Below are 72,089 nucleotides of genomic sequence, written 5' to 3'. Positions count from 1 at the left end.
CATACATGTATATACTCACAACATTCATCCTCTACTTTAATAATGCAACATATGTATTATTTTTAGTACTATATGAGAACAACTAGTTTGGGGCTGAGACTTTTATGAGTAGTAGATCTTATGAAAACATGGCTGCTGCACAAATTTCACATACTCAAGTTTTGTAATTTAATTACTATGAAAAAGACAAATTGCTATTGCAAGAAACATGTAAAAGCAAGATAAATCTAAAGATCATCATTTTCTATAAACATATAGCCATATTATGGTTTCTCAGGTCACAATATCACCATGCAAGGGCAAAGGAACCATATTTCCCATTTTTGCATATATAAATTATTTATAAACCATTTATCAAGCATTAATCAAGTTAAATCAATAACTCAATCATATTGCATCAATGAACAAGAACTTTTTACCACAGCACACAAATAGCATCAATAGCCTACCATAAAAATTGCACAGCAATTGGAGCACCACAACTTTAGATATGAATTTATTCCTAGAAAACCCTAATTAACATAGATAAATAAAAACAGCAAAAACCTTCTACTAACACACATCATATTATCCAAAAAGTCTTCATTTGCTATTTTATGATTTTTCTATGATTTATTATGATTTTCCAAAGTTTTAGCCATAAAAGGAAAACAGATTTGCACCGAGGCCCCTATACTTTCATGAAAATAGACTTCAGCGAACAGGTCCTTCTAGGCCCTGTTCATATGAGTCAATAACTTTGCAGTAGGCCCTTCCCTTTCTTTGAATTCTTGCACGAGGTCCATCTTCTTCTTCTCCTCATCGGGCAGAGCAAAGGCGACCAGCAAGGCCGGTCGGTCTTGGCGAGCGGTGGCCGACAACAACGAGGAAGGGCCATGGTCGCGTAATGGTGGGCCGTGCCATGGGGGGCCTCGGCCTAGGCTAGGGTTGACCGTGGCTCCCTAGCCATGGGCGCAGGTGGCAGCTCGGCGATGGCTCCGGCGGATAGGGTGCTGGCGGAGCTCCGACGGTGGGAAAGAGGCGGTGGAGCACCTAGAGGCCCACGTGCATCCACTGGTAGCCTGTGGTTTGCACCATGGTGGCCCAACATGGCCTGGCCGCGCGTGCTGGTAGCGAACGGCTAGGGTGGGTGCCGACGGCAACAGCAGCATGGTGGTGGAGGTGTTCGGAGGAGAGGCGTAACACGCACGGGGTGGCTCAAGGAACACGAAGGCAAGGCTAGTTGGGACGGAGGAGACTCACAGCAGTGGTAGCGAGCCCTACTCAGTGGCAGCCATGGCAGAGCTCGTTGTGCCCATGCGCACTGCGCCATGGAGCGAGGGGGAGAGCCAGGGAAAGCGAGAGTGAGTGAGGGAGAGGCAGAGAGTGAGCCTGGGCATCCTCAGCAACTCTCCATTAGCACAAATAGACAGGGGCACGTGGCAGTGGGCACTTTGCAATGGTGGGGGCATGGATAGCTCATGGATGCCACGACGTCAATCCATCGAACACCTGGCACGTGCGAGACTGTCTAACTTGGATGCCATTTTTCTAGATATTCCAAGCATATTCGGGCCTGGTGGCTTAAGGCAAAGTTGCTCTTCTCTGGCTGCTATTTCATCCCTATTAAGGGTGTATGGCAATTAGAGTCCTCCATTAGCGGCTAATTAAGCCCCAAGTTGACACTATCAATGACTTGATGAGGTTTAAGCCTTGCTCTGCTTGTGCTTCAATTACTTGGTCCAAACATGGTCAAACTGATCCCAACCTTTTGTATGTCCTTCAATAAGATGTAAACTCCAACTTTTATTTTAGGATCAAGTCAAGTTGCTTAACAAAAATATGAGAACGCGACATGCCAACTATCCTTGCCACTAATCTTAGACTTAGAATATTTTCCAGGTGCTGAAAATAGCAGCTGATTCAAACTTGAGACCACTGTTTGAGCCACTTAGGAGTTGAAATAGGTCTTGGTCCAAAAATAAAGTTTGTTGTACTCCACTTTTATTTTAGGTCCAACTCCATGCAAGCACTCTAGACAGTTGGTCGAACACAGGTCAAACCATATCATGAAAAAGGACAAGTTTAGCAATTCCCACACTTAGAAGCATTTTCTTGACATTTACTCAACACTGAACCCTTCATGACTTTTGTTATAGAGTTCAATTAGAGTCATTTGGGCAAGGTAGCAAGGTTTGGTCAACATCCCATGTTCCCATTCACCTGATGAAGCAATTCAAGAAAGGTTATAACTTATCATTTCATGTGACCTTTTGATTCCAAACTTCATGAAACTTTTCCAATTGTCAAGATGGCTTGATGCTAAGGTGATGCTCATGGAAGAGGCATGTTCAACACTACTCAAACCTACATTTGAAAAGGGTCAACAAGTAAGCAAAGTGTATTGTCCAAGTTCAAGTTGGGGCTGCTTTTCATAGGTTTGACCTCAATACCTTCATCATTACTTCTAGATTATGAACTATAGATCATAATCATTGCTTGATATATCCTACTTAATTCCAAATCCACTGCTTAACTTGTGACTAACACCTGGGGTGTTACAAAATAGAAAGCAAAACATATAAAAATAGAGTGTATTGGGCTCGAACCTGACCGAGGACAAAACTCGGGGCGAGACAGTCACAGTGATGGGCTAGCCAGCCCATAGAGGAGGCTGGGTAGCCTACTCCAAGGGTTGCTCGAGGCTCGCTTCTTAGGATGTGGTCCTTCGCTCATTACTTTCTGAATTTCATGATTTTCGTGATTGAATTCTGTCTTGTTGTCACAGGTGTGTCTCCCCCCACATTTGTTTTTCTATATGCCTTTATGCACAACATGTGGAGACAAAACATATATCCAAAAGAAATAGAGAGCAGATAATAAGAAGAAGAAGACTTCATTAATATATAATGCACTTTATTACACAAGCACAAACTAAACACAAATTTTTGACTACCTAGCATGAACTTCAATATTCTAACAATATGAGCTAAATGAGTAACCTAAATATACTATTTTTAAACACATGACCTAACCACTCAGTGCCTTATTATTAACTACATAATTGTTACTTCTTCATCTTAGCAAGAAAATGATTCAAAGCATTTAGATCATGTTGTAGGCTCTTGCGATAGACGTGTTCTTCATTGATCCTTTGCTCTAGGGTATAGATAACATCAGGAGAGGTCTTCAATCTTCTTATGTAGGAGAGCAATAGTCATCCTTGGACAATTCTCAAGCCTCTAGGATAGGTGGTGATGGTGCCTTCCTCTTCTTCTCCTTTGGAGGAACAACCTTGATCTAATCCGGCATAGCGCAAACTCCATCGATGATGGTACGAGGGGTGACCGACTTGTATTTTGCACATGTAATGTCTCCAAATTTGTTAGTCTTCACTCCGGTCAGCACCTCATGTCCCTTTGGAGCAAGGAGGTTGATCTCCTTCATCACCTTGATCAGCTTCTGGACGTCTAGATAAGGCTCTTGTTGGCGTGGCTTGTCTTCAAGAAGTGGACGTGGCGGTGACTAGAACAAGGACTGGACTGACGGATGGCATGAGCGAAGTAAGACTAGTTTGAGTGAATGGGGGTAACTTCTAGAGGAACAACGGTTAGCGCAAGTGCGTCGGGCTTCTTGCTACGATAAAAACCATAGGGGACGATCTCTTTATTGGCCATGGGAACTAGAGAGGAGGAGAGCTTTGCTGCTATTTGAGAGAGAAGGCTTTGATGGGATGGCTATGGAGGCAGATAGAGGCTTGCTTATATAGGGGGAACAACTTGTAGCAGCAATCAAGATCTATCCATATGAGGTCTCAGTAATGAGGAAAAACCGAATATGTCAAAAACTGTAGGATTGCGGAGAGCAAAGATCTAGAAGACTCGAGAGAATTCACTGGCCGTGAGGTGGCTGACAAGTTGACTAGCCAGGCCCCACATGTCTGGGGTCTCAGGTTCATCTTTAGTGCTATGACTTCTATTGCTTATCTAATCCTGAAAAGTATGTTTTCGCGTTACGAAACATAAGGAGGATGGCAGTGGTGTAAATATATGGTAAAATCAGGAAATCTACCTCATCCAAATCCTCAGGTGGTTTTTCAGATTCTAGAAAGATCTTGACATGGTGACCATTTACCTTGAATAATGTACCTTCATCATTTTGATGTGTTATCGCTCCATGCGACGAAGTGCTTATCACCTTGAATGGACCTTCCCATTTGCTCTGAAGTTTTCCATGCCTAAATAATTTAACCCTAGAATTAAAAATTAATACCTTATCTCCTAGGTCTAACTCCTTCTTGATCCTCTTATCATGCCATCTTTTTGTTCTCTCCATGTAAATCTTGGAGTTGTGATATGCTTTTTCACGCCATTCATCAAGTTCAGAGAGTTGCATCTTATTCTTAATTCCTACATCTTCAAAGTCCATGTTCCATCACTTGATGGCCTAGTGAGCCTTGAATTCTGGCTCAACGGGTAGATGATAGGTCTTCCTAGTAGACCAGTTGATATGGTGACATTCCAAGTGGTGTTTTATAGGCCGTTCTGTAAGCCCATAGTGCATTGGGTAGTCTATCTTTCCATGCAAATCCCATCATCATTGACTATCTTTTGCAGAATATTCTGAGGGTGATATGGAGTAGTGACATTGTGATGGATCCCATGCTTTGATAACTAGTTATGAAAGTGTTAGCACAAAAAACTGTCAACATGCAGCAAGCCAGAAGGATCTGCTTGATGGAGCAAGGCTGGAGATCTGCTTGGCTTCAATGCAGGACCAGTCGACCCTACGAATTACTGAGGGCATGCCAGTCCTTTGACCTGCAATTGACAAGAAGAGAAAGTTTATCAGTAATTTAGGGTGGAACATGCTAGTTTTGTCCAAATAGTTCCAATGTGCCACTTCGGGAGTGGCTAGACGGGAAAAATCGACTAAATAGCCGATACGAGAAAAAATTGGCTATTAAGGACTGCGATGTTCATGGGTCATGATTGATTTTATGATAACAAGTACAATGCACCTAGATATAAGTAAAATCATCAGCTAGGTAGATATTACCAGTGTAAAGCATTGAGCTGATGAGTTTAATGAGAAAGGATATAACATGCGAATAGATCGACTGTCTAGTACAAATGGATCTACAAACGTTCTGAATCTAATCTATTACCATCAACAGTGAGGTTCGACCGGATCGAATGCAGCTATGATGGTAACAACAAACTAAAGCCAAAGAATCCATAAAACCATCTATATATTGATAGGTTTCTGAAAGACATGCTACATGTGTGAAAGCGCAGATGAATCGGCTGAAACAACCAATTCCAGTAGAAAAAGGGTTACAGCATGTGAACAATCGACTATTTAACATGGATAGGTCTATAAACTCATTAGATCTAACCCATTGTCCTTAACAGTGGGGTTCGACCGAAATCGATGGCAGCCAAATAAAGATAACAGATTAAACCATTAAAGTAAACAGATTTATTCATATTTAACATAATCATAAAGACACACCATAATCGTTAAAGTACAGGCGATCGGCTATTTAGCCGATGTAGGCATAGCAAACAGCCTAGGGGCATGCCTAATCGAAAGCAAATCTACCACCTAGCATCCTTTGATCTAAAGTTCTAACAGTGGGGATCGACCAGATCGTTACATCCATATTAGCGAGCTATAGATCAGATTCAACTAGCAAGCAAACATTCTCAAGATTAGGCATGCCTTAACCATGTACTATACATGATCAAGATCGAAGTAGAATGGCCGATAAAACATAATTCATCGTTTAAAGTAAGAACCATCATGATGTGATAGAATAAACAATGGACTAAAAGGATGTGAGGTCGATCTTGATCGATCTCAATCGGGTAGGTTGATATTGTTGAAACTAATGACAGTAAGAACACCAGCAAGATCGATAACTTAATGAATCTACCTGAAGGACACCATCCTTGGGTAGAGCTGATAACTTGACCTTAATCTAATTCGAGCAGTGGAGGTCAAACTTAACCGATACAGCCAGTACTTGAACTAGATAAGAATCGATAACTAGCTTATACTAGAGCTCGTAAGAGGTCAGCCGGATCGATGCAGCCTTACAAATAGAAGTATAAGCCATGACTGGTACTTATAGACTAAGCCGGAGGTCAGTCGAAACTGATGCAGCCCTACTTGTTGAAGAACTCATCAAGATCTACACTACTCCTACTCCTAAGAGTTGGCATGAAGCTAAAAAAGTAATTGGTACTGAATTGATTGGGATGATGTTTTTGTAATAGCCGGGGTCCAATATTTATACCCAGAACCTAAGTGTGAATCCTACTCAAATATGACTCATTACAATTTTTAGTATAAGAGAAAACATTCCTAACTTAAGATAACTTGGACCCTAATCTTTCTCTTTTTGGAGAGGCTAATAAGTTTCTTCTGACGCCAACCGTAGCTTATTGACGTTATCTGCTGACATCATCTAAAGAGAGCCGATCTCAGTACCACATCTGAACCAGCTGATATTGATCCTTATGCAATTGATTCCTTGATAACACAATGTTGGAAGCTTTGAGTTCCTGCATTTCTCCTTCCCAAATTTTGGTGTAAACAAATGCCCCCTAATTTTGGGATAAAAGTAATTTTATTCCAAAATTACCACATCTGTACCCCCGATTGGTCCATAGTCATGGGTAGAGAATCTTGATCTAGGACCTACTATTTGTCACCTTCACCAACATCCTTGCCTACTTATGAGCCCATACTTCAAAGCTTCACAAGAGCACTATTGCTTCACGCGCTTGGATCCTATCCTTCCTAGACCGACTATAAATGTCTATCCGACTCTGGCGAGAGCGACCAAACAACTCAGTAATGTTTCTCTTCTGCTTGCCTCCTCGAGTGCCCTTGGCTCTGTCAAACCCTCCATGGTCTAATTCCTTGCTATGAGGGTCTTGAGTGGTTAGAAGAATTCTTGTGCATATGGTGATTGTGTTGCTCATTTCAGTGCCTTGTCGAGCAAGAGGATCAGCTGCTGCGGTTAGAAGAATTCTTGTGACATCACCTGAGTTTTCTCACCATGATCGCAGAGCTATTCTACTATTTGTAAGGGTTAAAATGTGTGGACACCTTTTGATTGTTCACTCTATCAAATGCTCATCGGGGGAAACCACAAGACTTTTTTCCCATGGTTTTCCAGCCACCGAGAAATCAGTTGGATATATGGGCATCTTTTTAGTAGGTGGCCTTTTCTCTCCCCTGATGCCACTTCTATCAGCATGTTGATATGACTCGGTCCATGATGACCTTCGACCTTGTGGGGATCTAGGACTCCCTTCAATCCAAAGAAGTCTTAGTGGGTTGATTGTCGATTAATGTAAACCTTTTGTATCAATCCTATGGTATCTTGTAATTATGGGAAGCAATAAGTCGAATCAGTTGTCTTTTCATGATCCATTCCCTGAATTTCCGGAGTGTTGATCTGTTTCCATAACTGACTTCAATTCCATAACCCTGACGAAGTCTATCTTCTCACCTCCCGGGCTGTATATATGAGCCATGGCTGTAGATCAAAAAACAACCTACTTCATCCCAAGCCTTCTGTGTATTTGGTGTGCATTTTGCTTTTCAATAGGTTCAAAGACATGGAAAATGGCAAGAGGTCTGCTAAAGAGGCCCTTGACAAGCCTGTGCCACCATGCCAGTGTCTTCGTCATCAAGAGGATGCAACCTAGGATCTTGGGCGAATGGACCTTCATCTGAACGCAGTAGCAGGACGCTCTCACCATTTTGGATCATAGGGCCGACTCCACTCAAGTGAGATTGGCTGAGGCCAAGGCCAGGATCATAGGTGAGATGTCTACCCCAACTTTTTGTTTCCTTAGTTTTGTCCTCAAGATCTTGATTATCCCTCCTTTGAATCCTTTTAGATCTATCGACTCAGTTGGAAAGCCTTCAATCAGGTACAGAGTATGTGGCAGGATTCATCAATGCTAGGGGTGCCGTATCAGTGGTTCATCTGTACGATGTCCCAAACCACACCAGAGAAGTTGCCCTTCATGGTATTCATCATGGTGCTGCTATGGCATTGGCTGTTGCACAAGCCTACTCTGGTCACGAGCTTCGACTTCTTCCCCATGATTTCCTAGCCACCGAACACCCTGAGGACCATGAGTGCCTAGTCAAGGACTTCTTCAACACCGCCAACTCTGTAGCCCTCGCTTCCTAGGACAAAGACATAGTGAACAAAGTGTTCTCCATCCCTTAGTTTGTAATATGAGAAGCTAGCAAACAATTTCTTCATTTTAAGTGACTCCTCTTTTGCCCTATGCTCATGTCCCATGTACCAATTTGTAAGCAGTTATTTGTCCTGTTGCATGTCTCCTCAAGGCTTAGTAGAATAGCCATTTCGGATTAGCCAATTTCAACTTGTGATTCAATCTGACTCGATTAAATCTGAAATGGCTCTCATGGTAAAACTCTTCAAATTCTTCCCCAGTCATTAATCACCGCATTTTCCCACGATACTGCTAGAATGGTGCCCCCCTCTTCCATTAATTGGGCTTGCCTCTGCACGTTCTGAGATATCGACCATCCCATCTCTATGGCTATAAACACCGGCTAAGGGCTCTAGCTTCAAGCACATCTACACCTACAATTGCCTCTGCTCTCCGTACTTCTCCACCTTCACAAACCCCATAGCAATTTCCCTTCTTCTTCCATGATCTAGGACAACATCCATGGCAGGAGAAGATCACTATGGCAAGCGCACAGCGGAAGATCTCTCGAGGAAGAGGTCTCGGTCAACCAGTGGCTCCACCGCATGAGGTAAGACTGAATGTCCTGGTCCATAGTGAGAATCATCCACTAATGCATCTATAGGCTCATCCTCAATGATAGCCTCCAGTCACTTCCTCTTAGGACTAGTGGGCCTTCTATCCGCTGCATCTGTCGCTCCTATGCTAGGACTCATTGTCAGACACCTCCTGAACTCCTACAATGGCGATGACGCCCGGTGTTTCCTCTAGGAGTGGAGGGCAGTCAAGGACCATTATTCTAAGGCAACCCGGGAGAACGGTCAGCTTGAGAGCTGCCTCGAGGCTTCTCAAGCTACCCTCCTCAGCTGCCAAGGAAGAAACCAACATTGTTTAGGCGTGGTTGGCTGAGTTTGACACTAGTGGTGATGGATAAGAGGAACTCCTAAGAAAACCTTAGTTTCAATTTCCACCGTCTTTGTCTTGATAGCTCCTTTGCTTATGTGATTTTCCAGCCTTGATGTGTAGTTGGAGAACATCCAACTGGCGGCGAACACGGCTATAGTGGCTGTGAATGCCCAGGGCCCTCTCCTCAACAATCGCCTACAAGATGTCCCAGCGTGTGTTTAGGAGATCGCCCTCCATGGCGTTCACCGCGGCGCTAGCGATGGCTCTAGCAGCGGCGTAGGTCTAGACCAGGCATGATCTCTGCATCATGGAGCTAGGCTTTCCGATGGGCGACGACCCCAGTGCACATGAGGACCTGATCGAGGACTTCGAAGATGCCACAACAACCATCAGTGGACATCGCTTTAGCTTAGGACGTTGTAAACAGGGTGTTTGATTAGCTTGTAACTAATCAATGAATGAAATCCCTTTTTTCTGTGATTGCGTCTTAGTGAACTTCCTGCAACATTTTTTGTATACATCATGATTGTCTCTGTGTTTGCTTTTGCTCTATATGCGATACATATCATATTAGCTTTTACCCCTTGGGGTCTATCTTTGAACTAGAGGCGATACCCTTCTGGTACCAGCTATTAGAGCCAATGACTGAACAAATCGTCTATCAAGTATTAATCTAAATGCTAGGATAGTATTTCTTCAGATACTTTCCATTGATTGCTCTATCGAACTCCTCTTCTCCTCCTAGTGTTTCCAAAATGTAAGCATTGCTAGGTGCACAACGTTTAATCCGATAAGGTCCTTCCCAATTAGGCGACCACTTGCCGAACTTAGTATCTCTTGACCCGATCGGTAATTTTACCTTCTAGACCAAGTCTCCTTTAGAAAATTGTTTGCTCTTGACCTTCTTATTGTAATATTTCACAATCCTTAGCTTATTGGCTTTGATATTTTCAAAAGCACATAGCCGATGGCAACTTAAGTCTTCTAAGTCATCCATCATAAGATTTTTGTAAACTTCGGCTGACAAATCATTTTGTAATGTCACATGCCTTGATCCAATTTGAATCTCCCAAGGAAGGATTGCATTATGACCATACACAAGTTCATAAGGTGACACTTTAATCGATCCATGAGAGGCCATCCTATATGCCCATAATGCCTCATTAAGCGTTGAATACCACTTCCTTGGCTGTTCTTTAATCTTTTTCTTGATCAGCTTAATCGTAATTTGATTGGACGTCTCTGCCTAGCCATTAGCCTGAGCATAGTAAGGAGAAGAATTTAATAACTTAATTCCTATACTAGGCAGCAAAATCTATGAACTCTTCTGATGTGAACATTGTCCCCTGATCGGTAGTGATGGTTTGAGGAATCCCAAAATGATACATAATATGCTCCTTGACAAAATCAACCATGTTCTTTAAGGTTACTGTCTTCAAAGGAATTGCCTCAACCCACTTAGTGAAGTAATTTGTTGCTATCAATATAAACTTATGTCCTTTACTTGAAGGTAGAAAAATCTGGCCAATTAAATCAATCCCCCAACCTCAAAATGGTCATGGTTTGATTATTGGATTCATAGCTGATGCGGGTGATTTCTAAATATTACCAAAATGTTAACAATCTAGATATCCCTTATAATATTCAAAATAATCTTCTAGTATTGTTGGCCAGAAATATCTAGTCCTACGAATAATCCATTTCATCTTATAAGCCAATTGATGAGCTCCACATATTCCTTCATGTACTTCACCCATCAATAGTTTAGCTTCTTCTTGATTTAAGCATTTAAGCAACACCCCATCGACTATCTTGTAATACAGCTGATCATCTAGCAAAACATACTTAGCCGATTTATACCTTAGCTTCCTGGTAACCTTATGTGATGGATTCTTAAGATAATCAGCTATTTCTACTCTCCAATCATTTAGTCATGGTTTCACTACTTAAGATCTCTTGAAACACTCGATAACCTGAACACACTTTGAGATAACCGATTAGCCTCTTGATTTTGTGGTCTTGGAATATGCTGAAGAGAAATATGAGGAAACTCCTTGAGTAACCTCTGGCATTCATCATAGTATCCCCTCAGAATATCATCTTTACATTCATATAGGCCGATCAATTGATTAATAATTAACTATGAATATCCAAATACTTCAATTGATTCAGCCTTTACTTCATGAAGAAGTTGAAGTCCCTTAAGAATAGTTTATATTCTGCTTGATTGTTGGTAGTCATTGGTTTAATTGGAAAAGCAAACTCAAAACTTGCCCCTCAAGGTGAAATAATAACAATACCAATGCCACCACCTTGCTTGCATGATGATCCATCAAAGAATAGCGTCCAAGGTATCAGCTCTACATAGCCAATACTCCAGTTTATGATGCTGAGCGATAAAATCGACCATTACTTGCCCTTTGACTGCTTTAGCCGATTCGTACCTCAAGTCAAATTCTGACAATGCAAGAATCCACTTCCCCATTCTCCCATTTAATATCGGCATTGATAGCATGTGCTTGATCACATTAGCCTTGGAAACAACTGTACACTCAGCCGATAACAAGTAATGTCGCAACTTAGTGCAAGAGAAATATAAGCACAAGCACAACTTTTCAATAGGAGAATATCTTGTTTCTGGATCCAAAAGCCTTCTGCTTAGATAGAAAACAACCCATTCTTTTCCTTCAAACTCTTGCATTAAGGCCGATCCAATCGTTTGGTCATTGGTCGACATGTACAACTTAAAAGGTTTACCTTGCTGAGGAGGGACCAGCACGGGTGGACATTTCATATATTCTTTTATCTCCTCAAACGCCTTTTGTTGCACGTCACCCCATTTAAATTCTTGATCAATTTTCAACTTCAACAAGGGAGAAAATGATATAACCTTTTTTGATAAATTTGAAATAAACCTCCTGATAAAATTAATCTTACCAAGCAAAGATGTACTGTTTTAATAGTCGGGGGGCACTGCCTCATCAATTGCTTTCATACTTTTTTGACAAATCTCGATTCCTCTCTCGTGGACCATAAAACCCAAAAATTGTCCAACTGATACTCCAAAGGCACACTTATTGGGGTTCATCTTTAAACCATGTTTTCTTGTGCACTCCAAAGTCTCCCGCAAATCAACTAGATGTTCCTTGTACCCTTTAGATTTTACCATCACATCATCAATGTAGATTTCAACAACCCTGCCGATCAACTTATGAAAAATGTAATTCATTGCCCTCTGATAAGTTGCACCTGACATTCTTCAAACCAAAGGTCATCACAAACCCATTCAAATAAACTGATTGCGCCAGGGCACCTAAAAATTGTTTTTGCTATGTCTTCCTCAGCCATAAAAATTTGATTGTATCCTGTATTGCCATCCATAAAACTAATAACCTTGTGCCCGACTGCTGCATCTACCAACATATCAGGCTATCGGCATCGGATAACCATCCATGGGTGCATAGCCTTGTTCAGATCTCTGAAATCGATGCAAACTCTTAACTTTCATTTTTCTTATACATAGGAACAGCATTCGATATCCACTCTATATATCGGACATGGTCGGATAAATTTGGCTTCTAGTAATCTTTCAGTCTCCTTTTTTATATCATCAAGAACATTTGGGTTAAATCTCCTCGGAACTTGTTTAAACAGTCGATATCCAGGTTTGGTTGGCAATAGATGTTCAACAATTGATCGATCTAGGACTAGGCATCTCAAAGTATTCCCAAACAAAACAATCTCTAAATTCCTTCAATAAATCCACCAACTCCTGCTTATACTCATGATCTAACTTAGCACTTATATACATCGGCCTAGGCCTATCTCTAGAACCAATATCTATATCTTCCAATTCATCGGTCAACGTAAAGTCATGTCTTAGTTTACTATTTGTACCATCTATTGGATTATCCATTAAAACAAAGCTCTTAGAGTCGACTGCTTGGATCGGCTGCTGGCTTTTATCATTGGTTTTAATGAAGCCTCCTTCTCATCGTTTGCCTAGAAAAACACTCGAAGTCTTCTAGCTCCCAATACATTGGATCAACTGTTGTGATACTTACAAAATCATCAGCGTAAACCAGCTCAACATCATCTCCTATGCCACTGAATCAAGCATTGATGCATAGTCAATGGTACACAACAATTTGCATGAATCCAATCATGACCAAGGAGTAAACAATATGAACCTTTTCCATCAATGATGAAGAATGTGGTGAGTAAAGTCTTACTTCCGATCAGTCAATTCGACGTTCATTGCCCCCTAGGTTTTGGATGCATTACCCCCAAAATCCTTAAGCATCATGTCGGTCTCAATCAAATCTCCTGGATCCCTTGCCAAGCTTGCGAAAAGTAGTATAAGGCATAAGATTAATAGAAGCACCTCTATCCACCAACATTTTGCTCATCGGCTTCCCATCAATGAAACCTTTTACATATAAAGCTTTTAAGTGTCGATGCTTGACTGGCTTATTGAATATAGCTTGCTATATGACCATCAACTTGGCAACTATTTCCTCATACTCTGATTCATCATAATCTGAATAGACTACTTGATTTGATGGAGCTCTGAATTCTAACAGCAATTGAAAAGCCATTTGAATATTAGCCGAAGGTTGGACCCCTATTGGCTGTTTGTTTAGCACTCCATATTTGAGGTCTACCAGATGCCTGAGCCTGTTCTAGCTCTCTATTCCTTAGGTGTTGCACCCTTTTTTGGCTTCTTGTCAAACCTCCTAGACACCATTGCCCTTCCTAGCCAAACATACTCTTCCTCATCATCTTCTTCATAATCAGCCCAATTTTGATTAACAAATCGCTTCCTGAGCCGATCATGAACACTTCTATTTTTTAAGCACCGATCCATATTATTATGATGATACTCATCTCGAGCATGGATAGACCGGTGGTTGGCTTGACATTACCTAAACTCCCAATATTGCTCACTGCACTCTGGGCAATTATTTCTAGTAGGCAATTTTAAACCTTCATTCCAACAATATCTAAAGAAAGGACAATTCCAATGTGACTCAACTTGTTTTCTTTCGTACCTCTCTTTCTCCTATTGATGCTAGTATTCTCTCTTCTAACCAACGCTGATAATCCTTTTCCTCTTGCCATTGCCATTTATTCAACAAAATTTGAGATGTGACATGTGGCCTTATCACCCCAGTCCCTTGATGTCTCTCCCTGCTCATATCGGCTCTTATGTTGGTCACGACGCCTTCTAATCTCTCTATATTCATCAGCTGATATTTGCATCTCAGGATCGACTGGTCCGGTTTCTTTTGCTCCGGTTGATGTCAGGACCTTAGTCTTCCCTTTGAGCAACTTCGCATCAACCATATTCTAATCTCTTGGGAAATGATTATCATCAACTTTTATTTTTCAAGGTGTATCAAATTTAAGCTTCCCTTGCTGAATAGCCCTCTGTATATGTTGCCGAAAAATTCTGTACTCATTAGTAGAATGAGAAGTAGCATTATGAAATTTGTAGAACTTCTTATTCTTCAACTGATCAAGAGGTAACATAACATGATTGGTGGACAACTTGATTTGTCCTCTCTCAAGCAAGAAATCAAAGAGCTTGTCTAATTTTGTAACGTCGAAATCATAGCTCTCTTCGACTCCTCTTCCCCAAGGATTTGGCACCATTACTATCTTCTTACCCTAATTTCATTCAACCGCAGCAATCTCTTCTTCTTCATCGTCCTCATCACCGTTATCAATGGAATATGAATTATAGGTTTCGGCAATTGCGGCACTCTTCTAGAATCGGGTATCTCTACGCATATTCTGGAATTGGCTATTGAGTGCTGCCACCCGTTGAGCCAACTAACCTAAATTGTCAAACTCTTGCCCTAGCAGCTTCTTCGTCCATGTTGGCAACATTCCTTAAATAGCTAAAGCAGCTAGCTGATCATCAGTTACATTTAATGAGAAGCATAAATTCCTAGTCTCTCAGAACCTCTGAAGAAATTCAGCACCCAATTCATTAGTTCTTTGACTTATGGTCGTTAAATCAGTGATTTTCTTTTCTCCTATCTAGTATAGAAATATATATATATATATATATATATATATATATATATATATATATATATTCTTCTCTAGCTCAGCCCAATTGGCAATGGAATTGATTGGCAACAATGAAAACCAAGTAAGGCTGGTCCTGACTAGGGACAAGGAGAAGAAACAAACTCGATGAGCCTCTTCAATGGATACTTCGCCCAACTAGTGTGAAAGCTCTAGTTTGGTTTTGGTTAATTGATGAAACCCTAAGTGCTAACCTAGTTTATCAAGATGATTATGAGATAGGTAGCACTACTCCAAGTGATGAAGCAATGACGAAGATCATGACAATGGTGATGGCATGGTGATGGTCAAATGCTTAAACTTGGAAAAGAAGAAAGAGAAAAACAAAAGGCTCAAGGCAAAGGTATAAAATGTAGGAGCCATTTTGTTTTAGTGATTAAGACACTTAGTGAGTGTGATCACATTTAGGATAGATAGCCATACTATTAAGAGGAGTGCAACTTGTATCGAAATGCAGTTATCAAAGTGCCACTAGATGCTCTAATTCATTGCATATGCATTTAGGATCTAGTGAAGTACTAACACCCTTGAAATTGAAATATGCTAACTCATGTGCGCAAGGTGATACACTTGGTGGTTAGCACATTTGAGCAAGGGTGAAGAAGACAGAGGAGATGCCAGCGTCGATCAAGTGATCGAATGCTGGATCTGAATGCACTAGACGTTGACTACCTGTGTCCGGTCGCGCTGACCTAGCGATACAGTAGCTAGGGTATACCACGAGATGCTGGGCTATGTCTGGTCGAGGTGGACCGGACGTGTCCGATCGAGGAAAAATAGATTTGGACCCTTACTGTACTCGACCAGATGCTGAGGCTCCAGCGTCCGGTCAGTAATACCGGAGCGTCCGATTGGCACTTAGCCGTTGAGATCTGACAGTTTAGTTTTAACTCAAAGTGACACGTGGCAAAGATCAGTGGACCGGACGCTGAGTCCAGGGTCTGATCAGTATGACCTGGAGCGTTCGGTCAGAGCGCGTTTTACCCAGTGAAGGGGTATAACGGCTCTATTCCATGGGGGCTTCTATTGAAGCCTCATGGCCGGTTGTAGCTTCAACTCTTGCACATTTTCATTAACATAGCAACCTTGTGAGCTTAGCCAAAGTCCTCCCACTCATCTCCATCATTGATTCATCATCTTTGTGAGATTGGGAGAGAATCCAAGTGCATTGCTTGAGTGATTGCATCTAGAGGCACTTGGTATTCGTGTTGCGCTGTGGATTTCGCTTATTACTCTTGGTGGTTGCCACCACCTAGATGGCTCAGTGCAGCGGTGGAGGATCAGCATGAGTTGGTGATTGTTCATAGCCGTCTCTAGTGATTGTGAGGGGAGTTGTACCTTCCCTGATAGAGTGCCAAAAGGTAACTCTAGTAAATTGCTCGTATCATTGAGTTACCTCACTTGAGGGTCAGTTCTTGTGGTGTCCTATCATGTGGACGAGGTTTGTGAAACACCTCTTAGCCATCAAACCACCAAGTGTTGGTCGACACAACAGGGACGTAGCGTGTTGGCAAGCACATGAACATCGGGAGAAAATCGATTGTCTCTTGTCTTTGGCATTCTCCCGGTGATTGGCTATATATTCATCTTATGATTGGTTCATCCCCTACACTGTTGGTATAATCACCCTACTCACTTATTTACATTCTTGCAAACTAGTTGATACAAGCTCTTTAGTGTAATTAGAATTGAGAGCTTGCTTTATTATTTACATTCATCTAGTTGAGCTCTTTAGAGTAGCAAGGTTGAGAGCTCTTAGTGAGTAATTACATAGCAAGTTTGTGTGCCTAAGTAATCATTGCAACTAGAATTAGTTGGATAGGTGGCTTGTAACCCTTGTAGAGCTAGAGCAAGTTTGCATTATGCTATTTGTCATACTAATCAAATTGCTCTAGTTGATTTGTAGATTTTTAAATAGGCTATTCACCCCCCCCCCTCTAGCCATATTAGGACCTTTCACTGTGTAAGATACTGACTGACATGTTCTATTATGCTTGTGCTATCTTGGCCAGTGAACTTAGCAAACTCTGGGAGCCTATAATTTATAGGAAGAGTGACCAAATCATACCACTCTGGATATGGATGTTTGTACGAAAAGGTCTACCCTTTTGACTTCAAACCGAACTGATTCTTCATCATCTCGTTCACTCTAAGCAACAACTCATCAACACTTAAATCTAGATTTCTTTGCAATTGTTGACCCACTTGTAGGATTAAAATTTTAGGTACCTTGATACCCTGGATTTAGAATCATATGAAGGGTATTGTAATCTGTGCCATAATGATATCCTTGTGGAATCTCTATCTGTTGGGTCCTTTACTGGTTTGCTGCTTGAAGTCACTAGTTGTAGATGCTGGGATCTATATCTCTACGAATCCTTTGGACTGATGGCGCTATTTTTTAGCCGACAGTCGGTATTTGACCTGATGTGCCAAAATTAACCATTTGATTCTGAACTTGCCCCATCGACTGTTGCACATATGGCACTGTTGATCCAGGATTATTTTGTATTTGATTAGTAGTGGTGCCTTGGATTCGCTCAGATGAGCTCTGAACTGCCTAGGACATCATCATTACTAGTTAGCACTACTTCTTGATGGCTAGTATCGGCTTGATTAGTCCCCTGAGTCGATGGATGTGGAATGTTGTAATAAGCCAGCCCAACTTAATCAATTGGATATCCATGAAACACCTCTCTCATGGTATTGTGGAAGGTGTTCAAGAAAACTGTATTATGGTTCAACATGGCATCATGAACAGATTTGCTTACAACATCTACGAAGAAATGCCTATCATTAGCTTCGTCTGTATCTAACTGTCCATGCATCAAAACTCTTGGTAATGGATATTTCTGAACAACTTTATTGTTATGTGTCTTGGTGTAGGACAACAAACACTTGTTCTAAAATTCTTCTAAAGTTTTACTGATGATATCTTTATCTTCATCAGGTAGGTCTTCATAAGATACCATAAGTATGTCACTGTTGGTGTAAGTTGCCATGATGATTGTGGTGTCCCATTGAGCGTGCCAGAACACGTGTCGACATAAAAAGTGTCAACATGTAGCAAGCCGAAAGGATCTACTTGATGGAGTAAGGCTAGAGATCCGCTTGGCTTCAACATAGGGCCAGTCGACCCTACAAATTCCTAAGGGCATGCCAGTTCAATTTGACCTGCAATTGACAAGGAAAGAAAGTTTATTAGTAATTTAGGGTGGAACATGCTAGTTTTGTCCTAGACAGTTCCAAGTGTGTCAGCTTCGGGAGCAGCCAGACAAGAAAATCGACTAAATAGCCGATACGAGAAGAAATCGGCTATTAAGGACTACGATGTTCGTGGGTCATGATTGATTTTTTATAACAAGTACAATGCACCTAGATATAAGTAAAATCATTAGCTAGGTGGATATTACCAGTGTAAAGCATTGAGCTGATGAGTTTAATGAGAAAGGATATAACATGCGAATAGATCGACTGTCTAGTACAAATGAATCTACAAATGCTCTGAATCTAATCTATTACCATCAATAGTGAGGTTCGACCTAGATCGATGCAGCTATGATGATAACAACAAACTAAAGCCAAAGAATCTATAAAACTATCTATATATTGACAGGTTTCTAAAAGACATGCTACATGTGTGAAAAGCGCAGACGAATCGGCTGAAACAGCTAATTCTAGTAGAAAAAGGGTTACAGCATGTGAATAATTGACTATTTAACATAGGACAGGTCTATAAACTCATCAGATCTAACCTGTTATCCTTAACAGTAGGAGTTCAACCAGATCGATGGCAGCCATAATAAAGATAACAGATTAAACCTTTAAAGTAAACAGATCTATTCATATTTAACAGAATCATAAAGACACACCATAAGTGTTAAAATATAGGCGATCGGCTATTTAGCCAATGCAGGCATAGCAAACAGCCTAGGGTCATGCCTGATCAAAAGCAAATCTACCACCTAGCATCCTCTGATCTAAAGTACTAACAGTGGGGATCGACCGGATCGTTACATCCAAATTAGTGAGCTATAGATCAGATTCAACTAGCTAGCAAACCTTCACAAGATCAGACATGCCTTAACCGCGTACTATACATGATCAAGGTTGAAGTAGAACGGCTGATAAAACATAATATGTCGTTTAAAGTAAGAACAATCACGAATGTGATAGAATAAATGGACTAAAAGGATGTGAGGCCGATCGAGATCGATCTCGATCGAGCAGGTTGATATTGCTGAAACTATTGATAGTAAGAACACCAGCAAGATCAGGTAACTTAACCTTAATCTAATTCGAGCAGTGCAGGTCGAACTTAACTGATGCAGCCGTACTTAAACTAGATAAAAATCGATAACTAGCTTATACTAGAGCTCGCAAGAGGTCAGGCCGAACCGATGTAGCCTTACAAATAGAAGTATAAGCCATGATGGTACTTATAGACAAGCTAGAGGTCGGCCTAGACCGATGTAGCCCTGCTTGTTGAAGAACTCACCTGAAATTTACACTACTCCTACTCCTAAGGGTTGGCGTGAAGCCAAAAAAGTAATTGATATTGATTGATTGGATGATGTTTTTACAATAGCTAGGATCCAATATTTATACCCAGAACCTAAGCGTGAATCCTACTCAAATACGATTCATTACAATTTTTAGTATAAGAGAAAACATTACTAACTTAAGATAACTTGGACCCTAATCTTTCTTTTTTTATAGAGTCTAACATGTTTCTTCCGACGCCAACCGTAGCTTATTGACGTTATCTGCTGATGTCATCCGAAGAGAGCCAATCTCAGTACCGCATCTGAACTAGCTAATATCGATCCTTATGCAATCGATTCCTTTATGACACAATCTTGGAAGCTAAAAGTTCCCACGTTCTCCTTCCCAAATTTTGGTGTAAACAGAAAGTTCTTATCCGTGAAGTGAGTGCCTCCATCACTAATCACCATCCTTGGAACTCTAAATCTTGGAAATATTATTTCTTCAAATATTTTCTTAGAGTTCTTTACATCAGCAGCTTTGCATGGCAAGGCTTCAACCCACTTAGAGACATAGGCAACTGCCACCAAGATGTATTCATAGTTCTTTGACTTCAGAAAAGGTCCCATGTAGTCAATTCCCTAGATTTCGAAGAGCTCAATCCGAAGGTTGTTGGTGAGTGGCATGGCAATTCTTGAATTGATATTCCTATGCCTCTAACACACTCCACACCTTCAGATAAAGTCTTTCATGTCTTCATACATGGTTGGCAAAAAGAATCCACTTTGCTAGATCTTTTAATGAGTGCAGAATGTAACATAATGTCCTCCATATGGTGATGAGTGGCATCATTTGATGATCTTGATGTCTTCTTCCATTGGTACACACCTTCTGAGTAGGCCATCGGAGCATACTCTAAGAGGTACGGTTCATCCCATATGTAGAGACGACTTTCGTAGATAAGCTTCCTTTTATTCTCCCCTGGTGGCACATAACCTGTAACCATAAAGATAACAATATTTGCATACCAGGGGTCGAAATTTTTGACCTTGAAGAGCAAGTCATCCCACAGCGAATCATTGATGGGTAGTTCCTACGAATTCTCAAACTGCATTCTGGACAATTGATTGGCAACAGAATTTTTTACTCCCTTTTTATCTTTTATTTCTAAGTCAAATTCTTGGAGTAACAAAATCCATCTTATTAATTTGGGTTTAGCATCTTTCTTAGTGAGCAGATATTTCAAAGCAGCATGATCCGTATAAACAATCACCTTAGCTTCTACTAAGTAAGATCTAAACTTATCAATAGCAAAAACAACAGCTAGAAGTTCTTTTTCAGTTGTTGCATAGTTAAGTTGAGGTCTTCTTAGAGTTTTGCTAGCATAAGCAATTGCATGATGCTTTTTATCTTTAGTTTGTCCCAAAATTGCCCCCATAGCATAATCACTAGCATCACACATAATTTCAAAAGGTAGCGACCAATCAAGGGGTTGAATGATTGGTGTAGAGATGAGTGCTTTCTTAAGAATGTTAAAAGATTTCAAACATACATCATCAAATTCAAAGGAAACATTCTTAGCCAAAAGATTTGTAAGTGGTCTAGCAATATGTGAAAAATCTTTTATAAAGCGGCGATAAAAACTAGCATGACCAAGGAAACTGCGGATCCCTCTGATATTTACGGGAGGCAGTAACTGTTCAATTACTTCAATTTTAGCTCTATCTACCTCAATCCCTCGTTTCGGACACCAAATGTCCAAGCACTATTCCTTCTCTAACCAAGAAATGATATTTTTCTCAATTAAGGACTAAGTGCTTTTCTTCACATCTTTGCAAAACCTTGTCTAAATTTTCAAGACAATCATTAAAAGTTTTTCCATAAATAGAAAAGTCATCCATGAAAACTTCTATGATTTCTTTAATCATATCAGAAAATATAGACATCATGCATCTTTGAAAAGAAGCTAGAGCATTACATAATCCAAAAGACATTCTACGATAAGCATAGGTTCCATATGGACATGTAAAGGTGGTTTTGCTTTGGTCATCTGGATGGATCGAAATCTAATGATAACCTGAATACCCATGAAGGAAATAGAAGAAAGAGTGATTTGCTAGTCGCTCTAACATTTTATCAATGAAGGGCAATGGAAAGTGATCTTTCTTTGTTGCCTTGTTAAGTTTTCAATAATCTATGCACATCCGCCATCCAGTGATGGTTCTTTGGAGGATAAATTTATTCTTTTCATTTTTAACAATAGTCATGCCTCCCTTTTTAGGCACAACTTGAATAGGGCTAACCCACTCACTATGCGGCACAGGATAGATGATCCCAACGTGCAAGAGTTTTAAGACCTCTTTCTTAACAATCTCTCTCATCATATTATTAAGCCTACGTTGGGGCTCCCTAGAAGGTATAGAATCAAGATTTGTAGGGATGCAATGGGTGCAAAGAGTAGGGCTAATTCCCTTAAGGTCTTGGAGTGAATAGCCAAAGGCAGAACGATGCTTTTCTAAGACAATTATTAAGTGTGGGGATTCTTCCTGAGAAAGTTTATCACTTATGATCACAAGAGAATCCTGATCAATATTAAGAAAAGCATATCTAAGACCAGAAGGCAGGGGTTTAAGCTCAATGGTGGGCTTGGATGGTTCTAGCAATTCATCTAGAGGTTCAGGCTCTATGGGATTTTCATCTTCCTCATCGATGAAGAACTGAGCATCATCCTCAAGGTTGGGTTCAATCAAATTATCAAGAGATGCAACCTTAACCTCTTCCATTGGGTCTTCCTCAGGAATTGGCTCACTATCAGCATTTAGAGAATGAGTAATGAGTATAGAAAGCTTAAAGTTTTTCCTAAGTCTTATATTCAACTTCCCCATTTGTCCTTCTTGGATAAGTCTTTCAATTGGTTGTCCTATCAATAGGTCGAACTCCATAATATCAAAGATATAGAAGCTCAACTGAACTTTGGTTCCTTTTAACTAGATAGGGAAGACATACAAAATTCCCAAACTCAGGAGAATGTGTCCTGAAAGACTTTTCAATAACTTTGTTATTGGGGTCAATGGCATGTGTTTCAATAAATCATAAGTAAAAGATGCAGACATGAAATTAACACCCACAATAGGATTGTCAAGAGCATCAAAAGGAGCTTTATTAATTTGGCAACGAATAGATATAGAAGGTGAATCTAAACGAATCACATTAGAGGAAAGCTCTGATTTTTCTAACCATTCATTGCTTATAATAGACACTAGCTCTTTCGTAGTCTTTTTAAGGAAAGCTTCCTTAGAAGGGTCTAAAGGTTCTTCATTGGATGATGATGTCCTAGACTTCTGGTGTCTCTTCATGCTATGGTAATTCGAGGTATTTCCATATTCGTCGAAAAGTTCATCCTCGAATTCAAGCATGAAGTCCAAAATTGGAGTTTTCTCCTTTTTTGGTGGTTTAGGATTTGGGATAGCTAAAGTTGGTGATGGGTCTAGTAATAGTAAAGATTCAGGGTTCAACTGTCTAGGATTCTTCCTCTAATGGCTTCTCTTCTACTTCTTTGGGGATGTTCTCTAAGATTTTCATAAGAATGCTTTTCCATGCATTGGCGAAGACATGCAAGAACGAGCCTCCTGAGGCCGTATTAAGAAGAATGGGGTCTTGAATGGCAAGGTTAGGGCCAGTATTAATGAGAGCATTAAAGCATTCCCATACCATGTCCAGAGATTCTTTTTTCTTTTATTTAAAAGATAGAACCTCTGAACGAAGTCTGACTATCCTAGAGATGGGAAAGAATTGCAAGCAAAAGCTAGAACATAGGGCTTACCAATCTCCTTATCTACTCCCTATGGTGAGATTGTACCAACATTTAGCTTTTCCCCTCAAAGAGAAGGGAAAAAGCTTCCATCGTAAGGTTTTGTCTGACATGCCTGCTATGTGTAGGCATGCACAGGTTTCCTCAAACTCATATAGGTGGGAATAGGGGTTTTCATTATCTTCGCCTGAAAAGGGTTGATCATGAACCATGTTGATTAACACACAAGCACAACTCATAGCCAGGTGTTAGGATAGGCTTTGAAGACTCTTTTGGCTGTAGGCTTGCGCTCATGGGTGCATCATATTGGTAGATAGGGGTGGATTCTAGATCCATGGTAAAAAGGAAAAGAGAAGATAAAAGATAAAAGAATAATGATACAAGGATAAGCTAGGTTTGAAGTTAACTCGGCAACCGTTTTCCTGGCAACGGTGCCAGAAATGCTTGTTGGTATATATTAATGCACATAGAATAATCCGCAAGCGCACAGATAATATACTGATGTAGCACTTCACCGGGAGTACCCAGTTTTATATCGAACTCGAGGAAACGTGTGTGAGAATAATCAAATCTAACTTAACCCAACTTCACAATCAAGACTAGATAATAGGAGCGTAGAGGAGACTGCTAAATTCTTCTCATTCTAACTTTAGTAAGCTTTGTCTTCTATTATTCAATTCTAGGGATATTACTAAAGAAAACATAGGCAGGGTATATTTCCTATAGCAACAAAGTCTTGCTAGGCCTACTAATGAGAGGTGGACTACAAAGGATTCAACGAGGCTATAAGAGTCACCCTCCTGAGCTACCACCGATCCAAAAAATAGGGTACATCCACGAGTAACCGAGTTTAAAATAGGGTCCTCCTTGGTGGTTTTCTGATTAAATCCTGCTGAAAACACAGATTCGTCAAAACTCATGGAATTTATCAGTTTAAACCCCTAAGTCTACATTGGTGATCCTTTTTAGCCATTTATACAAGTTATATTGATGGTTTATGATGAATGTTAACTACCATCAACACCGGCTAGGAGCCAAGCTCTAAGAGTAACAAACACAACCACCAGCCAAAATGTGAACCAAGTGCTCTTTAGAGTTGGGGAAATAGTGGATCTACTCTTTAATCAAGTTTGGGACCTTTGTCTCTCAAGGATTGAGAGGGCAATCACAAGGGAAAGCTTGAGAGCTTTAGGGCACCAATGGAGGAGAGAGAGAGAGAGCATTGAACAGAATGCATCGGTCTGAGCTGCTAGGCAGAGAAGAAGACCGTTGTGAGGGTGAGGGAGAGGTATAAATACCTCCCCTGGTCCCAATAGTCAGACAAGTTGTGGCAGTGCCATGGCTTATCTACGGTAGTTCCGCTCTATGGCAGAGTCGCGCTTCAGGTGCGGCACTTCCACACCAAGCCAGACAGCAAAGGGTATAAGAGTATTGAGCTAGTTGTTTTGACTGAACTTTGAGGATGCTTTAGTGTAGGATTGAGCACTCACTACTGCACTCACACCTTTCGCAGCCGTGTCGTAACCCACATCGTAGTCCAATTTTGGCCCCGGCAGTGAGCTATCGACAGTGATGGTCATAGCCTTCACCATCGCCATCTGGGACCGACTGTGGTGTACACTAACACCACTGATTGGCTTATGATCCGTCTGTGATTAGGTCCTTACTTTAGTTGCATTGGGGCACGACTCAGTTGTGGATGTACACTAACACCGCCGCATTGGCAAATGATCCAACTATGTCGAGCCTATCAAACTGTTGTGTGGGCACATCAACCGCCTGTGTAGTGGTCACTAGCACCGTCGCCTTATACGTCGACCCGACTGTCAGCGGTGTAGGTTCACTATCGGTTCGACGGCTAAGACAGTTGTGTAGAGGTTAGCACCACCATCGCTTTAGTGTATGATCTACCAGTACAAAGGTCATGGTTACCGTAGCCTTGCACCATGATCCACCTTTGATGATCGTTTGGTCAGTGTCGGGTTACTAGAGGATTCGGTGGTGATATACTTTTGATACCTGTCGCATCATACCTATAGCGACAGTGATAGAATTTCATTCTGTTTCACAATAGTTACTAATTCAGCTGGGCCCTTAATAGCTTGATGAACACAAAGCATATAGATATATAATTATTACATCCATAAATCATGTTCACAAATAAGAGTACTTTTTACAATAACAATGGACGCTACCATAACATATTTCTCAACCGATGTCCTAACACAAGTGGTACATAGAGCATACTAAAGGTACTGATCTATACAGACTTACATAACGAAATGATGTAGCTATGCTCCTTATATGTGGCACTCCTACTTGTAAGGCAAAATGAATATAATTAGTGCATTCTTCGAATTGGTAGCCAATGCACCATGGAACCCCTCTTATTCATCTCTAATCCACAACCTGAACAAAGCAGCAGAATTAATAATATTGAACATACCATTTCTTTAGTTAACAAGCCAAAATTGGCCTATATATACATAGAATGAAACCAAACAACCTACCTGAACAAATACTATCGTGACGACGAAATGCAAGAAATGCACCTTTATCTCTCTGCTAATGACTCCATGAACAAGGGAACATAAGGAAGATAGTAAGGCATGTTCATATGGAAACGCCCTCTTGATCTACAAAAGCGGATGACACAGGCATGGATGACATGAACCTTTCTACGGTCCATGTCATATGCAATCAATGTTCTATCCTTTCCAACAAGGAAAATAAAATTCCATTTTGGGTGAACTATAATCACTTTGTACTCCTCATCACAAAGCTTAGAACCAACTTTAATATTCATGCATCCAAATAGTTCCTCCGTGTCCACAACATGCTTCAAATTCCAGTTATTAGTACCATAGTCTTCAAGTGTCCACATTAAAAGCCAAGACCTATTGCGAAAATCAGCATAGCACACACACAGGTGACACTAAGCTTGATGGATGGACATTTTAGCACTACTAGGTTTATGAATTGCCCTTCATGTCTTTTCCTCCATATCCACAGCAACTATCGCAGAGTACTCAACCATGTGCATAAAACCATTAAGAAAAACACTTCTCAATTTTGAACATAGAATAATACTACCCTCGCCCTATTTAGTTTCCTTAAAGATCCATGCTGCAGTTTTAGATGAGTAGATCTCCACACCTACGCACGCACCCTCCACCTCAACAAATTCAATCACATGGAAGTGCGAGGACGTTGGTTCAAAACCTAAGCGAGCCTGACCAACATAACGGATATTATGCGGCAGTACATGCCATTTCTTGATCACCGGATTGCAGACAACATAGCAACATAATCCATCAGGCCCATCACACTAGCAAAGGACGAGGCCGCTACAACAATCTGAGACTAGGACTTTTTTAAGGGGAAAGGGCAAGAGGGACAAGGAGGGTCATGCACTGGTGATGCTGGTGAAGTGGCGATTTCCCTTCCACCAGCTACCATAGAAGAAGCCGATGATAGTCTGTGAAAGCTTCTTACATTGATAGGAGTCGGAGATGACGCACCTCTAGGAGCGATAGACACACTTGCAGTAGAACAAGGACCGGGTGGGGAGGTAGCTGAAGATGTCGGCAAGCACATCGTCTGAGTGGCTATCCACTACATTCCTCATGTTGTAGGCCTCCTTCATCTAGAAGGACACCACCAGCCGAAGAGATGAGGCCGCCCTACCGTGGAATTACATCAATAAACATTAGTAAGGAGATGAGTTTCGAGGAGAAGGGACGGCGATGCAAGTAAGGCCTTATTAAAATTGCCTTTGGATCTTGTGGTGGTGAGCACGAGTGGCAACACCAGTGACAACAACAGTTCATGTGCCAGTGGATCTATGCGGGCAAGCCGATGATGTGCACCGGCATGGAGCAAGAGCTGAGTAGTGGTGATGAGCAGGAGCGACGATCACGAACAACAACAATGAGGATAAGAAAAGCTATGTGTGGGGGGGGGGAGAGGGGGGCAGTGGCAGGGGAGGGAAAGGGTTAGGGGATGTTGGGGTAAGGGTTGCTTGCTCTGTACGTAACTTTTACGCCACGCGGGAATCGAACTTTCATCAGTTCCACGTGGGAGGGTTCAACCACGGGATTGGAAATTTTGCAACTAAGCAGTGGTGAATGCACAGTACCATCACTAGCGACTGGGTCCTATTACCACCCGGAGACCACTGTATGATATGGTGATGAACACTAAGGCACACAATCTTAACGTTTGGCATTGAAACAAAGCGAAACTGCGTACTTAGAAAACTAAGAAAAGCACAATTCCAGTACTCAGGTTGAAAGGAAGGCAACTTGAGTTCGATGGTGAATAATTAGGCATACAGATTTACATTGAAAGAAAGCTAAACTACGCACTTAGAAAATATAAGGAAAGCATAATGCAGTACTCTTGGATTGTAAGGAATCCAACTTGAGTTACATACATTCATACCAAATAAGTAGGTGGACACTACCAAACTAACAAGCATGCCAAAAGTTAAAATGAAGATACTAATTAGGCCAACACTATGCAAAAGTTAAAAGGCCTTCATATGTACATCATTGGTTGCATAATTAATCATTCTCCATACAGATCCTAATCGACCTCCATGGGATCGTTGTGAATCTCCATAATATCCTACATATCGTTGTTGACCTCCATGGGATCGTTATCAATCTCCATGTCATCCTGAGCCTTGACCACTATAACCCTATCCACATCTATTGGTACACTTTCATTTAGCTCATCAACTTTGTTCACAAAGCACTGATTCGGTGAACCAATACTAAGGACAATAAGGCTCACAAGCTACACTCCATGGATATACAAGGCCACAAACTCCAGAACGAGAGATGCATTTTCATCTGTAGATCCAACAAAATTACTATAGCTAGATTGGAGGTGAAGGAGTAGAGAGCACGAGAGAGCAATACAAAGGAATATAGAATTCGGTGAAGGAGCAGGTCTAGTGCAGTTACCTTGGATCTGGATGGAGCAGAGAAGCAGGGATGGCATGCTGAAGATTTGTGCGACGGTGAGGTTGAAGGTGAAGGAGTAGTGAGAACGCGAGAGGCTGCCTTTCGTTCGATGCTAACTAGGGTGAAGCAGAGCAAGAGAGTAAAGTAGGGAATGGATGGGAGGGTGTGGTAGGACCATAGAAGTGTATATACACAGTTCAATAAATTGGTTGCCCCTGTACCAAGGCCTAGTGTCTAGGGAAGTAGGATGCCTCCAACACATCAATTGATACTTGGATCTACTATCATTTATAGTTCAATAAATTGAACACCTGGTTAATCACCTTGCATTTAGTTCGATAATAGTTGTATAATAGTGATAGATTTCAGTCCGACACTTCAATTGATACTTGGATGTACTAGCATTTACATTTCAATAAATTGAGGACCTGGATAATCACCTTGCATTTAGTTTAACAATAGTTGTACCAAAGTGATAGATTTCAGTCTGATACATCATAAGTTGATACTTGAATCTACTACGGTGAACTAAGCAACTTGCCAATGAACATGCCAAGAACTAAGGTAAGTATAAAATAGGTGAAAGAAGAACAGGAAGCATATTTCTTTCTCAAAGGAACGAAATCTTCCATCATCTTCGTTGGAACCCTGGCCATTTCTTCAACCTGTGGCATAATCTCATCCTCTTCCTACAGATGTTCTTCATTTGTTGTAACATTGGCCTCCGCCTTCAGCTCCTAAATCTTGTTACGTAAATCCAAAATCAAAGTCCTCAAAAATTTTCCATATTGGGGATCGTGCCACTTAAAGAACTCGCAATCTAAGTCGGGCTATGAAAAAACTAAATTACCATAAGTACAATGGAATTTCAGCATTTGCATTACAAAAATAGAATGAACAAGAAAGAAATCGAGTTACATTATTTGCCCTACAACATCTGTGGTACCGATATCCTGGGTTTTCATCACTCCACGAAATCCACTACAGCGGGATTTCACCATTTGCATTACAAAAATAGAATGAATAAGAAAGAAATCGAGTTACATTATTTGCCCTACAACATCTGTGGTACCGACGTCCTGGGTTTTCATCACTCCACGAAATCCACCGAGGCGTCTTCAAGCTGTAGCAACACAAAAGTGGTGGCTGGTATGTGTAAGGGTGGTTCTCGACATGGCACGGGATGGGCAGCCCCTCCCGTTGTAGCCTCCTCCGGTAGAAGCCAATGTTCTTCTCGCGACGGTGCCCTAAGATGGTGCTGACCACTAGAAGGAGTTCGAGCTAGATGCAGTCATGGAGCAGTCATGGTTCAAAGTGTAGCACACTCTGAGTGAAGAGGTCGGTATAGGTCTTTTGTCTATGCTTTTGCCTCCCGCCAAGGAACCAAAATGTCCTTCAAAACCCTCGCACTCCCGCCAAGATGAAATGCTATGTCACCGCCGGTTCAGGGTACTATCCGCCTATAGAAGAAGGCCTATTTTGGATCCTCTGTGCTTACATAGAGGTATATACGTGGACCACAATCAAGACCAACTAATTCAATTAATAGTTTAACCGAAGTAATAGTTCAACGATTATGCAGTACTCATACATACTAATCCAGAGGTTTCATCAGTACATATAAACTTCATTAACATAAAAGTTTTATAAATTCAAAGACTTAATAATGGATGGGTAGGCAATTGCTAAGGTACTCAATTGGTTGATGCGGTCCCAAAAGCCAAAGGTACTGAACTGTAGCAAAGATGACAACATCTCCGTCTATGGACACATTGTATCTATAAAGTATGTCTACTTCCTGTCCACTCCAGCAAAGCATAAAAATCTCTCCACAAATAGGGTCTTGAACGATTCTTGTCAAATTTTATGGTCCAAAAAGGTGATGAACAGTAGCTTCAACAATCAACAGTCGGTCCGGGTGAATGCTCCATCCCCAAGTAGCAAACAACATCGTCTAGGGTCGTGGTGCCACCCCCAGCCGCCAAAATGTAAGGTTGCTCACATTGAAATGGCTTCTTCTAAAGTAAGATATCTGTTGCAATGAACAAATTCCTAATATGAACAAAACTAATACCAAACCCAAAACCAATTGGAACCAAATGCAAATAGGGGGTGACTGAATCCATCTAACCTTCATGGGGCGTTGGCCACGACGACAATGCAAGGTGCTCGAGGCAGGGCAAGTACAGGTGGGGAGAATGAAGATGAAGCAACGGGTGGAGAGAATGAGATGAAACAACAACGGGTGGGGAGAACTAATGGTTTCGTATTAGGGTTTTTTAGTTGTTCGAACCACCACCAAGGCACCGATAGGACCCGAGGGGAGTTGGGAATGGGCCAGGCACTTCTAGGGTTCTTGCCAAACGGACGGTTCAGATTGATCGGTAGCGAGAACGAATGACATGGGATAAGTGAAACATTGTCTATATTAAGCTGGCCTTTGCCACGCTTATCCAATGCTATAATACAGTGATTATCAGCGGTTAAACTACTTTTAGATTCTCCTAGAAACAAACACAACCATACATGATAGTTTTTCCCTTTTCATTCACAAAAAATATATAGAAAAACAAAAAAACATTCATTGAGAGATCAAATCCGTGCACTGCCATTTTGGAAGTAGTATTGGAAAGAACTTGCTTTGCATTTCATATAAAAAAGGTGGCATTGAAGAGATCAAATCTATGCTAATAGAATTTTTTCATTGATTCATTATGTATATGTAACATATAGATACAATTTGGACGAGTACATGATTGTACTCGTCCGGAAGCATAATAACTAACCTAAACTATTAAAACTACTTATACTAACTATAAACTCGCCTCACTTGCTTGGGAGGAGGTGAGGCGAAGTCGGAGTCGGAGTCAGAGTCGTTAGAGTCATCGTCGTCTTCGGCGTCCGTCGTCCTTGTACTCGTCCTCCTCCTCTGGGTCCTCCTTCTCGAAACTCCATGGAGGACTATAGTCAGAAGGCCTCCAGTCGTCGGAGGAGACATCCTCCTCGGAGGACTGGTGGTCTAGCAAGTCGTCCTCGCTGGACGACGGGCTGCTTGGAAACTTGATGGGTCTGTCCGACATTTTCTTTGTAGATTGGAAGAGAAGGGGATGATGGATGAAGAAGAGGGGTGGTTTCAGAGGGCACCGGGCTTGAAGTATATGTAGCGTAGTGGGTACGACTCTTAGGCTTCAGGCGGCGGAAGTAAAGGTGATTTGACGGCCTTAGAAGTTGAGGCAATTCAACACTTACGCTGAATTTACTACCGCTTAACCAAACGCTAGTTTAGGGCTGGCGGACAAAATGTGTATCCCAGTCGGCCCAACTTTTCATGCGACGGAGCAAATGCAACCCTAATACCACTGCCGCATCTAACGTTAACCCATTGGTGGTATAAGTCTAAACTGTCGGTTTCAGTCCAAGGAGACCTCGTCATCGTTCCAACCGACGGTGGAAGTATCATACGGTTGCTTTTATCGCTACGGCAGTGAAAGTGACGATAATGATAAATCAATCTGTAGTAGTGACTTGGTTGCACATGTTGACTTAAGCATTATGTCCCCCTTTATAATATGGCTTTTCCTATACTCATTCAAAAATATAAAATGAAATAAACCTCCTTTGAACTTGATGACATCATCTTTTGTAATTAGGAGCTCCTCCATTATGTATAACATCCTCATTAGTAAATCTCCTGCTTATTATCTCGATAAATCTCATTAGTTCTCTAATTACGTGGTCATTATCACCAAAACCCACAATTAGGACTTGATTGCATTTACAGAAACTAAGCTTAAAATATCTACAACCTTTGCTTGTTTCCTACTAACAATGTTGAATAAAGTTGGATATTGAGATTTTAGCGGTTGTTTCCCTAACCAGGTATCTTCCGAGAACCTGAAGTGGTTACAACCCTTTAACCTAAAAGTTCCCAAACTCAAGAATGTTTCTTTTACACTCATGAGACTCATCCAAAAATGAGAATCTCCTACTTTTTTCTCTACCCGTGACAAAGTCTTATCTTTAATATATTTGTTCCTCAATAAGTCATGCCAAATACCATATTTATTGCTTAATTTAAAAAGCCATTTGCTCAAGAGACATTTATTTTATAAATCTAGATTCATAATCCCTAAACCCCCTTGTTCTTTGGGTTAGCATAAATCCATGGTTCTTCCGCTTTCATTGAGGGCTTGAGAGGATGTTTTTAGGGATTGTTGAGAACAAAAATTAGAGATTGAGGGGATGTTTTTAGGGATTGTTGAGAAAAAAAATAGAGGAGGATTGTGAAAGGGGATTTGCCGGAGCTAGTTTTTTTACGCAAATCTCCTCCACACTACTGATAGGGAATGGGGATAGAGTTTTCTGAGTTTGATGAAGATGCTCTAAGGCTCTATTTATTTCTGCTTATAATTAATTGGTGAAAAAAGAGAATCCTATCAAATGCTTTCATTATTTTTTATTCTTTTGACCACCGCTTCGGAACTTTAAACTAGTAGCACAATTAAGAATCGAAAAAATTCCCGCTATTATAATCAAATCAATTATAAGTAGGGCATAATAATTTTTAGATACGCCTATTCGCCCATCTTTTCTCAGTTCAATCCCGTGGTGAGTGAGTCTTGCACGATAAAAAATGAGATATCTATATCTCTCTCTTATAATCCTAAATCCCACTACAATTCTATCTTGATACATGCAAGACAATTGACATCAGCAACCCACTAGCACGTACAATTATAACACTTACCTATTTATACAAGCAATCCATGTCATCATACCACATCTCTTCACTAAAATTCACACGTGATTCTCACAGCAACGCAAGGGTGTATGCTTCTAGTTTAACAGGATTTTCTGGGTTATCACAATCGGTTCTAAACATGGCTATAATAATTCTCTAGATGAAAATGGAAGCCGTAAACAGTAGAGTACGTATCTCCTCGACAGAAGCGGAACTATGAGTTGGAGGAAGGAATCGTCGGGGGCAGGAGGCGAGGAGGGAGATCTACGTCCAGAATCTTCCAGCCGCTCTCGTTTCCTCTCCTTTTGCTTTCCATTTTGTTCTCTCTCATCTCCTGCTCGTCGCCGACCAGGACACCGCCGCCTCCTCATCTCCCTCGCAGACTCGTCTTTGAGCCCTAGCCCCTGCCGCCTCGAGTCCGTCTCCCTGCGGGGAGCACCCACCGCCACCGCAGAAGCGAAAGTAGCGGTCGCCTCAAGGAGGACACCCCCGCAGCTGGAGTAGAGACCGGGAAAGGGAGGGGTTCTCTCCGCGCCGGGATGGACGACGGCGATAGTGTCGTCCGGAGCGTCGACAAGGCCGGCGCCGCCCCGGGCGACGACGGCAGCGCGACACCGCTCCCGGAGACGGTCAGGATCTCTCGTCTCTTTCCTTAGCTCCCGCCTGTTCCGAAGTCGGGCGGCGTTTGGGAATTTGGACCCAACTTTTAGAAGCTGGTATTAAATGGCTGCCATCGGATTTGGGCTGGGACGCGTGAACTCGATCGACTTAGTATGCTGGCATGGATAGGTCGCATAGGTGTTCTTGATTGGAGTGTCTGGTTTAATTGCTAGCTAAGGGCTTGATTATAGATGAATTTGGTTTCTTAGGGTTGCCACCTCATTGCCAGAGCGTTAGGAACTGCTCTAGTGTGGAATGTGACTTCACTTGACGTGCTATTATGGGAAATATGAAGTTTATTTTTTTTAACGAGAAATACTCTGAGGTTATTTAAAATTAGATTCCATCCAAGATTTAGCCATTTGCTAAAATAAAACACCCTCTAAAAAAATAGAGTAATCCAACAGCATTCTCTATTTTTGACATTGCCACGTTATCCTTTCTTCGCCGCCCACACACACCAAGAACAGAGGTAGCAGCAGCCGGCCGATAGCCGGATTTCGCTTTGTCTGCGATGCCGGTCCTGCATGCGTCGATCTAGATGCGAAAGCTGTTGGTCATGTCCTCATTCGCCGTCGTTGGGTGCGAGCCACAGCCACTTGCACACGGCGTGGATGTATGCGTTGATCTTGATTCGATGGAGAATGACCCAGCTACAACACGTTCATGCAAGCCTCCTCGTCCGTGATAGTGGCCATGTCGAGGGTAGTAGACCCTATGACAGACGAAGTGTTCTATGCCTAGCTTTTGCCTTTGTATACGACGCCGCGAACAGGCTGGCGGCAGGTGCGTGAGGGGTGTGCAGGAGTCGGATAGCAAGCGTCCCCGGCTGGCTTTATTTACCAACCGAGATAAACAGAATGGATAACTTGTTATTTTAGACTGTGGGATAGAATAGCTGTTGGAGCCTTGTTTCTACTGGAAATATCCAAAATTAGATTGCATGGTCCAAATGGCTACTCTCTTGGAGTTGCTCTAAGGTCTGTTTCGCCAGTCTGGGCCTCTGGGGATACAAGAGGGCTAGAGGAGTTCCAAAACAAACAGACATAACATATAACATTCCTCGCCAGCTTACTAGAACAAAAGCGGCCCAAATTTTGGCAACATCTGAAGATAGCAGCTTGGTGTGCTACAAAGCCAGTTCAGCATCTTATCCCTCAAATGTTCTTGCCTTTTTTTTTACTTTCAGCAGTGGATGCCATTTCTGAAAAAAAAACCCTATCCCTCTGAAGATTACATCACTCGGTTTGTTGGTGAAGTGATGTTCTATCGCCATCTTGTTTCTGTTAGTCCAAAGCGCCCATGCTAAACCTGCAAACACAAATAAACCTAACTGTTAAGGGACTCTGAATCTGTTATTGAGCCACCTCTTCCATAAGTCAGCTCGTGATGTCGGGAAGCCATTCCAATCAAACACCTCTCGCATGCAACACCATAGCATCTGTTCTATAGAGCATCGAAGAAAATATGATCAATTGTCCCTTCCTCTCTCCACATGAACTACGGTTACTTTTACCTTTCCAACCACTTTTCTTCAGTTCCACTGCGGATTGCAGTTTGTTGTGTAACATCTGCCAACTTTCATTGGAATCTTGCATTTCCAGAGCACCTTTGCTTGAAGATCTACTCCCCCGTGAGTTAAGAAATTATATAAGGACTTAGTTGTTTAAGATTAGATTTATCTGAGGCCCACTCCGTATCTTGCTGCCCTTAAGCTGGATGAATGTTACTAATTGTCTATGCATCTTGCTGCCCTTCAGCTGGATGAATGTTACTAATTGTCTCCCATAGGTCCTCCCACTGATTTACCTCAGCAACGATTAGACCCCTTCTATATTGTATTTGCCAGCAAAGTTCAGCTAGGTGCTAGGCGGAATCTAGGCGCTGACCCATTGCCTAGCGCCTAGTCGGGAGTACTCGGTCCTAGGCGCTCCTAGGCGTTTTCCTAGGCGTTTTGGCAATATAGCCATAAATTATATATATATTATGTATATAACTATATATATGTATATAACTACTATACATGACTATATGAGTCACAGTAATGAGTAAGTAGAAAAAGAGGGCAGTAGACATATCTGATTCCTAGCTGGCTTACTCTTGCTTTCTTGCATGTTCCTAGCTCCTGCCTCCTGCAACACATTTTCACAGCTAGTAGTTAGTAAATTAGTCAATAGACAGCTAGCTGGTCATCCAAAAAAAATAGAAAACACTAAGTTGTGACTTATCTGGATGATTTCAGCAGCCTCCCATCCATGAGCACACCATATCAGCAGCTGGTAATTACAATACAAGTGGATAGGACAGTAATACAAGTGCACAACACAATTTATAAATAAAGGACAGCACAAGCACATAGTTGATAGTTCCCTCACTCACTGTAGTTCAATACAAGCTGCACAACACAATTTATAACTAAAGGACAGTACAATACAAGCTGCAGTTCATATTTCTTCGTCACTGTAGTTCACATCCTCATCGTCATACTCTTCTTCTTCAGACTCAAATTCTTCTCCTTCATAGAGCTCCCTCACTCTTGCACTTCTACGCAACTCAAGCTGTTCATCTGCTCCAACTGCCTCTCCAATGACAGACCAAGGTATCCCGGTACCTTCCATCTCATCTTCCTCCCCATCTCTAAAGTCAGCTAATGCACAATCATCCCCACCCTCTTGGAGAAAACCTTGAGCTTCAGTTGTATTACTAGACTGAAGTATCTCAGTGATTTTGTTTGACTTCATCTTTTCTCTCTTACTAAGCAGCTTGGAGTTGAATTGGATATACACCAGCTTGTTGAGGCGGGTTGTAGTAAGCCTATTCCTCTTCTTAGTGTGTATCTACAATTTAAAAAGAGCATTCTCAGTTCTACAATTAAATTGTAATGCTGCTGAAAGCCTGAAACATGTTCATAAATCATAATAGATAGGTAGTTAGGTACTAACCCCTTCAAACCCACTCCAATTTCTTTCACAACCAGAAGAGCTTGATGTCAAAGATAGGATCCTTGTAGCCATCTTCTGTAAAGCTGGTGTTTCATATCCATACAGTCTCCACCATGATGCTGAAATAAAAAAACACCTCTATTAGTTTAGAAAACAGCAAACAACAAACAGCCATGAGCCATAGGAAGTACCTCTACCTGGGTTGTAATCAAAGTTTTCAAAATTCCTAGCAAGCTTCTTGCTAAAGGGTCCTTCTCTATTCTGAAACTTCTTTAGTTCAATGTTGGCAGCCATATGCTGCATGTCCTCATCATGATAAAAAAATTTCTCAACACAAGATATAAACCCTTCTGATATTTTGGGCTGATCAAAGATTGATGGGTCACTATAGCTATAGTGAGGATTCAGCAAATAGGCTGTCAAATGCAATGGAGAATCAAGTCTTCCATTCATCTTCTTGTCAATAACAGCTATTACATCCTTGAACCGAGCCTCAACATTTCCAAAGGCCTCTTTGATCTGTCTCTTTGCCTTTAGTAGTTGTCCATAAAGGAAACCCATGGATGGCCTCACATCCCCATCAACCAAACGGAGGACTTTGACCAATGGCTCAAAAATAGTCAATGTTAGCTTCACATCCTTCCAAAAGCTTGGACTCAATATAGTTGCTGTTGCCTCTTTTCCTTTCTTTGATTTCACATCCTTCAATGAGTCCCACCTACTATGAACCACCATCTTCCTTAACTGGTCCTTCTTCTCTTGCATGCTACTCAAAGTGAGAAAGTTTGAAGCAAACCTAGTCACTCCTGGCCTCACTACCTCTTTCCCCTCTGTGAAGTATCTCAAGCACTCCAATGTCCTTGTGTGGCCATAGACAAATATGGTAAATGCCTTTGCTTGGTCAACCACTTTCTTGAACCGAGTCAAGTTGCCAATTCCTTGGAGCATAAGGTTGATTGTGTGAGCTGCACAAGAGGTCCAAAATATGTGTGGTCTCTTCTCTTCCAATAGCCTCTTTGCTCCCATGTTGTTAGAGGCATTGTCAGTCACTACTTGCACCACATTGTCTGGACCAATCTCTTCAATTGCTTTGTCCACAAGATCAAAGATGACCTCACTGGTATGTGAGACATGTGACATCTCCTTAGAGCTGATGAAGGAGGTTCCATCAGCACAATTGGTGCACAGATTCATTATGCTTCTCCTCTTCCTATCTGACCAAGCATCGGTCATAATAGAGCACCCATTTTTTATCTTCTCGGCTTCACGTTCCTGCAGCAGACTCTTGGTTCTTTCATATTCTTCTTCCAACAATCTCTCTTGAAGTGAATCTTGACATGGAGGTACAAGTCCTGGACCAAACTGACCAATTGCTTCACACATTTGCTTAAACTCATCATTGTCACATGCATTGAAAGGTATAGCTGCCAATGTTAAAAAAGCCTAATTAGTGATCGGGAATAACATCTAATGAATTAGTGATCATGTAATGTAAGTACAGAAGAGTATACTAGCAATTTACCATGTGTATAGGCCCATCTTGCAATATACTTATGCACCTCATGTGTTCTTTCTTTCCAAAGTTCCTTGTTCAGCTGCTGTTGCTTCAAAGAATTAGTCTTGGTAGCTTTAGGATCAATAGCACGTGTCCATTTGTCCATGGGTCCTAATTTGTGAGGCTCTGAACTTCCAACACAAGTGACTTCATCTGACTCTCCAACCCTAGATACATTAACTTCCTCTCTAAGTTCTAGCTCACGAACAGTCTTCTCCTCCCTCTTCCTTTTTGCCTCATCTAGTGCTTTCTTGCACTTCTGTTTAGCCTCCATGGCCTGCACTGTTGTAGCCGTGCATTTCTTCACATTCTTTCCCTCATGAGCCAAATGCTGCTTCAACCTATAAATCCCTCCCCTCATCTCCTTACAAAGCTTGCACTTCACCTTGTCCTTGTTGTTAGGATCAACAAGAACACCATACTCCCATCCAACATCATCCGAATTCCTTTTCAGGAGATTCGCTGACTCACTATTTTCTCCCTCACCTAGTGCACCCTCTGTTGTAGACATCCTACATTTAGACAATGGGCATTCACAGCAGGCAAAATCAGATTAGAACATCTCTTCCCTAGCTAGTTACTAACTGCTTGCTACATTTTGTTTTGTTGTGATAATTTTGATTTTTGAGATTAGAACATCCAATTTACAGTTTTGAGATTAGAACATCTCTTCCCTCTGTTGTGATAATTTTGAGATTAGAACATCCAGTTTTGCAGTGGAGCTTGGAACATCCAATTTACAATGAGATTAGAACATCTCTTCCCTAGCTAGTTACTAACTGCTTGCTACATTTTGTTTTGTTGTGATAATTTTGAGTTCTAGACTCTGCATTCTTCATGTCTAGGAATGGTTCATCACTTATTCAGTGCATCACTTGCTATGGAGAAAAAAATCAACAAATGTCTAGTAATGTCATTAGGAACCTGTGATCTGTACATAAAAACTTTGCTTCATGTACCTAGATATAGGCATGATCACAATTTGCCAGTGCTGGATGGCTGTTCTAATCACATGCATTCAAATCAGAGGAGAGAAGCAGGGGATGCATTCAAAACAGAGGACATGGAGGAGAGGAGTAGGGGAGGGGCCTGACCTTGGTGCTGCAGGTTCCAGGCGGGGCAGAGGAGGCGGGGCAGCAGCTTCCAGGCGGGGCAGAGGAGGCCGGCCGGGACAAGCCTCCAGGCGGGGTCGCGGGGAGCAGGGGAGGCGCCTGACCTTGGTGCTGCAGGTTCCAGGCGGGGCAGAGGAGGCGGGGCAGCAGCTTCCAGGCGGGGCAGAGGAGGCCGGCCGGGACAAGCCTCCAGGCGGGGTCGCGGGGAGCAGGGCGACCGGCGGGTGGAGCTTCCCTCCGGCGCGCCGTCGCAGGAGGAGAGGACGAGCGGGAGTGGCCGAGCGGGCTGCGAGCGGCTATCTGCGACCTGGAAGGCAAGAATCGCGCGGGAGCGGACCTTTTCCTTCTTCTCCTTCCCGCGCGCTTCCTTTCCCGCGCCAGACGCCATAAGCGCGCGCGCGCTTCCGCGGCGGACAAATTTCGCCGTTGAGCGGGTCGTCCGCCTACACGCCGCCTTGCGCGCCTGCGCGCCGCGGAATCGCCCCCGAGGCGCCGATTTGCGCCGCCTAGTCGCTGCTCCCGCCTAGGACTGCGACTACACCCTAATCTACGCGGAGGGCCGTCGATTAGCGCTTAATCGCGCCTAGGCGCGCCTAGGCGAGCGCCTAGCGGAACTTTGTTTGCCAGTCAGCATTGTTGAAAGCTTCTGCTACTGTAATATTTGATATTGAGCAAATATTTAAAAATATATTACATCAATTTTTTTTAAATATCAGGGAATTGAATTTTCAGTGCAGTTTCACCGATCCAAGCATTGTTCCAAAAAGAAGTCATGGCTCCATCTCCAATTCTATGAATTGCCTTCAAACAAATGTTTGACTTTATGTAGCCCCTAGAAATAGGAGGCTCATGTCATGCCATGTGTCAATTAGGTGCAGTTTTTCATTGGTCTATTTTTTTTTGTGTGTGGCATGAACTTGATGAGTGAGAGAAAAATCCACATCCATATTTTCTAATATGTAGTTACGGTATAATGTTGTATTTGACATATGCCGAAATGGAGCCAATTGAGGCGAGCATAGTTGTTTGTAAATTGAAAGGGATGTTCTGTAAGGGAAAAAATATCTAGTGATGCTGTTATGTTTAGATTGGCATCCATTTATGGCATTTGTTTTTCAAATTATCAGATTACTATGTTTTTCGATATGAGTAATGTCAGCACATCTTGTAGTACCATATTAATCATACTCAAATTCCAGATGACTCTTTTTGCTGTTGCTTAAAGCCTCAAAAAGGAAACACATGAATGCCTGCATGTTGCAAAGTTTTATTTGTTATATGAGCCTCATATATTGCCTGTAGCACTCTAGAAAGGATCAATTTTATGTAATGAAAATGTTGAACACATGTTGGAACATAGAGAAATAGATGCATAGTATATGTCCATATCCAACTCAATACTCTCCTTGGTAATTATTGAATATTGAAGTTATTAAACATGATGACTGCTGTGTAAGGCTTTAAGGACAGGTTTCTGTCATAACTTTTGGAAATTACTACTTATGCAACAATTTAAGTGAAAGTTCCGACAACTGAGTTCCTCGAAGTAAAAAACTTGAAAAAAATGGATAGACACAATTTACGTAAAAGTTTTGACCAGTCTGAGTTCCTCGAGGTTAAAAACTTCAAATTATGGATATTATTTGTTCTGATTTGGGATGAGAGTTTCTAGTCCAGCTGCTGAAAGTTCCAGCATTTTTTAACGATATCTTATATTTGATTTCCTTTACCCTATTTCTCTGTTTTCTTGCAACTGCTTTTGTTGTGTTGTGACTAAACCCTAATAAGCATAAGTGGGAAAAATGATATATTTAAACAATGCGAACCTTACACTTTTGGCATGTCAGATCTTTCTTTGTCTAATACTCTACTTGTAAGAGGGCCTATGGCTGTATTACACATTGACTTGTCATTATTCACTCCTTGCAAGTGGTTGGTGTATAGATCTCATTTGTGCCTTTTGCAGTAATAAGGTTAGATTAACATTCAAGATAGGCTGTAGGCATATAGCATCGGAAATTCAGAACCATGTATGTTGTGTTTGACTATGGTGGCATGCTCATCATTTCCTTATGTGCTGGAACAGGTTCAAATTGGCAATTCGCCTACTTACAGACTTGACAGAAAGCTTGGAAAGGGAGGATTTGGGCAAGTATATGTTGGTCGCCGTATTTCCTCTCCTAGTGTTAGTGACAGGACGCCCGGGGCAAATGCTTTAGAGGTCTTTATGCCTTCTCTGGAATTTTTAATCGTAATCATTGTAGCTGCATTAGCATAAACTTTTTTCTTCATAATAGGTTGCAATCAAATTTGAACATCGAACCAGCAAAGGTTGCAACTATGGTGCTCCTTATGAGTGGCAAGTTTACAAGTAAGTGACCAATTTGTCCTTTCTTCTTGCACTGATTTCTACAAAAAATTTCTTTGGCCTTGTTTTTCCATTTATTGCATGTTCCAACTGGAATTACATCTTAACTTTTGTGTTTATATAAAACATCCATCCTGCAGCACTCTTAGCGGAATTCATGGCGTACCAAGAGTACACTACAAAGGGAAGCAGGGAGAGTATTATATCATGGTAATGAAGCAGGCAATACTATTGTATATTGATCGTGCACCCACATTCTTGCTACTACTTTTCAATATTTCCTGGTTTCACGTGGCACCTCTTACACGGATGACTTCCTGATTAGGATAGGACTACATCAAGGGTCAGCTTTGAGCCCTTATTTGTTTGCCTTAGTGATGGATGAGGTCACAAGGGACATACAAGGGGACATCCCTTGTGTATGCTTTTCGCGGACGATGTAGTGCTAGTTGATGAAAGCCGGACAGGAGTGAATCAGAAACTGGAGTTATGGCGGGAGACTTTGGAGTCCAAAGGTTTTAGACCCAGTAGAACTAAAACTGAGTATATGAGATGTGACTTCGGCACTACTACTCGGGAGGAGGAAGATATTAGTTTGGAAGGTCAAGTAGTGCCTAGGAAGGATATCTTTCGATATTTAGGATCAATGCTACAGAGAGACAGGGATATTGATGAAGATGTTAGCCATAGAATCAAAGCAGGGTGGATGAAGTGGCGGCAAGCATCTGGTGTCCTATGTGACAAAAGGGTACCACAGAAGCTAAAAGGCAAGTTTTATAGGACGACGATTAGACTTGCTATGTTGTATGGTGCAGAATGTTGGCCTACGAAAAGACATGTTCAACAAATAAGTGTCGCGGAAATGCGTATGTTGCGTTATTTGCGGTCATACAAGAAGGGATCGAGTTCGGAATGATGATATACGTGATAGATTAGGGGTAGCACCAATTGAAGAAAAATTTGTCCAACACAGGTTGAGATGGTTTGGACTTTGGACATGTCCAATGGAGACCTCCAGAGGCACCGGTGCGTAGTGGAATCCTAAGCCAGGATAGTAATGTGAAGAGAGGCAGAGGAAGACCGAAGTTGACTTGGGTAGAGGCAATAAAAGGAGACTTGAAATGATGGAATATGCCGAAAGACTTAGCCTTAGATAGGAGTGCTTGGAAGACAGCTATTCACGTGCCTGAACCTTGATTGCTTTTGCTGGGTTTCAACTCTAGCCTACCCCAACTTGTTTGGGACTTGAAGGCTTTGTTGTTGTTGTTGTTGTTGTCACGTGGCACCTCTTGTCTAAGCCATTATCTTTTAAAATTTTCCTGTCTAAGCCACCATTATTTAAAATTTTCCTTTCATTAAGGGTCTGTTTGGTTGCCTACACTAGTCTATATTTAGGCTTGTGCAGTGCAGTTTGTCTATGTTCGGTTGCCCGCAGAAGCTCTTATGCATGCTTGCACAGTGCTCAAAATAGGTCCAATATTAGGTCGAATTAGGCAATGAAATTTTGCACAAGGTGATTGGGCCACAAAAATGAAATATTCTCACCTCCCCTCTCTACTAGAAACATAAGACACCTTCTAGTACGTGGATGTGGCTACAAGCTACATGCTACACAATGTAAGCAACCAATGCCTGTGCAGAAATACAAAATACAAAGACATTGCACATGTTTATACTGGCTGGGTTGTGCTACATAAGGTCTAATGCGTGCTAAGGCTAATGTAAGCAACCAATCACACCCTAAAGCTCCCACACACAGGGTGGGGTCTAGGGATGTGAATTTCTAGACAGCCTTACCATTGCAAAATTCTGAAATGAGGCTGGTCCAAACCTCAGGACCTCAAGGGCACAAGTGGAGACACTCTACGACTGTGCCAGGTCTGTCCTCCTTTTATTAAAGTTAAATCTGATTAATTCTTGTCTTGCTCCCAAACCCTTACTATAATCAAAACTGGCACTGGCATTAATTCATTATGCGTTCAGGTAAGGTATAGTCACTACTCTGCACCATTATAAATATAATGAATTGGTGTCTTGATCATTTAAACTAGAGACCCATTTTTTTCCTCCTCAGAAGGTATGCACCTCATGATTGATGAGGTGACATAGGCATACAAAGTCAATAATTAGTGATTTTCTTTTCCTTTTTGGGCACTGGTGGGCCTATGGAAAGAAAAGCTTTACCCTTTAGCACTGCCTGTTCAAAACTAGAATAATAGTTTTCTTCCAGTGAAAACCAATCAGTTACTTAGTATTCTATACAATATTTTTATGTTAAGATTGCTTATAGACTAATAATTCTCAAATTACTTTCACAATATTTAGCTGGTGACTGTCTTTGCTTGATACTACCTAGCATGCTGCATCTCTGACTCCTGCTCAATTGTATGTCAAATAAATAGTTGTATTGACTATTTTTTTGAATAAAATAATAATTGAGTTTCAGCTGACCACATCCAGACTACCCTGACTCATTCCACCTCCTTCCAGCTTGTGTATTTTCCATCTTGGTCACCAAAAGTTACACATCTGATTCAATCAAGTATGGCTTTCACACATCACACTACATTAGCTAAGTTCGTGCATATATATCAGAGAAAAAAAAGGAAAATGTATGAGATGGGGACCACTGTTGTACTCAGATAGTCAGCTGCACACTGTATCTCAACAACTCAATCTAAGCACCACTCGCAACCCACTTGTGCCTAATAACATGATGAGTTTGTCCCCTAGTGGCTGGTGGTGGACGGCATGGATCCCCTCAGCTTGACTGGTTTACGAGAGAATTAAACAACAGAGGTGGTTTCTGTTGCCTCTACCACTGTTGCAACTGCTTTTGAAGCTTGCCATTGGCACCATCAATTTCCACTGTGCCACCATAGCTACTGATTATAGCTTCAAGATGGGTGTAGTAGTCAGCAGCAGAAGCTGCCATGAGTGGGAGAGAGGAGTTATGAGAGGGAGAGTAGAGAGAACGAAGCAACAGGTGACAGTGGATGGTTTGGAGATGGTTGTCTGGTAGTTTTAAGGGACAAGAATACAGGTAATCCAAACTGCCAAGCTTCCAAAATAGGCTGTGTTGTTAATGTGTTACAGCAAATGTGTTGTCCAGTAAACTTTTCTATCTTGTATCACAAACCAGTGCAGTGTTCACTAAGACTACTTGTCCATTTTTATTTGCGCAAGCAAGCGTGATAGCTTGGTTCTTTTGTTTTTGCATTTAGCACATCTTATTTAGTTGCATGAGGTAACTTTTAATCAATTTCCGTGCCAATGCATTACAATATTTTTCAGCTTATTTGATTCATGATAGTCATGGCTGGAAAATATTTGAAGGCTTGGTTACTTCATTACCTAAAGAACACTGTTTGCTGGTGGCATATGTTTCTCATGCAAGGTAACTTCTATGCAGATTATGGACATGTTGGGGCCAAGCCTGTGGGATGTTTGGAATAATAACTCTCACTCGTAAGTACCTAATGCAGTTCCAATTTTTTTCTTTAATGTTCTTGCCTGGTTTTCTCAGTTCCTTAATTGATTCAATTTGTTCCGTTTACAGTATGTCTGTTGAAATGGTGGCTTGCATTGCTATAGAAGCAATTTCCATACTGGAGAAGATGCACTCAAAAGGGTATCTGATGTAGTCTCGTCAAAGGATACTAATATATTTTGTATACTGTGTATACAATAATAGCTAACAAAATCTCTTGTTTATGACAGGTACGTCCATGGAGATGTAAAACCTGAAAACTTTTTGCTTGGACCTCCAGGCACCCTAGAAGAGAAGAAACTTTTTCTTGTTGACCTTGGTTTAGGTATTTTTGTTTTATACCAGTTTAGAGGAACATTCTGGTGACACATTGGGTCCAGTGGGCCTTCAAATATGCATGTTAGTTTTGACATAAGATTGATTTGTCAACACAGCTACCAGATGGAAAGACACTGGTACAGGAGAGCATGTTGAATATGATCAGAGGCCTGATGTCTTCAGGTTTGCAATAGAAATACTTCACTAGGTTCTATCTTCCATGGCTTTATTCCCCCCTACTTCTATGCTTACATTTTTTTTTGTCATACATCACTGCTTAATGGAACAGAGGAACTGTTCGGTATGCTAGTGTGCATGCTCATTTGGGGAGAACTGGAAGCAGGAGGGATGACCTGGAATCTCTTGCCTACACACTTGTATTTCTTCTGCGTGGTCGCCTTCCTTGGCAAGGATACCAGGTGAACTTTGTTACAACTTTGAAATTTTCTTAATTACTGATATGCTTTTCTTTTCTTTTTGCCCTTACTCAATTTTTCTGCAAAATGATTTTAGGGGGTGAATAAAGGTTTCCTTGTCTGCAAGAAAAAGATGGCAACTTCTCCGGAATCTTTGTGTTGCTTTTGCCCACAACCTTTCCGACAATTTATTGAGTATATTGTGAACTTAAAGTTTGATGAAGAACCAAACTATGCAAAGTGCATTTCTCTTTTTGATGGCATTGTTGGTCCAAACCCAGACATAAGGCCAATCAATACAGATGGTGCTCAGAAGGTATTGTTCTATCCAACCTTGTTGCTCCTTGTACTTTCTAACTAAAGATTGCTTCCAGCCATTGCTTCTGTACTAAGGCTTCTCGGCCATTGGTTGTTTGGTACCAGTACACTTCTACATACAATGATTTGTATAGATGCTAATATATTCTTTTATGAATTTCTACCAGCTTATATTTCAGGTAGGCCAAAAGAGAGGTCGCCTTATGATGGAGGAAGATGATGATGAGCAGCCCAAAAAGAAGATTAGGATGGGAATGCCTGCGACCCAATGGATTAGTGTTTACAATGCCAGGCGGCCTATGAAACAGAGGTACGAACTGCATAGGTGTATGCTCTAGTTAGAAAGAAAATACTTCACTCTAATCATGATTCTTTGCAGGTATCACTACAATGTTGCAGACAGGCAGGTTAGCTCAGCACATTTCAAAGGGAAATGAAGACGGCTTATTTATAAGCTCTGTCGCCTCTTGTTCTAATCTGTGGGCTTTGATAATGGATGCTGGCACTGGATTTACTTCTCAAGTGTATGAACTTTCTCCATATTTTCTTCACAAGGTAAGCTATTAATTGCTGCCCCCTTTTTGGTGTTCTAGCAATCTCATATCACTTTATTTTATTTGCTGTACTCCCTCCGTTTCAAATTATAGTTCACTTTGGCTTTGTCCTAATTCAAACCCAACTTTGACAAAGTTTATAGCATAATGTACCAACATCAAATTAGTTTCACTATTAAATTCTTTCTCCATGAAATATGTCTTATGTCTTGATAGTGCATTTATTTGAACTTGTAGATGTTAATATATTTTTCTAAAACTTGGTCGAAGTCAGCTAAGTTGGACTTAGGAGAAAACCCAAGTGTACTAGAATTTGGAACAGAGGGAATAGCATTTAAAACTTGATATTAAGCTGGTCTGCTCTTTTCTTTTTTGCAATTGATTTTGATATAGCGTGTGTTGCTTTCAGGAATGGATAATGGAGCAATGGGAGAAGAACTTCTATATCACTGCGTTAGCAGGGGCAAACAATGGCAGTTCACTGGTGATCATGTCGAGAGGTAATACAATTGGTGCCTGGGCTCCGTAAAAATACTCCCTGTTAAAATTGTGTAATACAAAGATCTACTTTTTCGTGTCTGCCTATAGTATAAAGTTGTGTAATATGAAGTTCTACTTTTTGTTTCCACCATGTTAGTGAGATATACCAGACTAGTTTAACCTTGCATAGAAGTGCATATGTTCTTTGTCAAGCTGTGACTACAAGCTTTTAGCTGGAGGCTGTGACAGTTTATGGTATTGCACCTGTGTATACACTGTAGATTGGAATTGACTTTGTCCTCTCCAGGAACACAATATGCCCAGCAGTCCTACAAAGTAAGCGACTCATTCCCTTTCAAGTGGATAAACAAAAAGTGGAAGGAGGGTTTTTATGTTACTGCTATGGCCACAGCAGGAAGTCGGTGGGCAGTGGTCATGTCCCGGAATTCTGGCTTTTCGGCACAGGTATGTCGATGTGCTCATGTCTAGTATGTGTTAAGAATTAAAGACTGGCCTTTTGCTTTGAATTGTCTACTGGAAAAAAAAACATATCTGACATGCCTCGTTATTGTTGAATCTCAAGACGTAGCTTCAAGAAAAGCATAGGCTGAAAAACTACATTGTTAAACTTGGTGCTTATTTTTAATGTTTTTGGTTTTAGGTTGTGGAGCTTGACTTCTTGTATCCAAGTGAGGGTATCCATCGACGCTGGGATAATGGATTTCGCATCACGTCTACTGCAGCTACATGGGATCAGGCAGCGTTTATCTTCAGCATCCCCAAAAGGAAACCTGCTGATGAAATACAGGAAACCCTAAGAACATCTGCTTTCCCCAGTCAACATGTGAAGGTGATTTGATATTCTTTCCCTTTTCTCTAACCTCAGATTGAACATCCATTTGCACATACTAATGATTTGTTTACAGGACAAATGGGCGAAAAATCTCTACTTAGCTTCCGTTTGCTATGGAAGAACTGTGTCATGAGGTCTGCCCTGTTTGGCTGGTGTACACTGTAGAGTTTATTTATATGGACTACTGAATTATTAGATTTGGAATTTTGAACGGTGACAATATTTCTAATTTGCCCACCTATAATTAACCAATCTGATAGATGAGGAAGCCTGCCTCTGTTCAGTTGATAGTTGCCCTAGCTGCCTAGCATGGTTGTAAAAAAAATATATCTTGTGGTGTTTGGGTGTTGTACTTGCTTGTTCATAGATTGTTAAAATCATTGTGCTGTAATTTGTAAACTTGATTATCTATCATGCATATAGTTTTAAATTGATATTTAACCCTGAAGGCTAAGATGTATCTGCATCTTGTTCTGTTGCCATTTAAGCTTTACAATTGGATCTCACGCAACATGTATAGGGCTCTGTCTGTTTGTTAGACCCATCCTTGCATTGGATAATTTGGGTATCTGTGCTGCATAAATCTATCATGTGATTGTTTTCATTTCATATGTGGATAAATCTATCATGTGATTGTTTTCATTTCATGTGATTCTTTTCAGCGGTTCAGTATTGTATAATGTCAGTATTAGTGTTGCTCTTTACTCGTTTTTACTGTGTAATTTGAGCTCCTTTTCCATTTGCAATCCTGTCTGTGAAGGTCCTAGTGAGGATTCTATTTTCTGTTAGCTCACCTGATCTTTACCTACATTGCCAGTATTTGTATTTTTTTTTGGTCTATTGCTTCAAGAAGGAAGTGTTCATGTCCCAAAGAATTCATTGTTCAGTTTGGTTTGATGTCCAATCTTGTTAATCAGAACAAGAATGATGCAGTAGCTTCTATTGCTACTCTGCTGTGCAAGTTAATTTCTGTTGGTGTGAATTGCTATGGGAGTTTCGAAGGGAGGATGCACTAACCTGCTGTTGCTACTCTGCTCTAACTCAAAAGACTCTGTTTTGAGCTAGTGTGGAGGATAATTCTGTTCACAAACTGAATACTCTATTGTAAAACTGTGCGAGTTGATGCAGTTGCATCTGTGATTAATATTGGTTTTCTAGTTACATCTGTTATCAATGTTGGTTTTCCAAAGGAATCATGTAGAGCGAGCATTGAAGATAAGACTTTTTATAGAAAACGATGAGCTTTTCTCTCTTACATGCATTGCAACCCGATATTATAATACATCATGACTATTGCCAGGCTCATGATTATCAGTGAGAGTTGCAACTTGATGAGAACCTTTGGCGATCACAATCTGAACCAACATTTTGGTTTGCCTATGTATATTGTCTGCATGTATTATATAAATCTACCTTTAGAGTGTCTAGTGCTCATTTGAACCTATCTGATTTCGATCTCCTTGAACGGTTACAAGAAAATACTGACCTAAGACTGACCGCACTGCTTGCAAAGGAGCTGGTATGCTAGCAGTAGCGTGCCGCGCTCCCGTACCGGTACCGGCTGCACAGGGAACCGCTAAACGCAGCGCGTGAGAGGCCGTGCTAAACACTGTAGCAACACTGTAGCTGAGAGAGAGAGAGAGGGTCGGTGGGCGATGGAAAGAGGGAGAGAGGGGAATAAAATATGGAATAGTGGGTATAGAGTATGGGATAGAGATAACACGGGTGCAGGGAGAAATAAGTATAGAGTAGAGAATCTCGATGACTAGGATAGAATATTCTTTTTAGAGATGAAAATAGAGGATGGACGAGTGCAGATAGCCTAAGAAACTATATGGCGGCCCATAGATTTTTGTGGCATCTATTTCGAAATGATATCCATTTATGACTGTCTGCTTTTATATAAGATTGTGTCGATAAGTCAGGGTGCATTACTGTCTGCATTTATAAGATTGTTGTGTCTGCATTCCGTACTATTTCTCTTTAGGAACAGCAAATTCATTACCAAATGAAATTGTGCTTTGAGAGAAGAGGTGACCCCCTGCCAAATGATTATGGGATTGAAAGTCAGAACCAGATACATTTTGCAGGTTCTAGAATTCAAAAACCATAAAGATCCGTTTTCATCTAGCTAGGAATAAGAATCAGTTTTTCTTCTCTTTAGAACGTGGGAATTTTTTTTATGTTTCATGTGTTCATCTAAAATAAACCGATTTCTGCAAATTTCCGAACAATTCCTATGAAATTTCTACGTTAGAAAGGGTTCGTAAAATTTTGATGTACCGACCGCACATTTCAAGTCTTTAGTGGATGCCGCATGTGACATAAAATAAGTCCTAAACACTACTTCCATTCCAAATTACATGTTATTCTAACTTTTTTGAGAATCACAAGCATTTCAAGTTTGATCAAATTTATATAATAAAATAATAATATTTATTATACCAACTAAGCATATTTAGATTCTTCATTAATTATATTTTAATATCATATCTATTTCTTGTTATAAATCTTTGTAATTCTCTCTTTAAATCTTTGTCAATCGCTCCTTTGATAGGGTCACACACGGGGCGTGGCGCAAGATAAACTCCTCCGCTGGCTTCAGGGCTCGGAGGCATCCAGGCTCATGCGCCAGCCCCTTAAGCCGGCCGCCTTCGCCACCAAGAAGCCTCCAGAAGGTGCACCTGGTGGAGGCCGGTCCAAGCTGATACAGCCTGACGCTCAGCGTGTCAGAACAGAGCATCCAGACGACGTCTAGAGCTTCTTCGGCTCCACGACATTGCCACAGTCCACACGACGTCGCTGGAAGACCCTACTGGACTTCGGCGCATGTACACCATAGGCTTAACTCCCCTAAACCGCCATGTACCCGTCCTACCTCGATATATAAGGGGAGGTTAGATCCTAAAAGGGGGGAGGACGATTCCGAACAAATCATTCGAGTCCTTACCGTTCAGCTCACGCTTTGCACCGAGAGCAGATCAACCCAGAGAGGGGCACCGAGAGCTCCTCCATCGTTCCTGTCGTCTTCCTCCTCTCCGACGAGGGGGAAGGCACCACTGGCAGCGAGGCTTCTCTAGGATTAGCACCGAGCGATCCCCTACCAAATGTCTCTCTTATATTCTGTTGTAACACCCAGATTTTGGGTGCTCTTGATTATAAGGATCATCAGCTGCTAGACGTAGGGCCCTGACAAGTGTCGCGGTCTCTCCTCTGCTAGATCTGCTCCACGTGGCCTGGTAACCCATCTCCTAGACAAAGTGGGATAGCGCGGGAGCGCATGCCATAACTCCTCCGGTAGGCATGGCAACCCAGGTGCCATCAACCAACTACACGGGACGTTAGAGGGAGGGGTGCTGTAACAACCTAGGTTTTTGAGCATCCAAAAATGCGAGGTTTTTAAAAATTTTTCTGCAAATGTGTGAAGCATGTAGCTTCTAGGTCAAACCCGAGTCTAACCCACTAACAAATCATTGCATGCATTTAGAATTGTTCGTAGGAGTGTGCCGGTGCTCTCGAGTTTGTTCTATGTTTGAGTCTTGTTAGAGTTTGGAGTGCACAAATCCGTAGCAAGAATTCCCTCTTTGAATCCCTTTTGAAATCATCTCAAATTCCTTTTGAAATTCCCTCTCAAATTATTTGAATCATAAATGGAAATCCCCTTCTTTTCCACTTGGGCTCAAACACCTTAGCCGTCCCAACCCACCAGCCTTCCTCCCTTCCCTTTTCCTGCTGCCAAGCAGCCCAACAGGCCTAGCTCACCTTCCCTGCCATCCTGGTCACCTAGGCCATTGCCTTGCCTCTCCCATGGCCCAGCTCCCTCCCTCTACCACATGGCCTAGCAGCCACCATGGCCTGCTCGCCCTAGCAGTCCACGCCCGCGACCCGCTTGGCCCCCGCTGGCCCATGTCACCACCCCCAAACCCTAGAGGCCACGCGCCTCAGCCCTAGACGCCGCCACCGCCGCTACACACTGCGTCTGCACCGCACCATGCCTCGGCAAATGTACCCCTGCACCCTGCATCTGCCGCCACATGTGCCTGTGTGTGGCACGGATCCTAGAGATCATCGGAGCCACAGGAACCCTAGCCCATAGAGCCTATAAATGCTGAAGCCGCCGCTGCTCCTCTTCTCCATTACCAATCCACCGCCGCCACTCCTTTCTCCTCCTCCTTGCAGCCAAGCTGAGACCCTCACTGCTCCACGCCACTGGGGCACTGCAGTAGCCTGGTGCCGCCACGCTGAGGCCAGCTCGGCCCCCCTCCGCTCCACCGCGCGGACGCGCTTGTCGTTCCTACATAGCCCTACCATAGCAGCTTGCCTTGCCGTACCGCACCACCGTGACCCCAAGCCACTGCGGCAGCACCTCCGCCTCCACCTCCTCTTCCTCAGCTCCGAGCCCGCCTTCACCTCGCCAACCTCCATGTCGTGCCCCTGCACCGCGAGCTCCTCCCCGCTCACCCAGTGCCTGCCGGCATTCCTTACCATGCCTCATGCTCATGACGTGCCGTGATGTCATGCTCCACCGCTACAGCACGTTAGAGCCGTGCCAAGCCTCACCTTGTCCTCTCGTGCCTACCTCGACGCCATCGACATCACGCTCTGCCTCCTCCTTGCGCCAAACCCGCACCCGAGCCCTAGCGAACGTCCTTCCTCGCCATCGACTCCTCATCAGTAGCACCATGGCCTCGACTTCCTCTCCATCGAGCCATGTCTCTTTCGAGCCCCTGCTTCATCCTCACTGCGCCTCTGCTCCGTTTGCTGAGCAGGTGGTCATGCATGACCTCGCCGGGGAGCTGCCTCACCACCAACCTCTGATGCCCAAGTAGCAGCACCACCTCGCCGCCTTCCTCTTCCACGCTGGTGACCCATCATCCTCCACCGCTGATGAGCACTAGGGTCCTAGAGCTCCATATTTTTCTTGGACAACAGAAGCCATCCCTAACCCCCTCCCTTTCTGTGCTGCGAGGATGACCAGCCACAGCAACCAGGATGACAATCTATTGCCTTGATGCCTCACCGGTTCCCTTCCTCGACCACGGTGAGCCCCTGCTCTAAGACGCCACCTTGTGGTGCCCCTATGACCTTGTCCTCGACCACCACCTAGGACAACATCTGCCGGACCTCGCTGAACCCCTTCCTCACCACCGGTGCCGCATCCACAGTAGCAGCTATGTCTTGACCATCTTCGGCAAGCTATAGCCAGCTGTAGCAAGCTAGAGCCAGCCGCAGCCGGCCAGCAGCAAGCTGCAGCAGCCCTCCACCTTCCTTGCAGTAAGGTCAACTTTTGAACTCTGTTGATGCCATCTTCGACATCGGCAAAACCCTTGTTCTCCATTTCCTTGCTCTTTCTTACACTGGGTACATGATCTATATATATTACTATCCCTTGTCTATGTCATGCCTTCGCCACCAGTCTAAATTCTTGTTGCTACGGACATGTGTCACTCCACTTAGTTGTTATGTCAATTTGGTTCTTGGTTCTTAAGTCATTCGTGTCGTCGGTTAGTGTGTCATTGTCGTCGTCTGTGGACCATGCCTTCAAGCCGGTCGAGGGATCGTACTTCATTCGATCATTTTGGTCATGGGTTCATCCTGCCATGGCCGTAACACCGAGCGTAACTCATTCCCTCGCTTCTTAGTTGGCTCCAAAGTGCTACAAACACTAGCTCCCATCCACGTCCCTAGGACATGGCCATTATGGACTTGATGTCGACAGCGATTCTTACCCGCACATTTCGAGGCCTATGTGACCTAGTCTAGTGGGATGCGAATTAGGGGACAACCTTTGTCGAACCATCGAAAGCCAACTCGTTTAGGTGAAGCTCGTGGCCGTGAGTTGCCTCGTTATGACCATCGGGCTTTACCTCTTTTGCTCGCTTGTTTATCCTAACCACCTCGTATGCTTGTACCACTTTGACCATAGCGTTCCTTCAGACCTAGCGGTGACAACCGCATCGCTATGGACCTTAGGGTTAGCCTTGTGCTGATTTAGTTGCACGGTCGTGGTGCCCTACGAGTGGGTTCAGATCGTGGGATCATGTCTCCTTTCTTCCAACCTTCGCCCGTTCCATGATGAGTTGGTCGAAAGAGTGCGGATTCCATTCTTCTCTCCTCTATTGTTCTCAATCCTCATCGATCTAGTAACATGTGGATTGAGCCCTTCGCTTGTTTGGTGTTTATTGCTCTCTTGATTCCATTCCCTTATTCCCGTCGTATGCTATGGCAAGCGGATCAAAGGAAGCTGAATCTCGTGTCCCCTTCTTTTGGTTCTGTCATGCATAAGCCCTTGTATGCTTGTACCTATTTAGACCGTAGCATTTCTTTGGTTCTTGTAGTGACAACCTGCACTGCTAAGAACCCTAGGGATGTCTTATTGCATTTAGTGCACCTAGGTCATGGTACCCTACAAGTAGTTTGGGCACTCATGTTCTCTTGTGTGTCGCTCCTTTCGATGACCCGTCTCTTGCCATGGCATGTGGATTGGAAGAACTAGACCACCTCCCTTCTCTCTTCTCTCCCCCATTCCACCCTCTCTTGATTCTCGTCAATTATAATGGCGTATGGATTCAGAGAGACCAGAACTACTTCCTTTCCCCCTTAGACGCTCTTTTTTATTCCCATCAATCTCCATGACGCTCGGATCAGAATACCATGAATCGTGGTGTTCGCTTAAGATGAGCTAGGGTCTATGCCATTTTTATTGAAGCCATACAGGTCGACATGATCGACCCGGGAAGTACTGGCTAGGCTAAGACTTAAGCTTGTGCTTAGCGAACAACCACTTCTATTTCTTTTGGTCGAGGTATCGGACATCCATCGAGTGGGCTAAGTCATTTCCATTTGATGTTCTTTCGGTGTAGTTGTTCTTCCGTGTCTTGTTGCCTTTTTAGAGTATTGATTGCTTTTTGTCTTGCTTGTCGCTCTATCAAGGTTGTTGCATCGAGGATAGCATTGATTGGGTCAGAACCTGTTGAAGGAAGGAAATGTGGATGGCAGTAGGACCTTGAGGAGATCAACTATGAGTACACTAAAGATCTTGGAGATGACCAATCAATAGGTGCCACGTCCCACCCAACCTCATATAATCCTATTAGACATGCAACAATGTAGCTGCTAGTGCTTTACTCTTATGCAAATGATCTGTGATAGGTTGCATGGTAGATTTGATTGAAGCCTTTACCTTGACACAACCTTTACCCCTGCACACCCGCTATTAGAATAGACACTCACATACTACTTACTACTTGCTTCTACTACGCATTATATCTATGATGTGATGCTTGGTGGAGGATTGTTTGTGAGTGGCTAAGGCACATGGTTCCGCTAAAACTGGTAACAACTTGGGGAGATCTTGGCATGCATCTTGGGTGTGTGGTGAGGGCCGAGTCGATCAGGCAGGATCTTACGACGAGTCATTGGACGAGTCATGCTGAGGAGGTGCAACCTAGGCATCCCCTACAAGAGGTACCTTTGGCGATGCATGTGAGATGAGGATATCCCGAGGTGGTGTCTTTGTGGGATGATGTCCTGGGATGGAGGTGCCATCGAGGCATGGGGTGTTGGTTAGCCCTTTTGAGAAGATATCCTGTTCGGTCCCCCTAAGGACTAGTATGTCGAGGGAACCGGATCATAGGACCCTACATACACACCACTCACTCCTGAATGGGTGGGGGGCGTTTACCCAACCAACTAGGACTATGCCATTACTGCTAAGTTGGAAGTGGATAGTGTAGGGAGGTACAAGCATTTGGCCCACACCCTCCTAAGACAACATAGTGACCTCTGGGGGCCCGGTACTATGTCTCATAGTCTCAGCGTGCCGATGGACTCTGGGGTGGCCTAGGGCTGAGTGGTAGGGTGGCACCATACCGGTTGGGAGGCAGTCGGTATTAGCCTAGGTGGGGCACACTGTTGATGATGGTGATCTTGTGGTTCTAGGTGTACACGCTCTATAGAGTTGATCGATCTATATGTATAGCCATGTCCATGGATATGGATATTCCTATGACCTATGCTTCCCTTGATTAGAGAGAGGTGTCCTTTCTTCTCCCCCTGGGTTTGGTGTTGGTTTTGGCTTTGGCCGTTGAGGCAAGGCACGAGAGGGAGTTGTCCTTGTCGCCTAGAGAGTGAGAGTGTGGTGAGATGTGTGTGATGGGATGGGTGAATGTGTGGATGAGATGGGTTAAAACTTGATGAACTATTATAAAATATGGATGAACTTGCATAGGAAACCTACAACCATATATAGGCCTTTTGCTCTACCCTTGCATTCCACCTACCACAAAGCATATGCAAAGCATAGGGTGAGAGCCAGTGGCTAGTACAAATCATACTAAAAGGTATTTGATAGGTTTTGGATGTCATCTACGATGACAACAATGGAGATCGAAGGATTAGGATTAGTTGGTCTTGTTCTTGCACTCAAGTTTGGTTGAGGAGATGAAGTCTACACCCACTGACATTCGACGCCTACTCTGATGATTGCCCGTGAAGGAGGAGCCTTTACCCTCCGACGCGCTACGTCAACTCTAATAAAGATCTATGTGTGTTTTCACTAGTATGTGTTGTACTTAGGTGTGTTACCCAGTGTTGTAATGCCTTGTAATCTTGTAATTCCACGATGTATGATTGTGATATTAGCTGAATAATGATAATTTGATAGCTTGGTCTTTCCAGGATTTTCACATTATGATGTAATCTGTGGATTTCCCTTTGAGGAAATCATGGATCATTTCAGTTGGCATCAAAGCCATAGTTGACCCTAGGGCGAGACCTTTAGGACCAAACATTAGAATAGAAGTCAACCATCTTGTTTGTTGTAGAACTATAGATGCTAACACTTGTTTCCCTCCCTGCCTTGAGTTCTGATGCTAACTGAGCCCCTATTTTGGAAAGTTGACCCGTAGAACCTTCCCCATTACCGCCCACGCTAGATCGGTAGTTGTGTGAGAATTTGAAGGCCTTGGAGTCGCCTTAAGGCAACACTATGCATTAGGAGTTGTAATGTTGTTTGATTGCCTGGATCTTGTGTTGTTGTGCTTCTTGTGCTTCTTAATGCTTGAGTGTAGGCTATAGAACCTGTTTTGTGTGTGTAAGACTCTGGACCCTAGACAACCTAGCTAGCTAAACCCAAGCCTGCCATACCCTTTGTCGACTGAATGATAGTTCTAAGAAGAATGCCAAAGATGGAGAACAAGAATGCTTGAGCCAGACGAGCTAGACAACCTATTAGTGATCACAACATGGAGAGTCTGGTGGACAACGACCTTGATACGATTCTAGACACCCATTGCCCCGGTGTGAATCTTAGATGCCATAGTCCATCGTCCAGGAGTGAACCTTGGATACACTTAGAACTTGACCAGAGTCCTCAACCTGAGATCCTAGAAGCACCAAGACTGAGAACAGCTATAGCATAGCGAACCCATATCTTGCAAAGAAGATTGCAGATGCAGTAGTAGCTGAGCCATCTTTCATCATGAAGCTCGAGAAATTCTATAGCTAAACTCTCCTTTGACTATGTCGATAACCAGTTCCAAGGAGATGACCGGTTATGTGGAATTAAATAAAGAGGCTTGAAATGGTAAAATGCACCGACAAGGAAGGTTTGAACATTACCACCTTTTAGCTCAGAGGCAGTGTGAACTCACGATGGGATTGCTTTTGTGCTATCCACCCCAAACCCCGTCAACATTGGATGGACAAAGTCTACACGACCTTTCTGCAAGTACCACCTCATGGAAGGAACAATGGAAGCAAAGGGAGAAGAATTTAAGAAATTACCAATGTGAACCATGTCAATTAGGGCTATACTGCTAGGATCGTTTATCAGGCACATATCTCATTAGTTGCATGTACCTGAGTGCACCAAAACTAAGAAGCAAAGGAACCACTACTACATGATGGATCTTCCCTGAGCCCTGCTAAGCATTCTCTTCGCTCATGATTACCTGACTTTGAAGAAGCAAATCAACATAGCTGAACTCATGGAAATGGATCTTAAGTAAAGTACGCTAGAGAAAGAAGCACCTCGTAGTAAGAAGAGACAGAGACCTTATCTGAATCCTTAGAATTCAAGTTTTTATAGGCTCAGAGATGTGATAGTTCCCTATCCCCGATGCAAACTACGTAGACACCCACCAGAATGAGGCTAAGAACAACCTAAGCACGCGATAGGTTTCTTAGCACATGGAATAGACAAGCCAAGTACACATGGAATAGACATGCCAAGTGCGCTAAGAGGAAGAAGAAGAAGATGGTAATTGATGATTGCCACGCTTGTTACCAAATTGGACATAAGGACCAAAGTTGCCCTCAATGTCAATTATCTGTGTAGTTTGGACTACTTGAGAGCCGATCGACACTAGCTCAAAGCATGCTAGTTGTATCCTCCAAAGATCATGGAAGACTTCCGTGAAGTTGAGTTTGGAAAGATGAAAGTAGAAGGAACCCTACAACAGTCTTAATTAACCTAGGAAGCCATTAGTTGCACCTTGGTATGCAAATCAGTAAGACCCTAGAATGCACAATATAATACTAGCAGATCTAACGGTCCTCACACTAATGGTGAAATTGACCTGATTCTTGAAATAAGTTGGTGGACCAAGCACAAGCATTTAAACCCATATCCTCTTGATTTGTTAGCTAAAGTACCCTAGAGTTTTGAGTACAGATTGATGCTACATATCATTTAGATAATGCAGAGAGAGATGAACCTCATGCCTTGATAGAGAAGACATTGCAAGACGTGCTAGTTGTCTAAGTAACCAAACATCTTTCCAGAGGATATACCAAGAAAGCCCTCTGATCGGAACATTGAGTTCATATTTGTTCCTTCTGGTTCACTAGTGTGCCAGCATAGTTGATCGATGAGAGCTTCATAGAAGAATTAGACAAGTCTATCATGGTTATAATTGACAACATCATGATCTATTCAGAAACAGATGGACATGAGAAGTATTTCAGAGATGTGCTAGAAAAGCTAATGCAGAATCAGTCGTATGTCGAGTTCGAGAAGTGTGAATTCTGGTTTTAAAAAGCCCGTATGTGATGACTATAGATGGAATTTTCAATGGAACCATCCAAGATGGGAGCAGCCATAGAATGGTACCAATATCATAAATTTTCTTGGATTAGCTAGACATTGTCATTGACCTTACCCGATATTCATTAGAATTTTGTGGAATAATGTGATGCTTCCAAGCAAGGTTTAGGATATGTGCTTATGGAGAATGATTGAGTGATTGCTTATGCTTCAAGATAGTTGAGGAATCTTGAGAAGAGCTACCCATGCATGACTATGAAGTTAGCTACAGTTGATGATGCTCCCAAGATTTGGAAGCACTGCCTAACCACCGACAAGTGTGATATCTACACCAATCACAAGAATCTCAAGTACTATATCATGCAAAATGAGCTGAATATGAGACAACACAGATGGTTAGAATTGAACAAGGACTATGAACTAGACATTCACTACCATCTAGGGAAAGCCAATATTGTGGCAGATGCTTGGAATAGGAAGAGCTATTGCATCCCCTTAGTAGCTTCAGTATAGGTGACTCGGGGTATGCGAAGATAACCACTGTCACACCCTTGTAACACCTTGGTTGCCCCAGAGCATTTGCCAAGTTACTTGAAGAGTTTGAGAAGCTTATGATAATAGTCTCAAGATGCTTGTGCAAGAATAAAAGCTCCAGAGCTATAGGATAGATGAACAAGACACCCTTTGGTTGAAGGGTCAGCTATGCGTTCCACAAGATCAACTGATCCAAGAAACCATCCCGATGGAAGCACATAACTCTAGATGCGACATTTACCAAAGAGTGGGGGTTGAACATTAGAGACCTGCAGGATTACTTCAGCCCTTGGACATCCTTCTAAGGAGATAGGAAGATATCAGCATGAACGTTGTAGTTGGGCATTACAGTTGGTATGGACGTTACAATCGGATTACCCCGCTCTCAGGAAGGAAGTGACTTGATATGGGATATAGTCGATCACTGGACCGAAGTGGCTTATTTTATTCTTGGAAGGTCCTGGATTACGACACAACTTTCATAAGACCATGGGTACTACCTTGGATTATAATAGAATCTTCCACTCCCTAGACTGATAGTTGGACTAAAAGAGTAAATTAGATCTTGGAAGATCGGCTTAGAGTTCGTATCTTGACTCATGGATCAGATTGGGAGAAAAGCCCATCCTTTGTGGAGTTCTCCTACAACAACAGTTATCAAGCGAGGCAGAATGTGATATTGACAGAGGCTTATAACCCCACTCATATAGTCAGAAATCAAAGAAAGATAGTTCTTTGGATTAGTAGTGATAAAGGAAGCCAAAGAGCAAGAGACTAAGGTCACAAAGAACCTAAAGATAGCCCAGATCTGACAGAAGAGCTAAGCTAACAAAAGGAGAGATCTCAGTTTCTAGATTGATGACAATGTGTATCTTGAGCCTAAAGTTAGCTATAGTTGGTATCACCTTTTAGAGGCACCATGAGATTTCATGTCAAGAGAAAGCTAGCACCTCGATTCATAGGCCCCTACAAGATCTTGAACGGAATTGGGAAGATCGCCTACAAGTTGGAGTTTCCAACTAACCTAGATAGAGTACACCCTATGTTCCATGTCTCACGATTGAGGAAGTACCTGAAGGATTCTAGAAGAAGATGTTCATACTAAAGTCGTAGACCTACAAGACTCACTTGAGTACCTTGAGCACCTCGTAAAGGATTTGGATTGAGCTATCAGGAAACTAGAAGGACGACCATTCCTTTCTACAAGGTCTTATGGAGCAACCACGCTGTACGAGAAGCAACATGGGAGAAGTAAGAGGAACTTCGGAAGTAGCACCCCCACCTCTTCACCGACTAAGCAACACCTTAATCTTGGGGACAAGATTCCTATGAGGGGGAAGGACTATAACAACCTAGGTTTTTGAGCATCCTAAAATGTGAGCTTTTTAAAAAATTTCCTACAAATGTGTGAAGCATGTAGTTTCTAGGTCAAACCCGAGTCTAACCCACTAACAAATCATTGCATGCATTTAGAATTGTTTGTAGGAGTGTGCTAGTGCTCTCGAGTTTGTTTTGTGTTTGAGTCTTGTTAGAGTTTGGAGTGCACAAATTCGTAGCAAGAATTCCCTCTTTGAATCTCCTCTCGAATCCCTTTTGAAATCATCTCAAATTTCTTTTGAAATTCCCTCTCAAATTGTTTGAATCATAAATGGAAATCCCCTTCTTTTCCCCTTGGGCTCAAACCCCTTATTCGGCCGATCTCTCCTCCTTCCTTCTTACCCTCGTCGGTCCAACTCACCAGCCTTCCTCCCTTCCCTTTTCTTGCTGCCGAGCAGCCCACCAGGCCCAGTTTGCCTTCCCTTGCCTTGCCTCTCCTGTGGCCCAGCTCCCTCCCTCTACCACGTGGCCTAGCAGCACCATGGCCTGCTCGGCCTAGCATCCATGCTCGTGACCTGCTCAACCCCGCAGGCCCGTGTCGCCACCCCTAAACCCTAGGGGCCATGCGCCTCAGCCCTAGCCACTGCTACCACCACTACACGCGTGTCCAATCTGCACCACACCTCGAAGTCCGTACCCCTACACCCTGCATCTACCGCCACATGTCCTGTCTGTGGCACGAATGCTGGAGATCATCGGAGCCACAGGAACCCTAGCCTGCAGAGCCTATAAATGCCAAGCTAGCGCTGCTCCTCTTCTCCATTCCCAATCCACCGACACCACTCCTTTCTCCTCCTCCTTGTAGACACACCGAGCCCCCTCGCTGCTCCACGCCACTAGGGCACCACAACAGCCGGGTGCCGCCGCGCTGAGGCTGCTCGGCCCTCCTCCGCTCCACCGAGCGGACACGCTCGTCATTCCCGCATAGCCCCACCATAGCAGCTTGCCTGGACGTACTACGCCACTGTGACCCTAAGCCACCATGGTAGCGCTTCCGCATCCACCTCCTCTTCCTCACCTCTGAGCTAGCCTCCACCTCGCCAACCTCTGTGCCTACCCCTGCGCCATGAGTTCCTCCCTACTCACCCTATGTCGCTGATGTTCCTTACTGCACCTCATGCCCACGTCGCGCCGCGACATCGTGCTCCACCGCTATAGCTCGTTAGAGTTGCGCCAAGCCTCACCTTGTCCTCCCATGCCTACCTCGATGCCGTCCATGTCGCACTCTGCCTCCTCCTCACGCCAAACCTGCACCTGAGCCCTAGCGAACGTCCTTCCTCGCTGCCAGCTCCTCATTAGTAGCACTGTGGCCTTGGCTTGCTCTCCATTGAGCCATGTCTCTATCGAGCCCCTACTTCGTCCTCACTGCGCCTCTACTCTATTTGCTGAGTAGGTGGTCACGCACGACCTCATCGGGGAGCCGCCTCACCACCAACCTCCAACACCCGAGCAGCACCACCACCTCGCCGCCTTCCTCTTCCATGCTGGTGACCCATCATCCTCCACCACTGATGAGCACTAGGTACCAGAGCTCCATATTTTTCTTGGACAACGATAGCCATCCCTAACCCACTCCCTTTCTATGCCACGAGGATGACCAACCGCTGCAACCAGGATGGCAAGCTATTGCCTTGATGCCTCCCTAGTTCCCTTCCTTGATCATGGTGAGCCCTTGCTTTAAGACACTGCCTTGCGATGCTCCTACAACCTTGTCCTCGACCACCATCTAGGACAGCAGCTGCCAGACCTCACCGAACCCCTTCCTCGCAACCGGTGCCACATCCCGCAGCAGCAGCCATGTCTTGGCCATCTTCAGCCACCTACAGCAAGCTACAGTGCTGGGACAAGCTACAGCAGCCCTCCACCTTCCTCGTAGCAAGGTCAACTTTTGAACTCTATTGAGGCCATCTTCGACATCGACAAAACCCTTGTTCTTCATTTCCTTGCTCTTTCTTACACTTGGTACATGATCTATATATATAACTATGCCTTGTCTATGCCATGCCTTCGCCGCCGGTCTAAATTCTTGTTGCTATGGACACATGTCACTCCACTTAGTTGTTGTGTCAGTTTGGTTCTTGGTTCTTAAGTCATTCGTGTCATCGGTTAGTGTGTCGTTGTTGTCGTCTATGGACCATTCCTTCGAGCCGGTCAAGGGATCGTACTTTGTTCGATTGTTTTGGTCGTGGGTTCATCCTACCATGGCCGTAACACCAAGCGTAACTCATTCCCTCACTTCTTAGTTGGATCTGAAGTGCTACGAAGGCTAGATCCCATCCACGTCCCTAGGACATGGCCATTGTGGACTTGATGTCGACATGATTCTTACCCACACATTTTGAGGCCTATGTGACCTAGTCTAGTGGGATGTGAATTAGGGGACAACCTTCGTAGAACCATTGAAAGCCAACTCATTTAGGTGAAGCTCATGGCCGTGAGTAGCCTCGTTATGACCATCGGGCTTTACCTCTTTTGCTCGCTTGTTTATCCTAACCACCTCGTATGCTTGTACCACTTTGACCATAGCATTCCTTCAGACCTAGCAGTGACAACCGCATTGCTATGGACCTTAGGGTTAGCCTTGTGCTGATTTAGTTGCATGGTCGTGGTGCCCTATGAGTGGGTTCAGATCGTGGGATCATGTCTCTTTTCTTCCAACCTTTGCCCGTTCCATGATGAGTTGATCGAAAGAGTGTGGATTCCATTCTTCTCTCCTCTCTTGTTCTCAATCCTCATCGATCTAGTAAGATGTGGATTGAGCCCTTCTCTTGTTTGGTGTTTATTGCTCTCTTGATTCCATTCCTTCAATTCCCGTCGTATGCTATGGCAAGCGGATAAAAGGAAGCTGAATCCCGTATCCCCTTCTTTTGGTTCTGTCATGCATAAGCCCTTGTATGCTTGTACCTATTTAGACCGTAGCATTTCTTTGGTTCTTGCAGTGAAAACAACACCACTAAGAACCCTATGGATGTCTTAATGCATTTAATGCACCTAGGTCATGGTACCCTACGAGTAGTTTGGGCACTCGTGTTCTATTGTGCGTCGCTCCTTTCGATGCCCCGTCTCTTGCCATGGGGTGTGGATTGGAAGAAGTAGACCAACTCCCTTCTCTCTTATCTCCCCCATTCCACCCTCTCTTGATTCTTGTCAATTATAATGGCATATGGATTGAGAGAGACTAGAACTACTTCCTTTCCCCCTTAGCCACTCTTTTCGATTCCCGTCAATCTCCATGATGCCCGAATCAGAAGACCGCGAGCCATGGTTGAAAGCTCTAGTTTGGTTTTGATGAATTGATAAAACCCTAAGTGCTAACCTAGTTTATCAAGTGATCATGATATAGGTAGCACACTCGGTGTCGGTGCCACCGGTGCCCTAGACAGAAAAGACAGAGGTCACTATAAGTGACCAGACACTAGTCTCGTTAGGACCAGTGCGTCCGGTCAAGTGGAGCATGAAGACGCAGGCTTCGGTCTCTGACCAGACGCTGGGTCACTTAGTGACCAGGCACTGGAGGGGTGTATCTAGTCCTGCTGATGTGGCAGCACACAGGGGAGTCACCGTGTGACCGGATGCTGGGTGTGTCCGTCAAGCATGACTGGACGCGTTCGGTCATGAAAAGTCGTCTCTAGATGCTTACTAGAAATGACCAGACGCTGGGGTTCAACGTCTGGTCTCTTTGAGCTACAGCGTCCGGTTGTCACTTGATCATTGAGATCAGGTGATCAACATTTGAAGAGAGGGGACACGTGGCATGCATCACGTGACCGAAGCATCCGGTCACCCCACGTTGTGCCTAGTGAAGGGGTACAAGGGCTCTATTTCATGGGGGCTTCTATTTAAGCCCCATGGCCGGCTCAAGCTCACTCTCTTGGCCATTTGCATTGACATAGCAACCTTGTGGGCTTAGCCAAAGCCCTCCCACTCATCTCCATCATAGATTCAACATCTTTGTGAGATTGGGAGAGAATCCAAGTGCATTGCTTGAGTGTTTGCATCTAGAGGCACTTGGTGTTCGTGTTTTGCTGCAGGATTCATTTGTTACTCTTGGTGGTTGCCGTCACCTAGACGGCTTGGAGCAGCGAGGATCGTCGAGCGGAGGGTGGTGATTGTCTCTGGCTCCGATCGTGGTGATTGTGAGGGGTTCTTGACCTTTCCCTGGCGGAGAGCCAAAAGGTACTCTAGTGGATTGCTCATGGCTTGTGTGATCCTCATCTTGTGTTGGTTGTGCGGCACCCTATTGAGGGTTTGGCATGTGATGCCAATTAGCACGTGAACCTCCAAATGAGTGAATCACCACAACGAGGAGTAGCTTGCTGGCAAGCAAGTGAACCTCAGTAAAAAATTATTGTGTTCATCATTTGATTCCGAGGTGATTGGTCTTCATTGATATTGATTCTTGTGACTGATTGGCTCCTTCCTCGACACGGCGGCATAAACAAATTGCTCACTCTCTTTACATTACCGCAAACTAGTTATCAAGCTCTCTAGTGTAGCTAGTTGTGAGAGCTTGTTAGTTTGGTTAGTGTGGCTCTTTAGTTAGCCTTTGAGAGCACACTAACTTAGTGTAGTGACATAGCTATTGTGTGGATAGAAACTATATAAACTAGAATTGTGGTAGGTGGCTTGCATTTTTAGTAAGCTAGCGCAACACTTGCTTCAGCCTCATAATTGTCTAACCGGTTTGTTAAGTGTTGTAGAAATTTTTAATAGGCTATTCACCCCTCCTCTAGCCATTAGGACCTTTGAAGTGGTATCAGAGCTGAGGTCACCGTGATTTGAGGCTTAACAACCTTCGGTGTAAAAATGGCTCAAATCAACAACACCGAGAAGCCACCCCAATTTGATGGCACAAATTATCCGTATTGGAAATCAAAGATGACCACACATATCAAGTCAATCAATAGAAAAGTGTGGAAGGTGGTAGAAATCCAAAATTGAGATTGGTGATCTGGAGAATCCCACCGCGGCCGAAGAAGTGCTTCTCCAAAACAATGACATTGCTCTAAGTGCCATTCATGATGCAATTGATGAGATAACATTTGAGCAAATCAAGAATATTGAGATGGCTCATGAGGCTTGGAAGAAGTTGGAAGAATCATTTGAGGGCACTCACGCCGTGAAGGGTGCAAAGGCATACATTCTCAAAGAGAAGTTTGCAAGCTTCAAGATGAAGGAGGATGAGAGTGTGCCAAAGATGTTCCATAGGCTTCAAGTGCTTGTCAATGATCTCAAAGCACTTGGTGAAGAGGTGAAGGACAAGGACTTCTCCCACAAGTTCTTGAGATGCTTACCTTCAAGATTTGGCACATTGGTCACCATTCTAGTGAGAAGTGGTTTGGACACCATGACACCAAACCAAGTGTTGGGAGATATAATGACCGATGATACATATAGAGATGATGATGAGAAGGAAGAAAAGAAGGAGAAGAAAGATGAGAAGAAGAAGAGTGTGGCATTCAAAGCCACATCATCCAAGGGCAAGGCAAGGCAACAAACATCAAGTGAAGATGATGGCTCATGGGATGATGATGATGATGAGAAGATGGCTCTCTTTGTAAAGAAATTTGGCAAGTTCATGATGAAGAAGGGCTACCATGCTAGAAGAAAGAAGTCTTCATCCAAGAACAAATAAGAATCAAGAAGGTGCTTCAAGTGTGGAAGCAAAGATCATCTTGTTGCTCAATGTCCATACAATAGCGACAATGATGATGACAACAAGAAGAACAAGAAGAAGGACAAGAAGGAAAAGAAAGAGAAGAAGGACAAGATGACCTTCAAGAAGAAGAAGGGTGGTTCATATGTGGTCACTTGGGATAGTGATGCTTCCTCAAGTGATGATGATGATAGTGATGATGACAAGACCACCAAGAAGAAGGCACTTGCAAGCATTGCTATCAATGAGAAGCCTTCTCTCTTCGACACTCCATCATGCTTCATGACTAAGGCCACTAAGGTACAAACTTGTGATGATGGAAGTGATGATGAACATGATAATGAAAATGATAGTGATAGTAATGATGATGATGAACCTACTAAAGATGAATTATATGACATGCTTGAAGATGCTAAAGAACACTTTGACATTAAGAGAAGGGAATGCAAGAGCTTGAATAAGGAGGTAAAAGCCCTTAAGCTAGACCTTGATGAGCTCAAAGCAACTAATGTGAGGCTAGAGGAAGCCCATTGAAGCTTGGCAAGGCTCACAAAAAGTTTGAAAAGGCTCATTCCTCTTTGCTTGATGAGCAAAATAAAAAGAAGCATGTTGAAACTTGCAATGTAGGTTTAACTTGTGATATAATTGAAGAATCATTATCTATGCCTATCATTGTTGCTCCTGCTAACCCTTCTTGTAGTACTTCTACTTCCACCTCATCTAGTAGTGATGGTTTCACTTGTGATGCCTCACTAATGGTTGAGAATGAGAACCTCAAGAAGGAGGTCAATAAGGCTCACTCACACCTTGGCTAAGGCCTATGGTGGTGAGGACCGCTTGCTTATGTGCTTGGGTAGCCAAAGAGCTTCTCTCTACAAAGAGGGATTGGGCTATACCCCCAAGAAAGGCAAGGCGGCCTTTGCTCCTCACAAGACTAGTTTTGTGAAGAACAATGGTCGTTTTGCACTAGTTGCAAGCAAGTTGGTCATAAAGAGCATGAGTGCAAGAATAAGAGCAAAAATGCTAATGTATCCTCAATTAAGATTAATTCTTTGTATGTGCTTACTAAGGGTACAAATGGTGTGAAGGCTAAGTTCATTGGTAAACCATGGATGGGCTCAAAGAAGAAAGCCATTTGGGTACCAAAGAGCTTAGTAACTAACCTTCAAGGACCCAAGCAAGTTTGGGTACCTAAAAAGAATTGATCTTCTTTTGTAGGTCAATTACAAAGCCGGAGGAAGGCATTGGGTTCTTGATAGTGGGTGCACTCAACACATGACCAGTGATGCAAGAATGTTCAACTCAATCAACACCAATGACAATGATGGTTATGATAGTATCACATTTGGTGACAATGGCAAGGGCAAGGTCAAAGGGCTTGGTAAGATTGCAATATCCAATGACATGAGCATATCCAATGTGTTGCTAGTAGAGAGCTTGAACTTCAATTTGCTATCCATGGCTCAATTGTGTGATCTTGGATTCAAATGCATATTTGGGGTAGATGATGTAGAGATCATAAGTGTAGATGGCTCTAACTTGAATCTTCAAAGGCTTTAGATATGAGAATCTATACTTGGTTGATTTCAATGCTAGTGAAGCTAGATTATCTACATGCTTGTTCACTAAGTCTAGCATGGGTTGGTTATGGCATAGAAGGCTTGGTCATGTTGGAATGAAACAATTGAATAGATTGGTTAAGCATGACTTGGTTAGAGGCTTGAAAGATGTTGTGTTTCGAAAAGGATAAGCTTTGTAGCTCTTGTCAAGCCGGCAAACAAGTTGGAAACACCCATCCTAAGAAAAGCATGATGAGCACTAGTAAAGCATTTGAGTTATTGCACATGGATTTGTTTGGGCCAACACAATACACTAGCATTGGTGGTAACAAATATGGCTTTGTGATAGTGGATGATTATACTAGATACACATGGGTATTCTTTCTAGTAGGACAAGAGTGATGTGTTTGCAACATTCAAATCATTTGTCAAGGGCATTCACAATGAGTTTGAAACAACCATCAAGAGAGTTAGAAGTGATAATGGTAGTGAGTTCAAGAACACTAGAATTGATGAGTTGTGTGATGAATTTGGAATTAGACATCAATTCTCGGCCAAGTACACTCCACAATCAAATGGCCTTGTTGAGAGGAAGAATAGAACACTCATTGATATGGCAAGGTCTATGCTTAGTGAGTACAATGTGAGTCAATCTTTTTGGGCCAAAGCTATCAACACAGGCTTGCTATTGTAGCAACCGCCTCTATTGTCACCCATTGAAAGAGAAGACACCATATGAGCTCTTGAATGGTAGAAAGCCCAACATTGCATATTTTCAGGGTCTTTGGTTGCAAATGCTATATCTTGAAGAAAGGCACTAGATTGGACAAGTTTGACAAGAAATGTGATGAAGGATTCCTACTTGGTTATTCCACTACAAGCAAAGCATATAGAGTTTGGAATTTGGATAGTGGTACTCTTGAGGAAGTTTATGATGTTGAATTTGATGAAACCAAGGGTTCACAAGTAGAGAATGAGAACTTAGAAGATGTTAGAGGCATTCAACTTTCAAATGCCATGAAGAACATGGATGTTGGTGAATTGAGGCCTAGGCAAGTGAATGATGATGAAGATGATCAAGTACAAGTGCTCTCTAACTCAAATGTGCAAGATGATACAAATCAAGTTAGTACAAGTGGCTCTCATGATAATGAACAAGATCAAGTGGCTAGTACATCATCTCAACCCAATGATCAAGCAAGTGCAAGCAATCAAGTTCCAATGCTCCAACCAACCAATATTGCAAGAGATCATCCATTAGGACACTATAATTGGTGATATTTCTAGAGGTGTACAAACAAGATCAAGATTGGCATCATTTTGTGAGCATTTCTCATTTGTGTCATCCATTGAACCAAAGAAGATAGATGAAGTATTGAAGGATATTGATTAGGGTGAATGATATGCATGAAGAATTGAATAACTTCACAAGAAATCAATGTATGAGAATTAGTAGAAAGACCAAAGGGACACAATGTGATTGGAACCAAATGGGTCTTTAGAAACAAGCAAGATCAAGATGGGATAGTAGTAAGGAACAAAGCAAGATTGGTAGCACAAGGCTATACACAAGTTGAAGGTCTTGACTTTGGAGAAACATATGCCCCGGTTGCTAGATTGGAAGCAATTAGAATCTTGCTAGCCTATGCTTGTGCCCACAACATCAAGCTCTATCAAATGGATGTTAAGAGTGCATTTCTCAATGGTTACATCAATGAAGAAGTATATGTTGAGCAACCTCCCGATTTTGAAGATGACAAGAAGCCCGACCATGTGTACAAGTTGAAGAAGGCATTGTATGGCTTGAAGCAAGCACCTAGAGCATGGTATGAGAGATTGAGGGACTTCCTACTCTCTAAAGGGTTCATGATGGGCAAGGTTGACACCACTCTTTTCATCAAGAAGATTGGAAAAGATTTATTTGTGTTGCAAATCTATGTTGATGACATCATATTTGGATCAACCAATCAAGACTTTTGTGATGAGTTTGGAAAGATGATGGCTAATGAGTTTGAGATGTCCATGATTGGAGAGTTAAGTTACTTCCTTGGTCTTCAAATCAAGCAATTGAAGAATGGTACTTTTATGAGTCAAGGCAAGTATATCAAGGACATGATCAAGAAGTTTGGCATGAGTGATAGTAAAGCCATTAGCACACCAATGGAACAAATGACAACTTGGATAGTGATGCAAGTGGAAATATGGTGGAATCAAAAATTGTATCGGTCTATGATTGGAAGCCTACTCTATGTGACCGCATCAAGGCCGGATGTCATGTTTAGTGTATGCATGTGTGCAAGATTTCAAGTCTCACCAAGAGAAAGTCATTTGAAGGCTACAAAGAGAATATTGAGGTACTTGAAGCATACACAAAATGTTGGTTTGTGGTATCCCAAAGGAGCAAAGTTTGAGCTAGTTGGTTACTCCGACTCGAATTATGTGGGATGCAAGGTTGAAAGGAAGAGCACCTCAGGCACATGTCAATTATTGGGAAGATCACTTGTTTCATGGTCATCAAAGAAGCAAAATAGTGTTGCATTATCAACCATCCGAAGCCGAATACATATCCGCCGGTAGTTGTTGTGCACAAATACTTTGGATGAAGGCCACCTTGAATGACTTTGGAATCAAGTTCAAGAAAGTGCCATTGCTATGTGACAATGAGAGTGCAATCAAGTTAACCAACAATCCGGTTCAACATGCAAGAACAAAGCACATTGATGTCCGCCACCATTTCATAAGAGATCACCAACAAAAGGGGGACATTTGCATTGAGAGTGTAGGCACCGAAGATCAACTTGCCGATATATTCACCAAGCCATTGGATGAGAAAAGGTTTTGCAAGCTAAGGAATGAGTTGAACATATTGGATTTCTCAAATATGTGTTGATGCACTCCCCCACTCATATGACATGCCTCTCCTTCGAGCAATTCAAGGTAAAAGTTGATTGGCATGGCATACATCCTTGCTAAGGACATGATTAGTGCATCTAGACATCTTTCATATTTAATAGGCTCATTCATGAAAATCAAATGAATTTGATGATTGTATGGTACCACTATTGCTTCTATGCTTGACTTGATCTAGTGGTAGCATATGACATGTTTGTGGGCTTGTAAACCTAGTGTTTGATCTAGAAAATGAGCTCTAAGTGTTTAACTCAACATAGGTACAAGATAACCCTTATTTGGAGGTGTGAAGAAGCTTGTCCTTGGATCAAACCGAGTTAAATATCTTTGGTAAATGATCTAGATTGGACCAAATTTGGGAAAATGATCCTCACCCCATTGATTGACATTGATAATCCTAACCTATCTATGATTTAGGCCTTTGTGGTCATTGATGACAAAGGGGGAGAAAAACAAAGATATTAGTACATGGGGAGAAAAGCAAAGATATTAGTGTACTAAGATAATGAAAAGACAAAAGGGGGAGAACTTGACATAGGGGGAGAGATATGACAAAGGACACATAGGGGGAGAGAGATGACAAAGGAAAGGGATCAATTAAAATTTTGAGCACACAAGTAGGGGGAGCAAGCTCATGAACTTGCATGGTGCATTTGAATGTGCATTTCATATGTTTGCTTGCATGGCACAAGTTTTAAATTTCAAT

The 72,089-nt window shown here is 42.6% G+C and overlaps 1 protein-coding gene and 1 pseudogene across 1 annotated transcript; one reads left to right on the top strand and one right to left on the bottom strand.

Annotated features, from left to right (window-relative positions):
- Positions 1 to 33,436: 33,436 nt before the first annotated feature.
- Positions 33,437 to 48,766, top strand: LOC136514447 (casein kinase 1-like protein HD16; annotated as a pseudogene).
- On the bottom strand, positions 33,932 to 38,928 carry LOC136514448 (putative transcriptional regulator tpeD). The gene is made up of 4 exons (XM_066508401.1): positions 38,359 to 38,928; positions 37,034 to 38,260; positions 36,837 to 36,955; positions 33,932 to 36,731 (listed from the first exon to the last, which is right to left on the bottom strand). The coding sequence occupies exons 1-4, from the start codon at positions 38,900 to 38,902 to the stop codon at positions 36,339 to 36,341; spliced, it is 2,283 nt and encodes a 760-aa protein (XP_066364498.1). The 5' UTR covers positions 38,903 to 38,928; the 3' UTR covers positions 33,932 to 36,338.
- Positions 48,767 to 72,089: the final 23,323 nt, after the last annotated feature.

This window comes from Miscanthus floridulus, chromosome 16, assembly GCF_019320115.1.
Source record: "Miscanthus floridulus cultivar M001 chromosome 16, ASM1932011v1, whole genome shotgun sequence".
Taxonomy (NCBI): Eukaryota; Viridiplantae; Streptophyta; class Magnoliopsida; order Poales; family Poaceae; genus Miscanthus; species Miscanthus floridulus.
This window is presented reverse-complemented; position numbering and strand designations above follow the sequence as displayed.

Bases quoted from the DNA above. Each gene is read 5' to 3' on its own strand.
- LOC136514448 (XM_066508401.1), bottom strand. From the start codon at position 38,902: ATGTCTACAACAGAGGGTGCACTAGGTGAGGGAGAAAATAGTGAGTCA. The intron at 36,956-37,033 runs GTAGAGGTACTT...TTTTTATTTCAG, and splicing joins AAACTTTGATTACAACCCAG to CATCATGGTGGAGACTGTAT. The intron at 36,732-36,836 runs GTTAGTACCTAA...TTTAAATTGTAG, and splicing joins ATTGGAGTGGGTTTGAAGGG to ATACACACTAAGAAGAGGAA.